Source organism: Saccoglossus kowalevskii, chromosome 4 (assembly GCF_978046115.1).
Source record: "Saccoglossus kowalevskii chromosome 4, keSacKowa6.1, whole genome shotgun sequence".
Classification (NCBI taxonomy): Eukaryota; Metazoa; Hemichordata; class Enteropneusta; family Harrimaniidae; genus Saccoglossus; species Saccoglossus kowalevskii.
Genome location: NC_140644.1, coordinates 2,166,936 through 2,228,774, shown reverse-complemented (window position 1 = coordinate 2,228,774; position 61,839 = coordinate 2,166,936). Strand labels below are relative to the sequence as shown.

At 37.4% G+C, this 61,839-nt stretch overlaps 3 protein-coding genes and 1 long non-coding RNA gene across 4 annotated transcripts; 3 read left to right on the top strand and 1 right to left on the bottom strand.

The window, feature by feature from the left end:
- Positions 1 to 1,680: 1,680 nt before the first annotated feature.
- Positions 1,681 to 4,954, top strand: LOC146746179 (uncharacterized). Its single transcript, XM_085498448.1, has one exon. The coding sequence runs from the start codon at positions 1,725 to 1,727 to the stop codon at positions 3,078 to 3,080; it is 1,356 nt and encodes a 451-aa protein (XP_085354574.1). The 5' UTR covers positions 1,681 to 1,724; the 3' UTR covers positions 3,081 to 4,954.
- Positions 4,955 to 9,464: 4,510 nt separating this feature from the next.
- On the top strand, positions 9,465 to 10,844 carry LOC146746178 (ankyrin repeat and SOCS box protein 16-like). Its single transcript, XM_085497633.1, has one exon. The coding sequence runs from the start codon at positions 9,477 to 9,479 to the stop codon at positions 10,770 to 10,772; it is 1,296 nt and encodes a 431-aa protein (XP_085353759.1). The 5' UTR covers positions 9,465 to 9,476; the 3' UTR covers positions 10,773 to 10,844.
- Positions 10,845 to 11,789: 945 nt separating this feature from the next.
- LOC144360389 (uncharacterized) lies at positions 11,790 to 20,162 on the bottom strand. The gene is made up of 2 exons (XR_013422242.1): positions 20,084 to 20,162; positions 11,790 to 12,341 (listed from the first exon to the last, which is right to left on the bottom strand). It is a non-coding gene; the product is annotated as an uncharacterized LOC144360389 (long non-coding RNA).
- A 280-nt stretch (positions 20,163 to 20,442) lies between these two features.
- On the top strand, positions 20,443 to 33,805 carry LOC100377843 (major facilitator superfamily domain-containing protein 8-like). Its single transcript, XM_085498447.1, has 10 exons — positions 20,443 to 20,669; positions 26,124 to 26,253; positions 27,201 to 27,441; positions 29,106 to 29,219; positions 29,542 to 29,742; positions 29,900 to 30,014; positions 31,540 to 31,674; positions 31,789 to 31,898; positions 32,291 to 32,505; positions 33,518 to 33,805. The coding sequence occupies exons 1-10, from the start codon at positions 20,605 to 20,607 to the stop codon at positions 33,737 to 33,739; spliced, it is 1,548 nt and encodes a 515-aa protein (XP_085354573.1). The 5' UTR covers positions 20,443 to 20,604; the 3' UTR covers positions 33,740 to 33,805.
- Positions 33,806 to 61,839: the final 28,034 nt, after the last annotated feature.

Genomic DNA, 61,839 nt, shown 5'->3' with positions numbered 1-61,839 from the left:
TGAGTTCAATCAGTGCTAAAGTCGGTATGGCTGTAACAATTACCAGTAATAGATTCTCTTCTCACTAATATCTTTGTTTGCTTGTTTAGCTTTGTTTGCTCAGATTGCTGCTCATTGGCATTAAATATCTCTCTTAGTTTCAAATATAACTAGTATGTGTTTGTCTGTTCACATGTTTTAGGGAATTTCATTCTGAAATTCTGTTATAACCTGCTTTGAAGGAGTAGTTGTATTGAAAGGTGAAACATTTTATTTCAGTGAGTGGTGGACGTGATGACAGATTGATCACAAACGTCATATTTTCATTGCTTCTAATATAAAGTTCCTAGATAGAATACAAACTTAGAAAACACAGACCTGAACAGTGACTGCACATGACTAGTTTGCGTTGGTATTCAAGTTGCCCAGCATAACATTTCATGCTGGCTGTGTTTCACAGCTGTTTCTTTAGTGTAGTGAAAAAAAGGAAACAAATTAATAGATTGAATTGAGCTAATTAGTTGCATTTTCAGCCCTCAAGTAACCAATTGTTAAATGTCAGCCCAATCTCTGGATGGGAAAACAATTTTCTTATGTAGATACGTCTATTTTATCAGTGATACAGCTATAATGAACAATCTGATTGGACAATGTGTTGCCAAAGATAGTGATACAGCTATAATGAACAATCTGATTGGACAATGTGTTGCCAAAAATAGTGATACAGCTATAATGAACAATCTGATTGGACAATGTGTTGCCAAAAATAGTGATACAGCTATAATGAACAATCTGATTGGACAATGTGTTGCCAAAAATAGTGATACAGCTATAATGAACAATCTGATTGGACAATGTGTTGCCAAAGATAGTGATACAGCTATAATGAACAATCTGATTGGACAATGTGTTGCCAAAAATAGTGATACAGCTATAATGAACAATCTGATTGGACAATGTGTTGCCAAAAATAGTGATACAGCTATAATGAACAATCTGATTGGACAATGTGTTGCCAAAGATAGTGATACAGCTATAATGAACAATCTGATTGGACAATGTGTTGCCAAAGATAGTGATACAGCTATAATGAACAATCTGATTGGACAATGTGTTGCAAAGATAGTGATACAGCTATAATGAACAATCTGATTGGACAATGTGTTGCCAAAGATAGTGATACAGCTATAATGAACAATCTGATTGGACAATGTGTTGCCAAAAATATGTTAGCTAAATAAAATCTGCCAAGATGTAGTGATGTGGCGATTGCCTAATAAACAAACCTTGGCTGGCAAAGATAACTTTTTCCCCAAACATCACTGGAAATTACTTAATATTCCAATTGATCAGAAACCACTTTTTTTATGTAAATTTCACGGCTAGCAATGATCTTCTACAATGGCGCTGGTGCATCCAGGGTTGCCATGGTGGAGTAATAGAGATGTGCATTTTGTCTGTCTCTAAGTTGGTGTTGGACGTGCCATAGAAGGTTAACCAGTTCCTTGTACATTTTCTACTATATTCTCTACTACTTGGTCCTCAATTTATAAAAAAGGTGTGTATATACATGTATGTTTCCCTTACCTAAGATATCTGCCAGTATTTTGTAAACTTGCTCCTCTTTTATCATTTCTATTGGAATATAAAGAACATGATGATCACAAATATTAATATTTTTTTTTCATTTTGCAGGAATCTTCACAATAGTATGTTAAGATCGATGTTATAATTTGATTACAATTATGGCAGAAGTGGGCAATACTGAACTTATAAATCTTATAAATAGTGGGGTGTCTGCTAGTGAATTGGAATTAAAGATTTGTGAAGGTGCTGATGTTAACTGTCCTGGGAAAATGGGTCTTGCCCCACTACATCATGCCGTATATGAAGGTAACTTGGACTGCGTCAAGCTGCTGCTCTGCCACAATGCTGACGTCAATGTACAGGATCACTGTGGATACTCACCCCTACATTTGGCAGCTAAGTATAAAAGGATTGAGATACTACAAGAACTGATACTGAAAGGTGCTGATGTTCATAGCAGAGATGCAGTTGGATTCCCACCACTGCGTTTAGCTCTACAAGCTGGTAACCATGAGTGTGCAGCATATTTATTACGGAAAGGTGCCAATCCTAATATGTATTATAAACACTTTGGCTATGAGGTACACATGGTTAATCTGTCAAACGCTGAATGCTTAGAACTGTTATTGCAATTTGGAGCTGATCCCGATGCCCATGACTCCAGAGGATTAACAGCCTTACACATTGCCTGTCAAGATGGCAACGTTGGATTTGTACAAAGATTATTAAAATATAATGCAGACATTGATGCTAAATCAGCCAATCCTTCAAAAGAGAATTCAACACCGTTGAGATATGCTGTGTTAGAGGATGAAAAAGAGATAACTGAACTGTTGCTATTGAGTGGGGCTGACCCAAATGAACCTGATGGACGATCCAACACACCACTCCACCATGCAGCCACACAAGGAAATATTGAAATGGCAAAATTGTTGTTAAAATATGGATCTAATGTCTCGGCGAAAAATGAAATGATGAATGAACCGTTACATCAGGCGTGTAGGTACTCTCATGATCCGTTGATGATTGACTTGTTATTACAGCATGGAGCTGATCCAAATTCAGTAACAAGCAACAAAGAAACGCCATTACTTCTATTATTATGGAAATACGGACGTATCACTAAGTATGATGTGGAAGAAATTGACAGAGAACTCAAAATGAAAATAGGATATTTATTTAATTTTGGAGCAAAAGTAAGATTTACCAACGATCGAGTTGACCCGTTCACTTTACTTCATGCAAAGCTGAATAAATTAGTGGTACTAACCGAGAGCATGTTATCACTAGCTGAGTTTGCTCAAGAGATTTCAGTAGAAGATGATATTGGTAATGTTTCACCTGATATGCCCTCGGAGATATTAACACAACTGCGGTTTGTTAAAAGCAATCCTAAATCATTAAAACACATGACAAGACTATGCATCAGGAATAGTTTAGGTGAACGCTGTCAGTATAAAATACACAAGCTGCCATTACCTCAGCCACTAGTCAAATTTGTTCAGTATTTATAGGGTGTACATACTTTACCTTTCCACGGGTCTTCATTCGCGTCATTCGAACACCATTCTGACCAATTGCATGAGACTCTCATCTGAAATTCTGACAAGCAACTTGTTGTTCTTATCAGCTGCTAGTACCGGTAAATATTCAGTCAGAATATGTACTTTCAATACTTAATCTTTTCACCACCAGACTTTCTTGCCCAAATTTATCTGCACTTTTTTTCTATATTCTTCAATATTTTTGGAAATGAACCCTAATTTTGGAACCAATAGACAAAATTTGAGTCAATTTTTAGTTTTTACTCAAAAGTTTGGCTATTTTTGTCCTAATCTTCTGAAGGAAAGTGCAGACTATAAACAGGACTATTTTGTGATGAAAAGCGGCAACTGGTGGTGAAAAGGTTAATATATGCGCAAAAGTGTTGGCCATCATTTTATATAATTTGGCAATGCAAATGCAATTCACACTGCAAAATTTATATAAAACAGAAAACAGCACAAAGCATCACTAATTGTTCGTATAGCAACGTTTTTTTAACGTTCATTTGTGGGAAAGGTGACTTTCCTGTACTGTGTAAACCAGGTCATCTCAATTATTAAAAGGACTGATTCCAAGTAGAAGTTTGTAGTGCAGTGTTTGACATTCAAATAATTGTGCACTACAGAGAAGTTAATTAATTAGGTTGATACTTCTGAAAGCAGTAAAATAATATTTATGCTAATTTGGCATGACATGTGTTAGTAAACACGTATTTGCTGCCACATATATTTGATAACCAGCAGAAAAATTTGTCTTGTATATATTTTTGCAAAATTCACTTTCAATTGGCATTATTAAGTCTTGCAAGTTATCCATCTGAAATTTTTAAATCACTGCAATAAATGCACGAGTTAGTTTTCTTCAAGTACACTTCCTTTAAGAAAGTGCATAGATAATAATGTATAATTTGACATTTAATGTATCATATCAGATAGTATACGTAATATTTCACACTAAACATTGAATGATATGATACATATAATACCAGAGGTACATTACTTGGGGTTTGCAACTACGGTGACATGATACCAAGATCCCGTTTCAATCTCGCTCTCGCATAAGTGTTCCAACTCAGAAAAATGCGAATGCGCATGCCCGAGGTAACTTGGATACTGAGATGTCCAGGTGGATCAAAATAGCTGCTCACGATATAACGGATTACGATAACTATATTTTCTGTACATTTTCGATGTATTACATTTTTTCATTATGAATGTGGTAATACATGTTTTATTGTTTTATTACAAACCGCCTATTTCATGTCAGAAGGTCGTAGCATCAGTCTCGCTATCTACGAGATGAGACTTGAATGGGATCTTGACATGTCACCATACAGTACGATGTGCATTGCAAACCCCAAGTAATGTACCTCTGATAATACATTAGTTGTTGCATCAACATCATTTCATGTCAGAATTCACTCAGAATTCTTTGTAACAAAAAAGACTTATAATACATTAAAATGGTCTCACTGGTTTGTGTAAAGTGGCCATGCATGTATTTACCTATTAGAAATGAAATTAATAAAGTTGTCTATATGCACAATGACGCAAATGTGGTTTAGTAACCTAATCATTTTAAATAATAGTTATTTATCTCTCTCACTGCAAATTACTGCTGTGATAGTTGTTAGAAATGGCCAGTATTTTGTCATATTTTTATTTTTTTTTAAATTTGTCTTTAACTTTTACTGACTGCATTTTTGTCACTTGAGGTTTTACATTTGTAGCACCCATCTTGTGTATTAGCCATACTAGAAAAGGCAGAAAACTTACTCAGTTCGTTATCAGTTCTCTATCTTGTAGGTATAGTTATTATAATAGTAATAAAAGTTATTGTTGTATGTCGGTGTTTTCTGTTTCTTTCTTTGCTATTACTGAATACTTTCTCAGTGTGGATTGAAATTTCAATGTAGATACACTATTTGCTCTATTAGAAGCGCATCTCTAATAGAAACACATATAAACAAAAAATGTTATTTATTGTATTCATATTTGACAATAGACACACCTTTGTCATTTACAATGCACATACATCAATGATAAGCAAATATTAAGCTTGTGTTTTTAATGCAAATTAATGAATATGCTGTATCCCTAGTTCACTGCTAATCAACAAAATGGCCCCCCTCAAATCAAGCTTCAAAATCTGCCAATTTCTGTTTCGTTTTAATATATAACAAAATGCATGACCAAAGAACACTTGTCTTTTCTCTATTAGTGAAGAATAAGAATTGCTGAAGAAAATGGCAAATGAAACTCTAATGTGTTTGTTTTTTTGGTTTCCATGTGTTAATTGCCCTTTGAAATAACAATAATCTTTAATATAATAGTCCAACAATGTTGTTCTATGTAGTGGAAATGGATTCATGCCAAAAAGCATTTGTTTGTCTAGTTTTTGAGAAAATTATAAGAATTTACATAATCGCATATGCTGCTAACACCTAGACTGCACCAACATAAAATCCTGCCCTCTATCAGTATGCAATGCATAGCAAGCCTGGATGTTGATTTTTTAATGTAGCTTTGTCATCAAGTTTTCTTCGCTTATTTCTCAAGTTTCATATCTCAACTTCAATAGTTCAGTTGCCCTAAACACAACACATGAATAAGGGCAAGGTATTGATCTACCTTAATGTTTTTTTGGTCATTACCTGTAATATGTGTAATTTATCCGTGTAACTCTGTCGTGTCCTATGTTTGTGTAATATTAGCATATATGAATATTTCCACTTCTTAAACATACAAAACCATTTGTGCATTCAATTAAAACAAAAATGATTAGATTTTTTGATATTTTTGTATTATAGCGCCCTCTACAGACAAAATTGATTTGGGGTTCATGTCAATTAAGCTCAGGATAGAAAAGGTTTCTTGTAATTTTTTAAAATCAAAGCAGAGGCAGTTATTTTTATTTTAAAATTGATAATAGTCCCTGTTCGGATGCAGTCTGAAAATGTGGACTTATGAATTGACTTCTGCATCTATCTGTACGCTTGTGTGTGTATCTGTCTGTGCTTGTTTCCAGACTTGTATCTTAGACATGCCTGGACCGATTACATTCACACATACATCATACCTAATATTATACATGTGCACATAAATTTGTTTCACAATCTGATTTAAGATGGCCAAATGGCGGCCATTTTGTGCTCAAAATCATTTAAATCAAGCAACTTTTATATATTCATCATACATCATTTCATAAATATACAGATGTATTGGTTTGCTTATCCCATTCAAAATAGCCGACCGCTGGCCATTTTGTTTTAATTATTGCTGTTCTAGAGCAATATCTCTCAATATGAACAAGTACTCGTATGATGATCAAATACAAGATGCCAATGTCAATCATTTTAATGTGAAAAAATCATAATCAAGGATCAGCTTCTGGATATATCTGACATGTTTATGTTCCAACTACCGGTATATTACTATAAACAAAACTATATATCTTAAATTTGATAACTAACGGGGACTGTGCCATGCATGGCTTGTTTTTTTATTTCAAATATTCATGAGAAGCAATATTGTGAATTAGATTTTTCATAGTTTCTTCAAAAATCATCAACAAAAAACCTGAAAACAAATTGACATGCACGTTTTTAAGGTTAAATGCTATCTAGTGTCCTACAATTTACATGTTCATATCTAGATGTATTACAAAATTGACATTACTTTTAGTGGACGCTAAAATGAACATTAACTTATTGATAAGATGTACAGAGGTCTGAATATTTTATATCATGTGCTTGTATTGTGATACTGGTAATATTTGAATTGATATTGATACCCTGGTACATATACAATTTAGGCTGAGATGTTTTGATTACTCCTGTTAACATTTGGATAATTGTAAAGTTCAATATCTTAATAATTACTGTAACATCTGTATTAGAAGCCACGACTTTTATTAAAATGGTAAATTCTAACAGAGGGGATGCGACTTATTTTAGAGCATCTACACATATGACAAACGGTGAATTTGTGGTTCTCAATTGTTCAAAAAAATGGGTGCAACTTCTATCAGGAATTCAGCTTCAAATACAAATTTTATGGTATATATGTCAGTTCTTTAAAAGTTTAAAAGTTCTCCAAACACGACAATCACAATTGAACAAGCCTCAAAGTGACAACCATTATAGGCATTCATGATACAGGTTACTATTAAACCATTTAACTTCTCTGTCACTTAATTTCATTAATTTGAGCAATTTCATTAGGTTTTAAGTTCATGAACCTGACAGGAAAACAATAAGTTCTATTCTACTTGTTCACATGGTTTTTATTTAGCGATTTTTAATAGAAAAATTAAAATCCAGTGAGTAATTAATGTTTTTACAGTACACGGTGAACATTTTCACTACTAGAAATTGTTATGGCATTTGTCAAGACAAATTTTCAATGTGTGTAAGTAGTAACTAAAATTTGTTTCTCTCAAAATTAAACCAATTTGCTGAAATTTCTTTCTAGGTCATATGTAAATCATTCACAATATCGTCTGACTCTGTTAGTCATTAACAGTTTCTGACATTGGCACTTATCTGATTCTCACTGTAAGGACTTGGTTTGCATGTAGGATTTAATTCTCGCTATAGTAAGTATACCATATGTGAATATAGTTAAAACACTGAGTGTCTAAAGATTCTTAAACTAGGTATTTATTTATGATTCACTCATTGACAAATATATTGAATACCAGATTTAAGTAAGTACAAACAAATCTAAATGCCCAGTTCCATTTTTCAATTTTTTTTTAATATATATATTTATTTTTATGTTACTACAAAAAAATCTTAATTTTCAGTTGATTGATTGACTGATCTGGAATTACAATGTACCATTTACAATTTATTTATGGCCACCATTTGAATATACCAAAATACCATTCACACACACATGCACGCATGTTATCCATATGGTATACATCCATACTGTAAAGTAACATATGTTGTCAGTATTCAGATAGTTTCAATCTTATGTTTGTTTACTAGGTATTTCTATTTATAATAACTTGGAATAACAGTCTTCCTCTATGTGTTCAGTTGAAGGCAGCATTTAATAATAAGCTTACATATCAGGTAACTACTTGTTTCATGTTAAAGGAACAGCATATTTTCACCAATATTTTCATAGTTTCAAATCAGTCTGACACTGAGGCAAAATGACCATTATATCTACTATGTATTTCACATAGACATGAATATCTTTTTTTTTATGTAAAACATTTATAAACTGTTTGAAAATGGCTTCTGAATAAATCACCATTATGTGTGGGTCATGGTTGAAACCAAAGATCTTCTCTGTATCATAGTATTAATGTAATGCTGGTATCCTGGGTAAATATTTATGAATTTTCATGAAATATATTCATGCCTAAGTGAAACTCAGTGTATCTTGTGTCACAGGCTGTATATTCATTATAACTGCATGCAAATTAATGCATGAAAATGAAAGTTTTTCCAACACAAATTGTACAAGAATTTCAAGTGTCAAGGTGCTGTTTACATATTGCAAATATCCTATAATCTTATCGCTGGTATATTTATTTAATACCATATGGACTCAGTGAAACATGAATTAAGTCATTGTCAATGTTTGTTTTATAGCGGGAGACATATGTATGACTTGATACATTATATACATGTTGAACTTGATTGGTGAGATATGGCTCTATGAAACTGCATTTGTTTAAACAAGATGGCCACCAGTCAGCAATTTTGGATCCGATGATGACAAAAATGTATTTGCGATTATCTGATGCGATGTAGAGTGCATGTGTGAAATTTGAACTTGAAATGCAGATCTGGAACTGCACTTTTTAAAACAAAAAGGCCACCAGTTGGCTAATTTGAACCTAATTCGAACAATAAAATGACATTCTTCAAGGTCCTAATATGCTCAATGTTTGTACAAATTTAGAACAAAATCCATTCTTGCTTGACTGAGATCTGGTTCTGGAATGGTGAAAATGTGTGATTGTGATATATTTTTGGCCCTAAAATGGCAGTCTTAAGTTTGAATTAGTCTAAGTATGTGTGAGATACAGCTGGATATAAATGGACGGACACACACAGGCGCAGCACATACACACAAAGGTCAATCTAAAAGTCTTCGTTTTCAGACCTTGTCTGAATGGGGACTATAAATATTAACAAAATGAGCAAAGAATATAGCGCATAGTCCTTTTATTTAATTGAAATTCAAACTACCACATGGAATTAGCTGCAAATTTTCATTTGTTTTCATTCACAGATTGGTGTTCTGGATATATAACTTTCTAGGATGAATCTTACAAGTGATGATTTACTGTCCGTCTTCCTTCATGATAAAACTTTAACTGGAGAAATGTTCGAGGCTTTAGTGATGGAGGTAGTGGAAGATATCAATGGTTGTGACGACAAAGAACGCACTGCACTACACTTTGCAGCTATGCGAAATAACCTAATATATGTCCAGATTTTACTTAAACATGGCATAGATGCAAACCTACAAGACCGTGCAGGTAATATAGCACTGCATTATGCTGTTACAAAAAACAATCCGGAAATGGTATCTACATTGATAGAACATGGCTCTGTCGTGGGTACTGAAAATGCCAATGGTTTTCCAGCTTTGCATTTAGCAGTAAGAGACTGTAACGTGCAATGCATCAAGATACTGTTGCAGCATGGAGCAAATCCGAATAAAAGATATTCTATGTTCAATAGAGTTTTTCATGAGATAAACTGTGTTAAAAAAGACAGCACCGAAAGCTTAGAGCTGCTACTAAAGTTTGGTGCCAAAACAGAAGTCCTTGACACTAAAAGTCTAACGCCACTGCATTGGGCATGCCAGGGGGGGAATTTTCCCTTTGCTAAAATGCTGCTAGATTATGGGGCAAAGGTTGATTATGAAAGCCCCGAGACCAGAGGACTTCGTGGTAAAATTACACCATTGCGATATGCTGTAATGAACAGTGAACCTGAACTTACAAAACTACTATTGGAGCACGGCGCAGATCCCAATAAATGTGATGCTAGAGGCAATACTGCCCTGCATGTTGCAGCTCAACAAAGCTGTAGAGAAATCGTACAGCAACTGCTAGAAAAGGGAGCTAATGTTCAAGTGAAAAACTTTGACGGTCATCAACCACTCCACCGTGCCTGTATTTGTAGTAATGACTCAGATTTGATTCGTCTGTTGCTTCAGCATGGAGCAGATCCAAATGCTGTGAATGAGAAAATGGAAGTACCCATACATGGCTTGTTGTGGAAGTATGGTCGGGCCCCCATTGACAAGGCAGATACCAATGACGCTAATCTGAGAGAAAAGATACTTATTCTCCTTAACCATGGGGCACACTTCAATCTCTGCAATGATCAAAATGACCCATTCAGTATCATTAACAACTTGAGAAAGTTGGAAACTTTGCCTCAGAGTCTACATCTGCTCCTAGAGGCTTCTGATTCCGTCAACTTCTACGACAGCAAAGGCTCTACGCCACGTCAAGCCATTCATTCAAGCATAAAGGACAAATTAAAAGAGATGACATCAATGCCAAGGTCGCTAAAACAAAAAACTAGAGTATGCATACGCAATGCCTTAGAAATGAGAGTTGCCACTGATGTTGAATTTCTGCCAATACCACATTCACTGAAGCAATACATTTTATACAAGTAACGGAGAACTTGTATTAACCCCACAATATTTTTTCTTTTTGATTTTGTATCGCACTGAGCCACGAATGAGAATTGATGCTACTAACATTAACCTATGAGAAAATATCATGGGATTATACATTTATCACATGCATATTTTCTGTCCGGGAAATTGGAACTGTTGCTGAAATACCGATTACAAATACCGGTATATCATTTCACACACGTCTTGATGCCATGTTCCTCCATGATTTTTGCTCCAATTCACTAGATTTTTTTTTAAATTTCAATTTTTTGGATGCACTGAATAGAAATTTCAATACACACAAGCTTGCCAAAATTCAGTCATTCTAAACAATCAGTAAATTGGTGCAAAAAATGCCATGCAGCATGTGAGGCATTTGCATGAAATAAATAGAACACAAACAAAATCAAAATAGCATGCTTTGTATTCAGAATGTATTTTCAGCAATTGTTACATTTTCAACACTCAGTCGTCTCACTTTTTGAACTTTTGAAACATACATTCAAAAAGTATATAACCCCCCCACAATGTATTCTCCAATGTTAACATCAGAAGTGAGTGATTACCACCAGTTTGTTTCAATTTGAGCCATAAAATAATATAATCTTCATGCAATCTTGAACTGGAAACTGACAATCCCACTTTCAGTCAATTTTCCTCTCAAAATTTGGTATTGTGTTTCAGCTAATTTCTATGGATACTATAATTTGCTTGCAAAAGTAGTTCTCTTTTCAAAACAAGTCTTTGGTCTAAAGCTTAGGAAGAACTCTTAGAAGTACTGTAGGCGTATTAAAATTTAATTTAAAATTTAGCCTTTCAAACAAGAAGCTTGGAAACTAATATTTACATGTATCTGCTATTGGAGATGTACAATGTGAAATTTGATTAAATTTTATAATACTTAAAAATAAATTTGATTGTACATCTGTGATTTGCAGTCTAATTTATTCCAGAGCAAATTGCATATACTAGTAATTCATGAAGGTATGTCTGAGAAATGATTAAGAACACATGAAAAATTATAATTTTATTTAGTTAATTCTATAATATACCCCAAATTACAAACAATGTTTTTACATGCCCTGTATATGGGACCCACTTGAACTTGCTCCAACCATCATCAATAAGAAGTTTTGTATTAGTGGAGCAGACTCGAAGAAATGTTCTTAAGTAACTCAATAAATCAGTCCACATTTCCGTGTTTTATAAACACATACATCATTGTCAATATCTATAATTCATTGACATATTTATATGGCTGCATTACACTGTTTTCGTGATATATTTGAACTTATTTTTGTTTGTAAAAATGAACTGTAATGTTATGGGTTTAAACAAATATTTAATTCCATTATGGTTCAATTACGACTTCTTCGGAACTCGTTCGTGAACTTGTTTTACTAATTCTTTAGTTGTTTCCTCAACATCTGGTAGAACATAGGTTTGTTGAACATACACTCCAGCAATAAGTCCAACTAATAGTCCAGCAGCAAATTTTCTGGGCAGAACTGCTCCTGCTATGACTCCCATTAAGAAGTCTGGAGTGGCTGCCCTCTCAGCAATAATCTGTAATGGTATCATAGTAATATTGAGTATTTTCTTGATGTGGGATGGGGTCATAGTCTTACTTAGAGGGTGGGCCATGGTTTTCTGGTGGATAGTGTGCAAGCCATACCCAGGTGTGAATAGCCATGTTGGAAGTGATTTCTTGCATAACATATGAACAATATTAGCAAAGCTGTGGGACAATTAAAAAAAGTAGGGATTAAAGTATAAATATTCTGTGATACAACATGATGGATATATTCAGAGTGATCCAGCAGCGACTCAATAATGAAAGCTAAAAATCATGTTCTAGTGAATTCCCGGTTTTCAAAAAAACAAATAACATGTATTAGAAAATTTAACCATTGGGAATGTAGATTAAAAAAACAAATGGATTAATGAAAACAAACTAACAATACACAATCCATTCTTTACATGGAAAAGTGAGGATGAAAGTCCTATAACAATGCAATAATTTATCTAAATATTTTGCTTAGCAAATACTGGCTACAATTTAGGTGAGAACAATTCTGACAAAAAATGGACAAGAACAATGAAGTCATCATAATTATATAAAAAAAAATAATATTAATGTTCCTCAGATAATACTACGGTACATGTACTGTATTAATCTCAATGTCCCTTATGAAATAATAAACAGGAATTGTATAAAAGTTCCTACATAATAGTACAGTGATATATATATATATAAGAAAAATCTGGCTAGCCAGATTTAGCAGGGAAAAACAGACTGTTATTGTCACTTTTGTAATCTATACTACATAATGTAAAAATAATCATCAGTATACTACATTTGTGTAATTGACATTTCTTGGAGGGCATATTACTATTATCTTGTTTAGCAGGATTATTAGCAGTATAAATGTCTTTATTCTGTCCAACAATTGTTTTATTTTAGCCAAATTGAAAATTGCACTTCATAGTTGCACCAAAATTGAGCTTGGTGGTTCATAATGATAACAATCATCCTCTAAGTCTTGTCGATAACGTTTTGGTTCAAATTCATGTAGCTATCGCTGAGAAAAACGTAGTCGTTGAAAAAGCTAATTAGCATAACGGTCTTTTGACCGTTGTCGCCATTTTTAATTATCTTTGACTTTTCCGTTTTCTCACGCCAGAGTGAATACCATAACACCATAAAGAATTGTTCCCGGGAGTAATAAGAATGAATCCATGTCCTCCATCATAATTTACAATGTTTTGTGTCATTTTGGTCCTCACTGGTCAATGTGTTTTGGTCCTCACTGGTCAATGTGTTTTGGTCCTCACTGGTCAATGTGTTTTTCGGATTGGGTCGCAATTACCATAGCTATCATTGAGGTAAATAGTCTCTCACACCTTGGTTATTAAAAGGACTGTGGTTAGTACAGGTATCACTGATTTTTCGTCGCCGGGGTGATTAACGTCCCAAATTTTGGTTCCCCAGACGCCTCTAAAATTTAACCTATACTTATTTTGGTCTCAATGTTTTTTCACTCAAAAGGCAAAGGATCGGCTATTTCATTTGTTTCCAATTCGCTGTATGCTTAGAAATATGGCAACGTTGTAGTTTGGTAAATATATAACATGTTCTGTTCCAATAAAGAATTTTGATATGCATAACAATTCTTAAGTTACTGAAACATCTCCTGTACTCATGGACCTTCTGTTCAATGCATTATTGAATGTTCAAGACACTGTACATAAAAACACACCCTCAAACTTGACAACATTCACTTTCAGACCACTAAGCAAATAGATGGAAATACCAGTTGCATTAATCATGAAGATTGATGATTCGATTGCTGGCCGGGATAGCTGTATTTAGTGTTCATTTCCAGGCAATGTAAAATCATATCGCTGTTACTCCAAGTCAGACCTGGTACCCATGCTGAAGTATAGATTTTCAAAAAAGCTTCTAAACATGTACTTATTTTTGTGAAATTGTGAAATTATACCCCTTTTAAAGAGCAGAAACTCAATATAAATACCCTATATACATACGGCACTAAAAATCACACTGTTTCCAAGTATCATTAATTCATGACACATTATTCCATTAATGAACGAAATTCATAATACAATCTTATGCTTACAAATAATTCCAGTACTGGGAAATGTCACTAAGCAGTATAAAAAATACATGATGCAAAGCCCATTCAATGTTTATTTGTCTTAGAATCTAGGGACATTATCAGAGCATGGGTCTTAATCAGTTAGGCCCTGAAGATAGAGTCATCAACACAGTATTTCATTAATGAACAAAATTCACATAACCATCTTATAATCCGTTGACAATCCCTAAAATTGCTAAATCTCCAGTTGTGAACTTTATTAGAATTTCTGCATGAAGTTACACAGACAGAGAAAATGCATGGAAAAATATTGATTTTTTTTGTCTAGGTTATAAAATAAATTGTGAAATAATTAATATTTTATTTTTGTTAGTGTATTTTTATTTATTAAAATATGCACACATTATATCTAATTGGATTGGGAATTGCCAAGCCAGTTTATAAAATTGTGAACAAATAATTTTATAAATAACACTGACCACGAAATCCGCCCTTGAGAAGTGTTAGTGTCAGAATATTATATATTGCAATTTCTTTCAATTTTAATTAGTTGTATTGCAATGCATTAGTAATAATGTAAATATATATACATTTCTTTATTTCATTGTTGAGACTGAGTTATACATTTGTTTCGTACTATAATTTATCTATATTTGAAAATTGTTATGGGGGATTATTAATTTTATTAAACAATGTTCAACTGTTCTTTGCAATGTCAATAAGATCATTAATTACAGTATGTCAATAAGCAACTTTTATAAAAAAAAATACATGATGCAAAGTCTATTATAAATGGTCAAATGTTTATTGATCTTAGAAACTAGGGGCATTATCAGAGCACGAGTCTTATTTTGGACCAGAGCAACTGCAAAAATCATAAGGGTAAATTAATAGCTTCTAAGCATGGTATTCCCAGAATAGCGCCAGTTGTTAAAAAAACATAAAACTTTAATTCTCAACGACAATGAAAGGACCAGTTACTGCAACAAAGCCCTAATCCCCATGAAAGCCAGCCGATACGAAACCCACTTACCGCAAAAGCCAATTATCGCGAAGCTACTAGTTGAATCTAAAAAAGATGTCAACCTAATATTCAGGATGCTATTGAATAACTTGCCAAGACAGCTAGAGATGGCAATTTCCCTGCAGTTGACTGTGTTATTTTTGGACCCAATTTTTGGATTACATGGTACCAACAGACCAAGAATGTGGATAGTTATTTGACCTATAAACAATATTAAAGAGTTTATGTATTGCATATAATAAGTGATGTTCACCGTATTTTAACAATTTATTGCAAATTCTATCTTCTGCCGAAGCCTTGTTACTTTTAGGAAGTCTAATGGCTTTTGTAATTTCACTTTTTAAGATTGGTCTGTCTAAATGAAGTTGCTACTTGCACTCTTTTCACTATTCTCCAGTTCATTCACAATCTCAGAGTTTGATGTACTATCAGTATTAAGTAGATTCTGGGCCCTCCACGTATGTAAATACGCGACTTTATTATTCCGAAAACTTGTAAAACTGGGTCCGAACATTTGTGTGAACATAAATTACTGTAGTATGTTGTTGTTTAGCCTTAGTCCTGAGTACAGTCCTGTAGGTTGGCCTTCTTCCGCTGATCCTTCGGCCCCCACAGTCCTGAGAAGTCGCATAGACAGAGGATTCGATACCCGCCTACAAATTTATGGCGGAGAACCGTTCTGCAGTTTTCATGATTGTAACCAGCTAAAACATCTCTCGATCAATCTAGCGATGACAAATACTTTTTTTTGTGGTCGAAAAATGAACCTACATTACTGGAACGTTGGCGAAAGCTAGTTTTACGCAACGAAACAACGTTTTGTTAATAAATACGTCAAGAACAAGATGGCGGCGTATATTTCCGGTTGACGTTGGAAAATGTCGATTTGATCGACCCTAGTGGGAACTCTTATGTAATTTCGCTTCCAGTTAGGGTATTTAGAATGGCACAGATCTAGAAGCAGTACCTACACACGAATTGGTGACGTCATAAAATACATGACCTTCAATCGGGGTCGTTTCCTCGGTATATACGAATTGGTATATACAAATTACAATAAAGATACTTAAGACATTACACATAAGGTAAAACAAATCACGTGACAATATAATGATAATAACGGTAATAAATCCTACTAGCTTAACAGTTGAAGAGAACGCTCATATAGTCAGTCGGGTGACGCCGAGGGTCACGAACTGTGTTGCAAAATGGCCGTGTGGTTGAAACTGGGTCATGGCGTGACGCGTGAGGAAGACATCATTAAACACTCAAAATCACAATAAAACGGGGAAGTGGTTGCATATTACGGCGTAGCTAACATGGGAAATAAAAAAACGCCCAATACAAACGACATGGGTTCGAATCACACTAGATACACACTCACCAGAACCGAAGCAATCAGAAACCAGCAATCGTTTTGGATTTTCCGTTTTCCAACTCATCGGAACACTGGAGTAGTTAGAAAAATGAACACCACTTAACGACCAACGTCGTGGCGTGGTACACAAGCGTGCCATCAAAATAAAACAAAATTAGCTTGAAAAGACAGTGGGTTCGAGTCCCGCTCAGAGCTACCGTAAAAACGTAAATCAAGTAAACTGAAATCTCTCAAACCGTAAACAAGTAAACAAAGAACGTCGCAAAAAAATAATAAACCTCACAAAACTCCACCATACAAAACTGAATGAATAAATAATAAAATAACTAACGTCTTAAAATGGACGACGCGCAATTTGTTCAACAGTTTCCAGATTGTGACAAGAGATAAACAAGACCCAAGTCAAGGTAAGTTTTGTTAAAGTGTCGATGGCGTTCCCTATATTACGAAAACAATTCAGGCAACAGACGAATATCTTCTGTGGTGTTGTTGAATTTATACTGTGTCTGCGGAATTGTTGATTGAGGGTTCGAAGCCAGCAGTTAACATTTTGTTAGAAAGTTTTACAATTAAATCAAATATCCAATGATACCAGTATATTTATTTCATTATTTTAACAACTTGCAACACGAGTTCTTACACCTAAATAAGTATCAAATACTTGTCGACACATTTATTCTCTCAACCTTGTAGAGGTGGAAATTAATTAAACAACAGGTATTTACTCACAAATATAATGGTCAATATTTGTCCATACATTCATTCTGTCAATTTAAGAACTTGTAATTGTTGGAATTAATCAAATGAGAGTTGTCTACACCAAAATAAGTTTCAAATACTTGTCCATACATTTATTCTCTCAATTTAACAACTTGTAATGGTGTAAAATAATTAAACGAGAGTTGTCTACACCAAAATAAGTCTAAAATATTTGTCCGCACATTTATTCTCTCAATTTAACAACTTGTAATGGTGTAAAATAATTAAACGAGAGCTGTCTACACCAAAATAAGTCTAAAATATTTGTCCGCATATTTATTCTCTCAATTTAACAACTTGTAATGGTGTAAAATAATTAAACGAGAGCTGTCTTCACCAAAATAAGTCTAAAATATTTGTCCATACATTTATTCTCTCAATTTAACAACTTGTAATGGTGTAAAATAATTAAACGAGAGTTGTCTACACCAAAATAAGTCTAAAATATTTGTCCGCACATTTATTCTCTCAATTTAACAACTTGTAATGGTGTAAAATAATTAAACGAGAGCTGTCTACACCAAAATAAGTCTAAAATATTTGTCCGCACATTTATTCTCTCAATTTAACAACTTGTAATTGTGGGAATTAATCAAACGAGAGCTGTCTACACCAAAATAAGTCTAAAATATTTGTCCATACATTTATTCTCTCAATTTAACAACTTGGAATGGTGTAAAATAATTAAACGAGAGCTGTCTACACCAAAATAAGTCTAAAATATTTGTCCGCACATTTATTTTCTCAATTTAACAACATGTAATTGTGGGAATTAATCAAACGAGAGATGTCTACACAAAAATAAGTCTAAAATATTTGTCCGCACATTTATTCTTTCAATTTAACAACCTGTAATTGTGGGAATTAATCAAACGTGAGTTGTTTACATCAAACTAAGTATTTAATATTTGTTGAGACATTTATTCTCTCAATTTAACAACTTGTAATGGTGTAAAATAATTAAACGAGAGTTGTCTACACCAAAATTAATCTCAAATATTTGTCCACACATTTATTGTCACAATTTAACCACTTGTTAATAGTGGAAATTACTTAAATGCGACTTGTTTAATCAGTTGACATCAATGCACCTTACCCGCAGACAGTGCACAACAGAGTATCATTATTGAGCAATTATAAACAAAAATGTGTCTTGGCATTAGGGTTAGGGTCGGGTCAGGTATGGGCAACGGAATTATTAACAGGAATGTGTCTTGACATTAGGGTTAGGGTCGGGTCAGGTATGGGCAACGCAAATGGCAAACACCCAATTGGCAAGATGTACACTAACGGGTTATGGCATGCATATAGTTTACACAAGTAAAAACACAAAATTGGCAATTTTTTGGACAATTGTAACTCAATAATAGAAATATGTTGTATTTCTATATATATACACACTATATAGTCTTATCAAATGCAAACACATTCAGTCAATCGAATGTGGTCTTGTGGGTCAGTTCTCTGCATAGTGATCAGGAGGACCTGGGTTCAATTCCCTTGCCTGCCCATCTTTTTCTCGCAAACGCCATTTGGCAATAAAGCTAAATATGACAACAAATTATTTAATTTGCATGACTACCCACATAGCTCAGTTGATTTGTACTATGTCAGCAATGTGAGCGATCGCTGGTTCGAATCCAGTATGTTTAGATTTTTGAATGCTAGTGAAGACAGTGCTCCTATGAATAGGACTTAAATCCTAACTCCTGTGTGAAGACACTCGTGGTACAGAGGACAAGACAGTGCGCTGGGAACTCAAAGATCGCAAGTTCGAATCACGGATTGGACACTCCTACAAAAGACATGAAAGACGTTAAAAACATAAACAGCGGATTCAAAAACTCAAGTCAAACAGAACACAAGAATACTACCCCACATGGAAGCCAGTCGAAGTCCTCGAAGAACGAACACAGTTGACAGCTGTAGGTCACGTGCAACAACAGACACGAGGAGCATGGCTGCTCTCCAAATGGGTCCCTTATTTTGTATTGACCCCTAAGGATTGCTAATCCCCCTTTCTAACTCTTCCCCCAAAAATAATATATCGCCCCTTTTAAAATGTATTGACCCACAAATTAATGAATATTCATGAGCACAGAAACTGCTACGTCATGAATAAATTAGCATAATTTTAAAAAAATTTGCATAAAGTGTAGGTACTCCTTCTGGAGCTCTGCGCATAGAATAGTTGGACCCATCGACCTGCTTCATTTTTAACTGCAAAGCTGAATGCCTCTTAAATCGCCCGATACATTTCTCCACAATAGTGTCGAATCCTCTGTCTATGCGACTTCTCAGGACTGTGGGGGCCGAATGATCAGCGGAAGGAGGCCAACCTACAGGACTGTACTCAGAGCTTGTTTTGCCTCAGAACGGTTCGCCGGTTGTTGTAAATATTAATGAAATCAAATTTAGTTGTCTTGCTCAACTTCCGGGTCACCGGAGTTGTAACCAGTTTGTTGGAATACATAATTTTACTATGTTCATGTGAACACGAAGGTAAACATTCACTTTGCACCTATACCTGAAATTTCGTTTTAGTTCCAGCTCCATCGCACTCATCAACGTCAGAGTCGGCCATGTTGTTGCATAACAGGAACTCCCCTAGGTAGTGAGAATTTGTAGTGCGGCTGCGTCAAAACCATTCGGATAAAAAAACATTCAACTGTAACATTCACTGTGATTAATGTACATATTTAAAGCAGGATCAAATTAAGATACTTTTGGGGATAACGTTTGAGAACAAACTTGTATTATACCTTATGTAGGGCAACGCACGAGGGCGCTCTTTCTAAATAAATATGATCAAATAACCCGTGTTACTACTATTACTAGATAGTACGATGATTCCTCTAATTGGAACCCATTGCTTGGACCACCAGTGGCACCACTTCAAATCAGTTGTCAATCAGGACTTTTATATCTATATAATAATTTATTCTAAATAATTTTTACGAGATATCGCCCGAGTTGTCATTTCTGCGAATCGAGTTTGCGATACATGATATATTTTTACCGTCATCATTGGGCAAATTGAATCGAACCATGGCCATGGGAGAAAATAACGCTACTGAAGACACTTTGTTGCTGGGTAATTCTCGACGTGACAGGTATGTGCTTATGCTTCTCCGTTTTTTTAATTTTACGCAAGGTACTGCTTATATTCAGTTGTTTTCTGTTGACGTCCGTGTACGCATGTTATTAATACATGTATAACAATGTATGATACAGCCAACCTGTGTGATTCTGAGTTCAGTGCAAAGGTCATCATGGATACAGCTCCACAGATAAGATACGGGTCTGAAATGTGCTAGGGCAAGGTTACTCACCGAAAGTAGGGTGAATAGTTAGTGAAACGCTAGAGTAAAGTTAAGGAATCCAGTTCTCAAACTATGCCATTTTAATCAATATATACCATAACAATTTCATAAAATGTAATTCTCATTATCTTTGAAATAAATAAAATACAAAAAATTTAACTAATATTAGTCTTGAATCATAGACCCTACAATTTGGTGTAAGGCCAGACTGTTATTATTCCTTGTTTCGCGAACCCGCCGAATGAACAGGAACCGAAATAGAAATAAAAATCAAAGTTTATTTCAGCGTAATTTCTCGCACCCGCCAACTTGTAAGTGCAAACAATTACTAAAAAAATGTTTTTATCTTCATATTTTTCCGCCCGCCGCATAACAAATCCAAGTTGCATTTTTATGGGAGTATCATGATCAAAGTACCAAAGTCTCGCTTAGATCTATACTTTATGTGCATTGGTTGACATGGAATCTCTTTTCGTGCTGCTTGAGACTATTAGGCCATGAAACTCTGTCGTCAAAAACCGAGAAATCCTTCATTAATGCTGCAAAATGTGCCACAATTTGCGACATTGCCAACCAGGTTATACATGGAATAAAATTTTATTTCATTTCTTTTCTCCGATCAATGATCTCACTCACAATTCTTTGAGAATCACACAAATCTAATGGAAAAAATGAATTAATTTTATTTTTTCCCACCCTCCTCAAAAAAACTGACTTATAAAAACTAGAGAAACAAGGAATAAAAAAAAGTCTGGCCTAATGGTTAAACAGACGCGGTCTTAGCACGTGCTCGAATAAAACGTGCAGCCAAATGTACTATAGTCAGGTGTGGACTGCGGACATCACAACAACGATTCAAAAATAGTACTGAATGTGTCATCCTAAGATTGTAACTAATCGCCCAAAAAATGAATGAGGAGTAACTAAAGGGACAGCGTTAGAATTGGAGTTATGGGTGAGGAAACTCTGAGAAAGTCTTACTACACACTGGACATTTGGCGCGTTCTTTCCACCAATAGGTAACAGTAGTGCGTACAAAATTGTCCTTGAAAATGACTGTGTGTTTTTGAAGTATAATTTTTACGCTTGCTGAGTGACCGACGTTACACCATTTTTGTTGTGCTTACTCGTAGTGTAGACTCGTTTGCAGACAACGTGCTTATTCTTACAATTGTGCCATTTTTGCTATATGAGCAACCCTCAAAAATGAGAGAAATCTTTCCACGCAGCACCATTAAGCTGTCCATGTAAGCTTCGCGGAATTGTCTACCGAACAAAAATGGGTTGATGGCGCTGTTTGACAGCATTAGATTACTTGGGATAAGATGGGCATGCCTTGGAAACGTGTTTTGTACATCGATTGCTAACACCAATGAGAATGGCAAAGTAACGACGAAAAAGATGCAGATTATCAGAAAAATGTTCTTTGTTAGAGTTATATCGTTCTTTTGACGAGCTTCGCAGACGTGCGAAGAGTTAAGTATACTTGGCGCAATGGCCCGAGTGCTTGCCCTGACAGTTTTGAAAATCCTATAGTAGCAAAACGAGATAACGGTGATCGGAATTATAAACAACACACAGGCGGCAAATATAGCGTACGAAGTGCTCGATGTGCGGTCTATCATGCATGTGTACAGTTTAGGTTCGTACGCGAATTTCCCCCAACCCAAAACCGGCGGCAGACTAATAATGAACGCGAGTAACCATGGTGACAAGGAAATCAAAATAGCGTTTCTTGATGTATATAACGAATGGAATTTAACTTCTCTGCATATCAAGAAATATCGACTGACTGCTATAGCAACAAGACTGTATGTGTCAGCCACTAGAAAGTGTTGAATAATTCCAGCGTAAATCTGACAAAATAGTTCTCCGAATATCCACCGATTACAGACGACGCAGGACAAAGTAAGGATACAAGACGTCAGAAGACAGGTGTCAGCTATGCTTAAATTAACGATGAATATATTAGCTATTGTTTGAAGACGGCGATTGCGTAACACGGTAGCCAAAAGTAGAACATTGGCAGAGAGGCCAACCACTATTATTAGCATTAGAATGCTGGCTTCTACCACAGTAATCCACACCGGTCGGAATTCTTCCTCCTGCGAACTCATGTTGTTCCATAAATCAATCAAATGTAAATGTGTAAGCAAATCGTGTCCGTAAATCCAATCTCGTTACAGTAGTCATCAATTGTTTGGAGGACGGTGACGTCATATGTTCATTGTTTTTGGTATCTGTGAAGCAACAAAACATGTTCGTTATTCGACTGTTCAATTTCGGATTCCTATATCAACAGTAATGTGTTTTATACGACGAGAAAGATGGGTGTATGTAATGTAGATAAATGAAGATAATGTAGAGAGTGTGGTCGGTATTAAATCATGACATGTGTACAGTATTGAATCATATCCTTGTATGAGAGCCCGGATGTAGATAGTGTACGCTATATTGTAATCTGTAAACCGTTAGCATTTTCGACGCTACAGATATGTGCGTTATCATGATAATTTGAATATATCGGCGAGCAGTCACCGTGACTTTCTGCTTTAAGGATCCTGGCGGTAAAATATTCGTGGCTGCAATATTTTGCTGTTTTCTCGGACTCGAAAAATCGTTACATCGCTTTACTGTACTTTCTATGAAGCTATAAATGGACTGCAGTCAACAACTCGGTAACAATGCGCTGTATTCTGCACGCGATGCCAATTATACTTTTCAAGTCTTTCGTAGAATTCATACGATCTGCCATCATGAACTCGGATAACCATTATAGGGCATATTTTGGAAACTACGAGTCGCTACATATAATGTGGAGGTGATGCCGGCCATTCCCACAGAAAATGGTCAAAGCAAATCAATGAGTTATCTGCCCATGTACTAGTATCCTAGTCCCATTCACTATCCCATTGTACTGGTATCTGACTTGTCTACGCAGCAGCAGATTCGTATCCGTGTTAGTGGTGACTACAAAACTTATAACTTACGTCGAATTGGAGTGCCTTCACTTGTACCAGACCCATATCTTACTTCACAGCGGCGTCACGTTGTGGATAGCTAACGACCGTTTGAAAACTTGCCGTGACAACATCAAAACATCCATTGTTAACATCTGAATAGCCCCTTTGTTGTTTGATTGAATTAATTACATTGTAAGAATTGAAACAGACATACGTAATTTGTTTTACTGCATGTATCGAGTGATATCATCAATGCATTGCGTATGACCCTATTTCATTTATTTGTCATTGACAATATTCACATTTTAGCAAAAGAAAAAAAAACAGGGGAATCGAAGTACATGTAATCAACAATTTGAATAGTAATTCCCTCATTATAATTCCTGGCATGAATGTTTGTTACATATTACCATATTATATTAATATTCATATTCTTGACTTGAGTCTTGGCTGCATGCAAAACACTCGATATATCGGATATTTTCGGTATATTAAGGCTGCATAAATTTCTATAAAAAAATCACCGGCAAGCCTCGGTATTTTCTGGATCCTCATCCGTAACGGAAGTCAGTTCTGTTTTTTCTTCTTTTTTTTTTCGGGTACTAGTATATGCTCAGATAATGGATGTATACGAGGCTTCTCGGGCATGTCGTGATTTTCTCCGTGCCATGGCGGGGTACCGGTATGTACTTTTTGGAGTGCCGGGCGTCGTTGACTCACTTGGCTTATTGAGCCTGAGTGACAAGGGAGTCTTATCGGGTATGATTCCCGCCCCCTCCCTATATTTAGGGGGGCCTATGCTTGTTCCCTCATTTTTTTTGACCCCCCTATCTAGGGAAAAGAAGAAAATTTAACCCCCCCTTTCACGGGCTTTTCCGATGAATTTCACCCCCTATCTAGGGAACTTTTCAGTCTAGAACTCCTTTTAAACCCCCTTTTTTGTATATCTCGGGAAGTGTTTTGAAATACACCCCCTATTTTGAGAATCTCGGGAAAACAAGCAAAAAATACCCCCTTTTCTACGATTTTCTCGGGGAAAATGTTCCCGAGACAGATCGTCAAAAAGTACCCTCTTTCCGAGAAAATGGGAACGCGCATGCGGCCCCCTATGGATCCTGAGTAGGGGGCCGGGGTATGATTCCATGCAAGACATGGTCGAATCAGATACTAAGTTTAGGAGTCTGATGTGCAGAAGGTCGTAATTTACGTTCCCATGTGGTGTCTTGATTCTGCTTCGTTTGCAAGTCACTTGTTCTGATTTACTCGTTATCGCTTACTTCAATCTCAGACTAGTAATACAATGTATTACTAGTCTGAGCTTCAATCCAACAATCGATTCATTATGCAATCACGTATTGTTCCAAATGAATACGACTACGTGACTCTTTGTTTGGTAATGACGATGAGATCGTTGAAGTTACGACTAACTAACTATCGTTCGTTTTTTTCTGATTTTTTTTATTTTTAATAAAACATTTCATGGTTCATTTGTGTCAGATTTGTAACGGCCATCGTCGAAATGTGGACACTGAACGCATAGCTTATATGCTATATACCGACGTTGTACGTGAATAAATCACTGGAAAAAATAGTGGAGCGCGGTTGCATCCGGGTCTCCAGAAGACGCCGACTTGTCAAGCAAACCTCATGTTACCATACAGGATGAGAACTATATCGAGGTCTTGGGCGAAATATGTTGCGTTCACTCAATCCAACCCACACTTCCTCATTTGAGTCTCGAATCTGTATAGATGATATTTTCCCGTACAAGGTATTGTTATACCGATCGCTGTTTTACACGAACCGTATTCTATTTCCCTAGAAATTTTTTTAAATACACACTCAATAAAAATATATTTTAAACACATAAAGTCAGTTCACCCTTCAAAGCATTAGTAATCTGTCAAACGTTGTTTTTTATTATTTAGCTCAACTGCCGGAAATGTGACCTTTCCAGCTTTGAATTTTGAACCCAGTTCGAGTGAATCATACTGTCGCAATAGCGCCCCCTACGTTGCGGTATACATAATCATACGTGTGGATTACGTGTGGACGCCGTATTGCAATACACGATTTTATTCAAAATTTAATTTCCAAATGTTTAATTGCTTTATTTTCAATCTATAGTGTTGTTGTTGTTTTGTCAACACTCAATTCTCAATAGGTTGAGTTGTATAACTGTATTAGGATGTTGACTTGAAAAGTACAATGAAGAAAGCTGTAAAAATGAACGAGAATTTAGAGAAAAAATAATTGCCATCTTACATCTTACATCTTGTAGCTCGTCCGCGGAGACAACGAGGGAATATCGGAGCCGATGGTTGTCAATACGAATAATGTACCTGACGATGTTTGTCGCCAGTATTGGATTCTCACTCGTTGTAACTTCTATATGGCCATACTTCAAGTCGGTAAGTGTCTCGTCAGACCGATCACGACGGCAACTGCGAGCTGTTAATTGACGTTTATTTGAAGTGATACATTGTATATCATACATGTAACTGCAAGTGGATAATAACAGATAGTTATAACTATATTTTTTATATACTTACGCCACATATCCCGCCCCACCCGTGCCGCTCCGGGTTGATGCATTGTATTGCTCTCTAGTACCGTACATCAGAACACAACGCTGCAACACATTCCACTAATATTGCACAGAAAGCCAACAACTTGTTTTGCATGTCTAATTATTTCACAGTTGCAGTGTTTCCTCACAGTTACAGTGTTCCCAATTTGAGAACCACTGACTCGCACCCTTAGCATTACTTATTATTTTGACGAAGCATCCACGCAACCATACAGAAGAGAGAAACGATTCCATTTTTTGGCACTGACAACTGAATCAGACATTACATCCAATTACTAATTGCTGCTTCCCCTGGATATAAGCAAAAACTATAGAGCATATCGAGAATCGTGTGGCTTTGGCCCGATACTTAGTAGCGAACGTCAATTTATCGCTAGTTTATTCACAATATAGAGGGACTGTGGTTTATTTTAGTTTATTTCAGACAGGAAGTAGGACAGTTACGTCAAAATTAATTAGAATAATTCTTTTCCAAGATACTTTACATCAAAGAAAAGACCGAGTTGCCTGTCCCTCTTCTTTATAGTTTTTGATATAAGCTTGTGTTTAATTAATGATGTATATTAATTACTGATTACATTCAGTATATTCAAGTACGTTATTGATGACCATGTCATCCATTCACGTTTACCGAATTATCGATAATGCAGTAGAGGATATTGGAGTAAAACACACAGATACAGAAACAGATCAGGTTTGGTATAGCAGATTTCTTTTTTAAGATTTATTTTATTCCTGTGTCCAAGGTATATTCTGTTTACTTCACAGGTAGAAAGGAATGCTGATACTACATTTTTAGGGTGGTTAGTAGCCGCTTACAGTCTCGGACAGTTCGTCGCATCTCCAATATTTGGACTGTGTAGCAATTATTTGCCAACCAAGGTGCCATTGTCGATATCTCTTGTAGTCGGCATAGCGGCTAATATACTCTATGCCTTCGCTGGTTCGTTTGCAAGCAACAGTGGCACCATTATGTTGATTGCTAGAATTGGGGTTGGTGTAAGTGCAGGTAATATATATATATATACTGTATTGCACACTTTCAATGAATATCTAATCCATTAAAGGAAAATCCAAGTAAATGCAAATTGGAATATTAATAGTCCAAAATTAGGATTAGGGTTGCTTTAATTTGACTTCAATATATCATATATTCTTATATAATATTCATTTACCCAGTGTAGTGTGATAGTAGCGTAATGTACTAGTTACTGGTGTAATGTACTAGTTACTGGAGTAATGTACTAGTTACTGGTATAATGTACTAGTTACTTGTGTGTAGTGTACTGTTTACTGGTGCAGGGTACTAGTTACTGTTGTAGCACGTTGGTTACCGGTGCAGTGTATAAATTACTAGTGTAGTGTACTAGTTACTGGTGTAGTGTATTTGTTATGGGGCTGATGTAATGTACACATTATTGGTGCAATACATTTGGATACTCGTGCAATGTATTAATAAATAGTGTAGTGTAATATTCACTTGTGTAGTGTACTAATTGCTGGTGTATTATACTAGTTACCGTTGTAAGTGAACTAGTTACTAGTGTAGTGTACTAGTTACTGGTGTAGTATACCAGATATTGGTGTATCGTACAAGTTACCGTTGTAAGTGAACTAGTTACTGGTATAGTGTACTAGTTACTGGTGTAGCATACCAGTTATTGGCGTAGTGTACTAGTTACTGATGTAGTGTACTAGTTACTGGTATAGTGTACTAGTTACCATTCTAGGTGAACTAATTACTGGTTCAATGTACTAGCTATTGGTGCATTGTACAAGTTACTGGAGTAGTGTAATAGTTACTGACATTGTTCTGTTTGCCATTGGTTTATTGTCAGCATTTTAATTTGAATTCTTCAAAAATAAAATCGAATGCTACTCTTGTGTTTATGACATATGCGCATATTACAGTAAATTTGTTAATGCACTGTCAGTCACCCCAATTTTTTGAAAAACAAACTAACAGTGGTTTCTACAGACCACAATAAAAGACATTTCTTCATTAAAAACATTCAAATAATGTTCATTTGTAATACTTGTATACATGTACAAGCACACTGTAAGACGTTTTCTCCCTATCGGACGAAATCCGAACCGAACGAAGATATATGCCTGAATCGAATTTGTTCAAAGTTGTTACAAAGATGGGATACATATGCACATCGATTTGTTTTTCGTTTAGCTGACCTTTGACCGACTGGCGACCGATTTTTGGTTCTGAAAAAAATAAAACCACGACATTGAGCACATCATCTGTTTTCAGGCATACTAGTGCTGATTTCATTCGAACTTGCTTTGACTTGCTTGCAACGCTTTGACCCATTTTGTTGAAACTAAATACAATTACAAAACACAATGGTATACACGTTAATTTCCATTACCTTTGTCCGACAAAACATAAACTAAATTTCTCAGGCATGTCTCTGTCGAAATCATTCAAACTTGGTATGAACATCACACACTCTGATATTCATGAGTTTGTGATTATGATTTGATGCAAAATGGTCGAATAGTGGCCATGATGTTGGTTTTATTTCCCTGAACCATTTCCCGGACATACTTTGACCAATATTTCCTTGTAACATGAAATATGTAAGAATAACGAAACTTGCATTATTTCACTATTGGTATATTCGTCGCCTCAATATGCATCGCATGCACTTTATGTTGCAGGAAACATTGCCGTAGTCAGATCCTACTCATCAGGATCCACCACATTGAAAGAAAGGACGCCCGCTATGGCCAATCTCAGTGCTGCTCAAGCTCTTGGATTCATTCTTGGTCCAGGTAGATAAGAACACATAGCGTGGTGACGGGGGTGTAAGCTTCGCGCTCATTAAGCAATTCAGCCACATTACACATTTGTTCTCTCTCCCAGAGCTGCACGTAAAATACATTTGTGCTGTTTTTTATTCACTCAGGCATTTGTTCCAAACGTTATAACGCATAACGTGTTTTTAAAGTATTTTAATCCGATTTCACTGTCACTCCGACGTTTCTGATATTGACCAAGCTACACTTAATGACTCGCTGCGACCAATATTATGCTTACATTGACCTTTCTTGGTGTACTACGATGCATCTGTTGTAAAATATACCTTTTTTACAGTGGTCCAGACGGCGTTCGCCCCCGTAGGTGAACGTGGAGTTGACTGGGATGCCATCAAATTACGCGTAAACATGTACACAATACCAGCACTACTGAGTGCCGCACTGGGTTTAGTAAATCTGGTATTGGTGTTGGGTTTATTCCGGCATCACCATGTACCCGACATAGACCAAAGCAAAACGACGACCACTTCCACGACAGGTAATGGTTATTTGCATAATATAGATTTTTCTTTCCTTTAACGGATTGTTAACATAATGCATTAATTAGCAAAAAAGGTATGCATGAATATGGCTGTGCGAATAAAACTATTTATTTCGATAATAATAATTGTGTTTCTCCATTTTTGTTTTGTTAGAGAACGACGATTTAAATGCCACCGTCATCGTCCAAGGATTTATTGATAAAACAGCAGTACTATTTTGTAATATCATATTCTTTATAATTTTATTTGTCTTTTCTCTCAATGAAACGTAAGTGTGACATTTTAGCTATGTTTTGATTTCTTGTGAGTATAACGTAACATGTTGGCTATGTTTTGACGTCGTGTGAATGTAATGTAACATGGTGGCTATGTTATGTAACATGTTGGCTGTGTTCTGACTTCGTGTAACTGTAATGTAACATGCTGGCTGTGTTCTGACTTCGTGTAACTGTTATGTAATATGTTGACTGTATTCTTACTTCGTATGAATGTAACGTAACATGTTGGCTGTGTTCTGACTTCGTGTAACTGTTATGTAATATGTTGGCTGTGTTCTGACGACTTCGTATGAGTGTAACGTAACATGTTGGCTGTGTTCTGACTTCGTGTAACTGTTATGTAATATGTTGGTTGTGTTCTGACTTCGTATGAGTGTAACGTAACATGGTTGGCTGTGTTCTGACTTCGTGTAACTGTTATGTAATATGTTGGCTGTGTTCTGACTTCGTATGAGTGTAACGTAACATGTTGGTTGTGTTCTGACTTCGTGTAACTGTTATGTAATATGTTGGCTGTGTTCTGACTTTGTGTAACTGTAATGTAACATGTTGGCTGTGTTCTGACTTCGTGTGTATGCAACGTAACATGTTGGCTATATTCCGACGTCGTTGTAATGTAATATGTTGGCTATGTTCTGACTTCGTGTAATTGTTTTGTAACATGTTGGATATGTTCTGACTTCGTGTGATTGCAATGTATCATGTTGGCTATGTTCTGATTTCTTTTAACTGTAATGTAACATGTTGGATATGTTCCGATTTCGTGTGATTGTAATGTAATGTAAATTACAAACAGCCAAACAACGTCTTTTTCTCCACACACATACTTTGTAAACAACACAGAAAACGCAATAATCTGGAGCGCTTCCTTATTACACTTGACAGTTTTTCTTTGTTTTTATGGAGGTGATAACTGCGCATTTGTTTTGGCAGGCGACAGACAAGTATTGTGAAAACAGGAAATCAACAAAAACAAGACAGATTCGCTAAATCAACATATCGCTATTACGTCATTTATCCACAATTCGCTAAAATATTATGTCGCTTTTTCAACATGTTTTACAGTGTGTTCCAACTCCATGTGATTGTAGTGTAACATGTTGGTTATGTTCTTGTTTCGTGTGATTGCAATGTAATATGCTGGCTATGTTCTGATTTCATGTGAGTGCAACGTGACATGTTGGGTATGTTCTGACTTCGTGTAATTGTAATGTAACATGTTGGCTATGCCCTGACTCTGTGTGATTGTAATGCAACTTGTTGGTTATGTTCTGACGTTGTGTGAGTGCAATGTAACATGTCTCTATGTTCTGACTTCGTGTGAGTGTAATGTAACATGTTGGCTATGTATCCACGTCGTGTGAGTGTAACCATGTTACTTCGTGCAAGGTTAACATCCTTGCTGTGTTCTAGCTATACTCTCCAATGACCTGCACGGCTTTTGTGTGTCTATCTTGCTGTTTATATGTTGGTTCGAAATAAATGAGTCGCTGTTCTCTTTTTGAATTTTCGTAGAATTGGTACACCCTTGTCGATGGACATGTACGCTTGGGATTCACAGCATGCAGTGTTTTACACTGGACTCATTCTGGGCGTTGGCAGTGTTGTTGCCATGGCGATGTTTATGTTACTCAAACCATTAGCTAAAAGGTAATGCCGCGCTTAAACTATCGCTGTTAGTAAGAAGGTTTAATCACTGTGTTAGAAATAAAAGCACAGTAACATGGAAACTAATATGATATCATGTTTATTTAATCTCTGTAGATTCGATGAGCGTAAAATACTATTCGGTGGTGTTCTCCTTATGTTCATTGGATTCCTATTAGACATACCATGGCCTTGGACATCTGTGTATCCTCCTAGGCCGTACACAAGTAAGCAATTATAGCAAAGTGGTCATGTATTCTTTACCAATTCAACACCATATTTCTTCCAACGAAATTTGTGTACACAATTTTGGACTTTTTTGTGCATTTTTCTATCATTTCTCTGTTTTTTTCCTTAATGACGTCAGGTGTTGATTAATTTTTTTGAAAAAATATATAGAAACATTTATCCAGGTTTATTTTGCGACAGATGATAAAATCTGACCTTGGGGTCAAGCGTCAAAGATTGGGAACCGTGCGAGTTTTTCTGCATAACTCCGTCTCTTGTACTATCCATAATTGAAAGACATACTAGTAGTTCAAAACATCAAGAAACAATTACGTGGTTAATTCACAATCACTTTTTAATCGATCACTGCGTGATTTACATGTCTCCACAGCTTTGAACTCGACCATAAACGACACCTTGCCAATACTTCATAACGCAACATCGCCCACTCGCGGCTGTTTATGGACAGTGACGTGGTGTGACAACACTCATATGATATACCTACCACAGTATCTGACGTCAGCATTTTTTTTAGCATCCGGGTATCCTGCATCAACCGTTATGAGTTTTACTATTTACTCCAAAGTATTAGGACCATCTCCACAGGTGCGTTGTGGGTGACGGGTTTAATCAGAGATTAACAGTAGGTGACTCAATAATGTTTTTGTTTCTCTCTTGCATATTTCATATGACGTCACACATAATTAATTTAACACTGCGCCATAATACCTCCGCTTAGTGTTTGTATTCTTGTCAATGCTTATAAATATTAATATTTTTGCGAAAGTTGAATCTAAGCAAACTTTTTCGTGGACTCAAGACTCAGAAATGTGCAACAACTTTTAGGTATGAAAATACGTTAATGTACCAAACACAACCAAAACATAACCATAACTACTTGAACAAACTAATTATCACGACTATTTGCCGAATACGACTTTTATTCAGTAGATATGTGGGGTTGACTCGTCTATCCCCGAATTCATTCCGATAGTATATATGTGTCATTCTACCTTCCTAGGATAGAAAAAATGGGTATTGCCCATTTGTAGTGCCAACTGGTATTAATTAGTTCGAAATTGTTTACCTTAAACAACAGACCATTTTCCGTTCACTGCCAAGGCCATGGTGTCGTAACAGCGTCAACATATCGCGCAGGATTCAACAAACGCGTAACTATTTTGGGGTATTTCCACATTTAATAATATGCCATATACATTTGATGGTGGTCAATTTTGATCAAGTGAAGAGTTCTCAACACCATATCTCGCTCTGAAAAATACTATTTTCGAAATACATTCTGCGTCTTTTCTTTCTATGCACAAATTGGTCTACCATTGACGTATGAATTAAACAGCTGTGTCGAGGCAAATCGCGGTAGATGTAAGTTATAGGATGAAGTCGTGGCTGATTAAGCAATCACCACCAATTTCATATATGCGTGTATATTACTTCATTTGAAGCGCGTCAATATAACATGAACGCTGTAATGTCCGTTGTTGTACATATGTCTACCCAACTTGACATATGGGTAAAATGAACACTGGAGAGATGTTATAGTAATCTAACAATCTGTCACGTATTAACACCACGTGTTTTTTTCTATGTTATCTCACAGGGAGTCTATATGGGATTACTAACGTCATCGGGAAGCTTGGCACGAACCCTGGGTCCAGTAACAGTTAGTCAGTTATATGCAAAATATGGACCAACGTGGACGTTCCTAAGTGTGACAGTTTTTCTTTTACTTACTTTAATAGGTTTGGTCATTGTTTATCGGCGACTAATACCATTCGTAGATCGTACACGACAATTAGTCAATGTTACTTCCGTCAATTGATTTTAAATACCATTTACTATGGATACTGAGAGAACATTTTTTAAATAAAACAACGGTTAAACGCAATTATATTGATGAGTTAGTTGTTTCTTACTAGCACATCGTTCGAATCGCAACCTTGATGTAAACAAACCGTGCGTAATTCTACCGGGAGTACGCATACTTGACCCGTGTAGAATACAAAGGCCTGATTGGACGTGCCTTTGATACCCGCGTTCAATTAGAGTTTACGGCAATAGGAATAAAACAAACGGTGTGATTTTTTAACTTTCCGAAGAGGGCGTTCTTCAAAACACAATAGCTGAACAGGATGTGCCAAGATACAACGGGGAAGCGAAGTCCGAATTAACGGAGTTTGGCTTGGTAGTAGAAAACATGCAATACTCAATGGTGGGTGCAATTATAATCGACGCATATGTATATTATTATTTTCATGAGGACCCCAACCAATTATTTATTTGTGGTCAGCGCGTGTCAATTCAAAAGTGATCGCTCATGATTTGTTTTCTGTGATCTACAAAAATAACGCAATAATGAAAAAATGCGCTCACCGCACCGCTTTCATTTTACAATTCATGACAAACACGTCACATTCTTTAGCCTTAATCGTCGAAAAAATACTTGCTGTGTGTTATCAAATATAATATTCATCAGCATGCATCACTCATCATACGGCATTATTTGCCCATACTGCATCTTTAATTATTTATCATTAACAGCGTTTGAAAAATCATAAGTTATATTGTTAATTGGATGGACACCAAATACAAATAATCTCATATACATGCAACTTTTGCCTTGGGTTCATTTATCACGGAATAATGACATGACGCGAACCTGTCGACGCTCAGAGACATTTTACAAAACTTATCGTACCAAGCTATTTTCCAGATTGCAGTCATCTATTGTTACGATTTCTATTAATGAATAAAATCAGGTTAGTACGATAATTCCCAATACACAGTTCTCGTAAACCACAGACTCGTAAGGTTATTAGTCTAGATAGCGTGCAAGCAGCTCTCCTCATTCAGTGACGTATTTGAACACGACAATTCATGCAATGCTACATCGATAATCTGCGCGATCCATATTCTGATGTCATAAAGAAATTATGGTTTCCCTCGCTGGTAGTGGTTAATTATTTCCACCGCATGATTTATGCGCCGTACTTCGTTCAGATGAAATTTATTTGTCGTTTAATAGTAAATGGCGCCGTTGTCAATTTCTCAGAACAATGTAACGCAACAGAATATGCATGCCCACGACATCGAAGAATAGTACATGTATCATTACATTAATAGATATCCATACGTTGATATTTATATATTACGTTTTGAAATTTAATAATTACCAACCAATCTATTTTATATATATATATATATATATATATATATATATATATATATTATGTATTTCTCGTGGAGATTTAATAAATCTGTGTAATAATTTTTATTTTTTTCGAGCCAATACAACCTGATAATGTACCGTCGAGAATTTGACTTTGGTAGACAAATCTTACGAGCGAACATCCGGGCATTTTCACCGCCTTGCAACCAAAACCAATGAAAAAAAAAAAAATCTAAAACTGTACTTTGTGCTAGTTGTTGAATTCTCCTGAACAGTGCAACTAGATTACTCCATACGTGTTCAACGTATATAAATTTGATTGTTCAGAATTGTTTCATAATTGAGTTTTTTCGACTTCAGCTGTATACACCGGCTCTTCGAACGGTGTTCCACATCAGCTCACACATAGAATACATGGTACAGTGGTGCGCGACTTAGCAACCCAGAACGTTATGTGACGCAGCTCCGCCTCGGGATAGAAGAACATCCAACTAGTGCGATCTCCAGCCAACCAAAGCCATATAAGCCACTATAAAAGACAAACGTACATACGTACGTCTGTGTTTTCTAGCTACATATGAGTCTCTTCTTTTCACCTAAACTCTACGTTTGTGAGTATTTTCAAAATCTTAGAGTTGTCATTTATCGGTACTGAAACCGAAATGAATTTTTACTGCTTTTATTGAAAAAAATAAATCTTTAGAGTTATCCGTTCGTCTTATAATGATATGCACACTTTAGTAGTGTATTTTGAGAGTGTGTACTTTTATGAAAACATCGTTTTCGAGGTTTTTTTGAAATGTTGGGCTAAAACTGTGTAACAGTGAAGAACTTAAAGGGAACCTCAATCCAAACAACATAATGACCCCTAAAGAAAAAGCTCCACAAATGTAGGAGAATGCAATTTACAGTTTTGTAGTATCACTTTTCATTCTCTAGATATTCCACTTTTCATCAGTATTACGTAGTCAGCCATCTTGATTTTCAAGCAAAGGATTATGGGTAAAGTATGACATCATATAATCTGTTGTCAGAAATTGAGAAAGTGATTTCATCTATAATGAAATAATTTTCGAAATTTCTGACAACAGATTGAGAAAGTGATTTCATCTATAATGAAATAATTTTCGAAATTTCTGACAACAGATTCTATGTCATACTTTACCCATAATCCTTTGCTTGAGAATCAAGATGGTTGACTACGTAATACTGATGAAAAGTGGAATATCTAAAGAATGAAAACTGATATAAAAAAAGTGTAAATTGCAAATTTCTACATTTGTGGAGCTTTTTCTTTAGGGGTCATTATGTTGTTTGGATTGAGGTTCCCTTTAACGGAACAAACTAGTTTTACATTGTAATCGTTTTGAATACAAACACCATGACATAATTTGTTGTTTCAACTCTGACTAGTATTTACTATAATTAAACAAAATTAAAAAGCATTCACTTTTATCATTAGTCCAAGGTTGGCAATGTAAAAACGCCTTCAAACCATAGTCATACGTTCATTGCATGAACAGTGACGATCATATATTTGTATGTTAGGTTATGCTATCTACATTAACGACTAATTAAATCAAATTTGCGCATTATGAATATTCAAAAAGAATTGTAATGTCCGCCCTACAAATCAATTGATTGTGCTGTCATGAATTAGTTTTCGCGTATCTGTTGACCGACTTAATTAGTTGATTATTAGCTGAATTGCTGTGTTATGTCTGTCATCGTTTAGGTCTATTTGAAGTTTTGGACGGAACTCGACTCAGTGATTTGAAACTAATTACGAGATAACCGTCGCTATTCTGACTATTCTTTCTGACAGTTGGTATTCGTAGTTATTAATGTAGTGAACGATTAATCAAAAGATATGACGTATTCAGTACTTAGTGTGATTGGCTTTATGATTGAAGGTTACGCCCTAGAGTCTTTTTACTGATTTGTAATTGGTTAGAGTTTTGAAAATGAATAAAGAGAGTTTGAGTTGGTCTTGGCGAGTACACCACGATAGACGCAGTGGAAAGTCCAGTCCTGGAGAGTCTTGGACAGAGTCTTGCGTCAGCCTTGCGATAGTCTTGGGGATTTTTCCCAAGGGCGCCGTGTCTTATAGAGTGCTCGAAAGACCGACTAAGACGAGAGTTGAAACGTGTTTCGTTGTGTGCGTCTTATTTGACTGTAAAGTATAAGTGACTTTCCCGATCCCGTACCTGCAGGGGACGCGATAGAGAGACGAGACGAGATTCCCCCCTGACACGTGTGGAGAACCCCGTGGAGAAGAATTACCCCCTGATAGTGCACTCCAGTGAAATTTAGGAATGTGGATGGTAAATAATTTATAACAAATAATACAGATAACTATTATTTAATGGTTCCATTTACCCTTTATTCGTCTTTCGTGGCTAAGATTTCATATTAATTTTATTTTATATTGATACTTTCGCGTAACTAATAATAGTCATACTACATACACATGTCTAAGATAAAGTAGCTATGTTTGTACTCAACTCATCCACGCTGACACTGTCCAGTATTAATACACGATTCTTGGAGCTTGTATGCATGCTCGATTTACCTCCATGACATGACATAATGCAACATACGACCATCAATCAACCTTTCAGGTAAATTACCAAATTATTCATTATGCTGAGTCTTTTACTGCAGATCACGTGGTATTTCATATAATCATGTTCGGAATACCTATATGTTGTATTTCGTGTTTTCATTTTTGAATATTACTAATGTTGTATTTCATGTATTCAACTTCGGAATACACCCACATATTATATTTCATATATTCATGTAGGGATTACACACATGAAGTATTTTGTGTATTCATGTTTGGAATACACCCACATGTTTTATTTCATGTATTCATGTAGGGATTACACACATGAAGTATTTAAAAATTTGTGAATTCATGTTTGGAATACCCACATGTTTTATTTCATGTATTCATATTAGGATTACACACATAAAGTATTTTGTGAATTCATGTTTGGAATACCCACATGTTTTATTTCATGTTTTCATGTTAGGATTACACACACGAAGTATTTTGTGAATTTATGATTAGTAAATCCTATTCTTTATAACCAATTCACTCGATGTGACATTTATATCTGAACACAAATAATTGTCCGTCACAAACTAGACGTCAGAACATATATTTTCTGGATCAGTTGCATCATATATGAGAAGATATTTGTTAATTTTCGTCGCCATCACCATGACAACTATGACATTGTATGCGGATGATAATAATACCTGAATTAAAATGTGATTATGCCAACAATGTACTTGTAGAAGGTGTAATAGTATAATTCACTTCACCCACTATTGATGCGCCAGATATGTATTATGAAAACGATTCAAAACACGTTACTTTACATGTGTGTGTGTTCGTGTTAGCAGTACGACAAGATGCAAATAACCTGAATATACAAAATGATTAGCAGTGTGACATCAACCAAATAATAATATTGCAGGAAACAAACAATGTCACTAACAATATATATGCAAATGGTGATTGTCATTTGCCAATAAAAAAAACGTGACAATTAATTGACATGACGATCATACACAGGAGTACATATATGGCGTATAGTGGAATGTATGAGGCTATAAATGGATGCAACAACTCCACCAAAAATAATATTCAACACGTTCCATTTTTCAATATTGTCTAAAATCATCATTAATGCACCAATTACACCAATACTATTGTGTTTGTTATGTTTTTGCGACCATTCAGTAAATATTCTGTTTGTTCGATACGAATAATTAAAACATCCCTAGTCGTTTATCTAATGTACTGTACCTTTGACAGCAAGTTGTCATGGAAATGACATGGAAGCGCTGATAAGTAAAATGAACTAAAATAGACAGCAATTTATATTAAATCTAAATTTTATTACTCTTTATTTTTCATCTCAGTTTGACTGAAACATGTTTCGTGTTATTGAAAATGTGGTATGTGTTAACCATCGTAATATGCGGTGAATTGTAATTCTTTATGATCTTTACTGCCTTCATCTTTCATGAAATGACTATTTACTGAAGCTAATCTCACAACCATCTTATTATGTGTTGAATTGAATCACCTTGGGTGATTTTCTAGTTGGCATACATACCATAATATGGCCCCAGACTTTTCACTCAATTGTGTTCATACTGCTTGCACAAAGTCTAATAAGGTTCTATCAATAAACACTTAAATGACACATTTGTGTCTCTGTATTTTGAAAAAGTGTATTTTTGTGAATTTACAATGTGCTTAATTATTTTTAAAAAGTGTTTTAATGAATCCAAAAATAACTTTTCTAAAAATACTATAACACTACTGATAAAAGATACAGCTGTTTTATAATATTATACACATGCTATTAATTAAAACGGTGTGTTTTAATGAAAAAAGTGCTCCCAAGATGTACAGTTTACACAGAGCGATATTTCAATACAACCTCGATACGCCACCTACACATAGCGATAATCTAGTACGATTACCTACACATAGCGATACTTCAATACGACAGCCTATACATAGCGATACTTCAATACGACCCCATACACATGGCGATACTTCAATACGACCACCTACTCATAGCGATACTTCAATATGACCATCCACACATAGCGATACTTCAATACGAACACCTACACATAGCGATACTTCAATACAACCACCTACACATAGCAATACTTCAATACGACCACCTACACATAGCGATTTTTCAATACGACCACCTACACATAGCGATACTTCAATACGACCACCTACACATAGCAATACTTCAATACGACCACCTACACATAGCGATACTTCAATACGACCACCTACACATAGCGATACTTCAATACGACCATCTATACATAGCGATACTTCAATACGACCACCTACACATAGCGATACTTCAATACGACCACCTACAAATAGCGATACTTCAATACGACCACCTACACATAGTGTTACTTCAATACGACCACTTACACATAGCGATACTTCAATACGACCACCTACACATAGCGATACTTCAATACGACCACCCACACATAGCGACACTTCAATACGACCACCCTCACATAGCGATACTTCAATACGACCACCCTCACATAGCGATACTTCAATACGATCAGCTACACATAGCGATACTTCAATACGACCACATACACATAGCGATACTTCAATACGACCACCTACAAATAGCGATACTTCAATACGACCACCTACACATAGTGTTACTTCAATACGACCACTTACACATAGCGATACTTCAATACGACCACCTACACATAGCGATACTTCAATACGGCCACCCACACATAGCGACACTTCAATACGACCACCCTCACATAGCGATACTTCAATACGATCAGCTACACATAGCGATACTTCAATACGACCACCTACACATAGCGATATTTCAATACGATCACGTACACATAGCGATACGTCAATACAACTGCCTACACATAGCGATACTTCAATACGACCACCTACACATAGCGATACTTCAATACGACCACCTACACATAGCGATACTTCAATACGACCACCTACACATAGCGATATTTCAATACGACCACTTACACATAGCGATACTTCAATACGACGACCTACACATAGCAATACTTCAATACAACCACCTACACATAGCAATATTTCAATACGACCACTTACACATAGCGATATTTCAATACGACCACTTACACATAGCGATATTTCAATACGACCACCCACACATAGCGATACTTCAATACCACCACTTACACATAGTGATACTTCAATACGACCACCTACACATAGCGATACTTCAATACGACCACCCACACATAGCAACTCTTCAATACGACCAACCTCACATAGCGATACTTCAATACAATCAGCTACACATAGCGATACTTCAATACGACCACTTACACATAGCGATACTTCAATACGATCACCTACACATAGCGATACTTCAATACGATTGCCTACACATAGCAATACTTCAATATGACCACCTACACATAGCGATACTTAAATGCGACCACTTAAACATAGCGATACTTCAAAATGACCACCTACACATAGCGATACTTTAATACGACCACCCACACATAGCGATACTTCAATACGATCAGCTACACATAGCGATACTTCAATACGACTGCCTACACATAGCGATACTTCAATACGACCACCGACAAATAACGATACTTCAATACGACCACCCACACATAGCGATACTTCAATACGATCAGCTACACATAGCGATACTTCAATATGACCATCTACACATAGCGATACTTCAAAACGACCGCCTACACATAGCGATACTTCAATACGACCACCTACACATAAGGATATTTCAATACGACCACCTACACATAGCGATACTTCAATACGACTGCCTACACATATCGATACTTCAATACGACCACCTACACATAGCGATACTTCAATATGACCATCTACACATAGCGATACTTCAATACGACCGCCTACACATAGCGATACTTCAATACGACCACCTACACATAGGGATATTTCAATACGACAACCTACACATAGCGATACTTCAATACGACCACCTACACATAGCGATACTTCAATACGACCACCTACACATAGCGATATTTCAATACGACCACCTTCACATAGTGATATTTCAATACGACCACTTACACATAGTGATATTTCAATACGATCACCTACACATAGCGATACTTCAATACGACCACCTACACATAGCGATACTTCAACACGACCACCTACACATAGCGATACTTCAATACGACCACCTACACATAGCGATATTTCAATACGACCACCTACACATAGCGATACTTCAATACGACCACCTACACATAGTGATATTTCAATACGATCACCTACACATAGCGATACTTCAATACAACTGCCTACACATAGCGATACTTCAATACGACCACCTACACATAGCAATACTTCAATACAACCACCTACACATAGCGATATTTCAATACGACCACTTACACATAGCGATATTTCAATACGACCACTTAGACATAGCGATATTTCAATACGACCACCTACACAAAGCGATATTTCAATACGACCACCTACACATAGCGATACTTCAATACGACCACTTACACATAGCGATACTTCAATATGACCAGCCACACATAGCAACTCTTCAATACAACCAACCTCACATAGCGATACTTCAATACGATCAGCTACACATAGCGAAACTTCAATACGACCACCTACACATAGCGATACTTCAATACGACCGCCTACACATAGCAATACTTCAATATGACCACCTACACATAGCGATACATTAATGCGACCACTTAAACATAGCGATACTTCAATATGACCACCTACACATAGCGATACTTGAATACGACCACCCACACATAGCGATACTTCAATACGATCAGCTACACATAGCGATACTTCAATACGACTGCCTACACATAGTGATACTTCAATACGACCACCGACAAATAGCGATACTTCAATACGACCACCAACACATAGCGATACTTCAATACGATCAGCTACACATAGCGATACTTCAATACGACCACCTACACATAGCGATATTTCAATACGATCACCTACACATAGCGATACTTCAATACGACTGCCTACACATAGCGATACTGCAATACGACCACCTACACATAGCGATACTTCAATATGACCATCTACACATAGCGATACTTCAATACGACTGCCTACACATAGCGATACTTCAATACGACCACCTACACATAGGGATATTTCAATACGACGACCTAAACATAGCGATACTTCAATACGACCACCTACACATAGCGATATTTCAATACGACCACCTTCACATAGCGATATTTCAATACGACCACTTGCACATAGCGATACTTCAATACGACCACCTACACATAGCGATATTTCAATACGACCACTTACATATAGCGATACTTCAATACGACGACCTACACATAGCAATACGTCAATACAACCACCTACACATAGCGATATTTCAATACGACCACTTACACATAGCGATATTTCAATACGACCACTTACACATAGCGATATTTCAATACGACCACCTACACATAGCGATACTTCAATACGACCACTTACACATAGCGATACTTCAATACGACCTCCTACACATAACGATACTTCAATACGACCACCCACACATAGCAACTCTTCAATACGACCACCCTCACTTAGCGATATTTCAATACGATCAGCTACACATAGCGATACTTCAATACGACCACCTACACATAGCGATACTTCAATACAACTGCCTACACATAGCGATACTTCAATACAACCATCTACACATAGCGATAATTCAATACAACCATCTACACATAGCGATACTCCAATACGACCACCCACACATAGCGATACTTCAATACGACTGCCTAAACATAGCAATACTTCAATATGACCACCTACACATAGCGATACTTCAATGCGACCACTTAAACATAGCGATACTACAATACGACCACCTACACATAGCGATACTTCAATACGACCACCCACAGACAGCGATACTTCAATACGATCAGCTACACATAGCGATACATCAATACGACTGCCTACACATAGCGATACTTCAATACGACCGCCGACAAATAGCGATACTTCAATACGACCACCCACACATAGCAATACTTCAATACGATCAGCTACACATAGCGATACTTCAATACGACCACCTACACATAGCGATACTTCAATACGACCACCTACACATAGCGATACTTCAATACGACCACCTACATATAGCGATCTTTCAATACGAACACCTACACATAGCGATATTTCAATACGACCAGCTTCACATAGCGATATTTCAATACGACCACTTACACATTGCGATATTTCAATACGATCACCTACACATAGCGATACTTCAATACGACCACCTACACATAGTGATACTTCAATACGACCACCTACACATTGCGATACTTCAATACGACCACCTACACATAGCGATATTTCAATACGACCACCTACACATAGCGATACTTCAATACGACCACCTACACATAGCGATATTTCAATACGACCACTTACACATAGCGATACTTCAATACAACGACCTACACATAGCAATACTTCAATACAACCACCTACACATAGTGATATTTCAATACGACCACCTTCACATAGCGGTATTTCAATACGACCACTTACACATTGCGATATTTCAATACGATCACCTACACATAGCGATACTTCAATACGACCACCTACACATAGCGATACTTCAATACGACCACCTACACATAGCGATACTTCAATACGACCACCTACACATAGCGATATTTCAATACAACCACCTACACATAGCGATACTTCAATACGACCACCTACACATAGCGATATTTCAATACGATCACCTACACATAGTGATACGTCAATACAACTGCCTACACATAGCGATACTTCAATACGACCACCTTCACATAGCGATACTTCAATATGACCACCTACACATAGCGATACTTCAATACGACCACCTACACATAGCGATATTTCAATACGACCACCTACACATAGCGATACTTCAATACGACCACCTACACATAGTGATATTTCAATACGATCACCTACACATAGCGATACTTCAATACAACTGCCTACACATAGCGATACTTCAATACGACCACCTACACATAGCAATACTTCAATACAACCACCTACACATAGCGATATTTCAATACGACCACTTACACATAGCGATATTTCAATACGACCACTTAGACATAGCGATACTTCAATACGACCACCTACACATAGCGATACTTCAATACGACCACCCACACATAGCAACTCTTCAATACGACCAACCTCACATAGCGATACTTCAATACGATCAGCTACACATAGCGATACTTCAATACGACCACCTACACATAGTGATACTTCAATACGACCACCTACACATTGCGATACTTCAATACGACCACCTACACATAGCGATATTTCAATACGACCACCTACACATAGCGATACTTCAATACGACCACCTACACATAGCGATATTTCAATACGACCACTTACACATAGCGATACTTCAATACAACGACCTACACATAGCAATACTTCAATACAACCACCTACACATAGTGATATTTCAATACGACCACCTTCACATAGCGGTATTTCAATACGACCACTTACACATTGCGATATTTCAATACGATCACCTACACATAGCGATACTTCAATACGACCACCTACACATAGCGATACTTCAATACGACCACCTACACATAGCGATACTTCAATACGACCACCTACACATAGCGATATTTCAATACAACCACCTACACATAGCGATACTTCAATACGACCACCTACACATAGCGATATTTCAATACGATCACCTACACATAGTGATACGTCAATACAACTGCCTACACATAGCGATACTTCAATACGACCACCTTCACATAGCGATACTTCAATATGACCACCTACACATAGCGATACTTCAATACGACCACCTACACATAGCGATATTTCAATACGACCACCTACACATAGCGATACTTCAATACGACCACCTACACATAGTGATATTTCAATACGATCACCTACACATAGCGATACTTCAATACAACTGCCTACACATAGCGATACTTCAATACGACCACCTACACATAGCAATACTTCAATACAACCACCTACACATAGCGATATTTCAATACGACCACTTACACATAGCGATATTTCAATACGACCACTTAGACATAGGGATACTTCAATACGACCACCTACACATAGCGATACTTCAATACGACCACCCACACATAGCAACTCTTCAATACGACCAACCTCACATAGCGATACTTCAATACGATCAGCTACACATAGCGATACTTCAATACGACCACCTACACATAGCGATACTTCAATACGATCAGCTACACATAGCGATACTTCAATACAACCATCTACACATAGCGATACTTCAATACGATCACCTACACATAGCGATACTTCAATACGACCACTTACACATAGCGATACTTCAATACGATCACCTACACATAGCGATACTTCAATACGACTGCCTACACATAGCAATACTTCAATATGACCACCTACACATAGCAATACTTTAATGCGACCACTTAAACATAGCGATACTTCAATATGACCACCTACACATAGCGATACTTGAATACGACCACCCACACATAGCGATACTTCAATACGATCAGCTACACATAGCGATACTTCAATACGACTGCCTACACATAGCAATACTTCAATACGACCACCGACAAATAGCGATACTTCAATACGACCACCCACACATTGCGATACTTCATTACGATCAGCTACACATAGCGATACTTCAATACGACCACCTACACATAGCGATATTTCAATACGATCACCTACACATAGCGATACTTCAATACGACTGCCTACACATAGCGATACTTCAATACGACCACCTACACATAGCGATACTTCAATATGACCATCTACACATAGCGATACTTCAATACGACCGCCTACACATAGAGATACTTCAATACGACCACCTACACATAGGGATATTTCAATACGACCACCTACACATAGCGATACTTCAATACGACCACCTACACATAGTGATATTTCAATACGACCACCTGCACATAGCGATATTTCAATACGACCACCTTCACATAGCGATATTTCAATACGACCACTTACACATAGCGATATTTCAATACGATCACCTACACATAGCAATACTTCAATACGACCACCTACACATAGCGATACTTCAACACGACCACCTACACATAGCGATACTTCAATACGACCACCTACACATAGCGATATTTCAACACGACCACCTACACATAGGGATATTTCAATACGACCACCTACACATAGCGATACTTCAATACGACCACCTTCACATAGCGATATTTCAATACGACCACTTACACATAGCGATATTTCAATACGATCACCTACACATAGCGATACTTCAATACGACCACCTACACATAGCGATACTTCAACACGACCACCTACACATAGCGATACTTCAATACGACCACCTACACATAGCGATATTTCAATACGACCACCTACACATAGCGATACTTCAACACGACCACCTACACATAGCGATACTTCAATACGACCACCTACACATAGCGATATTTCAATACGACCACCTACACATAGCGATACTTCAATACGACCACCTACACATAGCAATATTTCAATACGATCACCTACACATAGCGATACTTCAATACAACTGCCTACACATAGCGATACTTCAATACGACCACCTACACATAGCAATACTTCAATACAACCACCTACGCATAGCGATATTTCAATACGACCACTTACACATAGCAATATTTCAATACGACCACTTAGACATAGCGATATTTCAATACGACCACCTACTCATAGCGATACTTCAATACGACCACTTACACATAGCGATACTTCAATACGACCACCTACACATAGCGATACTTCAATACGACCACCCACACATAGCAACTCTTCAATACGACCAACCTCACATAGCGATACTTCAATACGATCAGCTACACATAGCGAAACTTCAATACGACCACCTACACATAGCGATACTTCAATACGATCAGCTACACATAGCGATACTTTAATACAAACATCTACACATAGCGATACTTCAATACGATCACCTACACATAGCGATACTTCAATACGACCACTTACACATAGCGATACTTCAATACGATCACCTACACATAGCGATACTTCAATACAACCGCCTACACATAGCAATACTTCAATATGACCACCTACACATAGCGAAACTTTAATGCGACCACTTAAACATAGCGATACTTCAATATGACCACCTACACATAGCGATACTTGAATACGACCACCCACACATAGCGATACTTCAATACGATCAGCTACACATAGCGATACTTCAATACGACTGCCTACACATAGCGATACTTCAATACGACCACCGACAAATAGCGATACTTCAATACGACCACCCACACATAGCGATACTTCAATACGATCAGCTACACATAGCGATACTTCAATACGACCACCTACACATAGCCATATTTCAATACGATCACCTACACATAGCGATACTTCAATACGACTGCCTACACATAGCGATACTTCAATACGACCACCTACACATAGTGATACTTCAATATGACCATCTACACATAGCGATACTTCAATACGACCGCGCACACATAGCGATACTTCAATACGACCACCTACACATAGGGATATTTCAATACGACCACCTACACATAGCGATACTTCAATACGACCACCTACACATAGCGATATTTCAAAACGACCACCTATGCATAGCGATATTTCAATACGGCCACCTTCACATAGCGATATTTCAATACGACCACTTACACATAGCGATATTACAATACGATCACCTACACATAGCGATACTTCAATACGACCACCTACACATAGCGATACTTCAATACGACCACCTACAGATAGCGATACTTCAATACGACCACCTTCACATAGCGATATTTCAATGCGACCACTTACACATAGTGATACTTCAATAGGACGACCTACACATAGCAATACTTCAATACAACCACCTACACATAGCGATATTTCAATACGACCACTTACACATAGCGATATTTCAATACGACCACTTACATATAGCGATATTTCAATACGACCACCTACACATAGCAATACTTCAATACGACCACCTACACATAGCGATACTTCAATACGACCACCCACACATAGTGATACTTCAATACGACCACCCACACATAGCAATACTTCAATATGACCACCCACACATAGCGATACTTCAATACGACCACCCACACATAGCGATACTTCAATACGACCGTCTACACATAGCGATACTTCAATTCAACCTCCTACACATAACAATACTTCAATACGACCACCCACATATAGCGATACTTAAATACGACCACCTACACATAGCGATACTTCAATACGACCACCTACACATAGCGATACTTCAATACGACCACCCACACATAGCGATACTTCAATTCGACCACCTACACATAGCGATACTTCAATACAACCACCTACACATAGCGATACGTCAATAAAACCACCCACACATAGCGATACTTCAATACAACCGCTTACACATAGCAAAACTTCAATACAATCATCGACACATAGCGATACTTCAATACAACCACCCACACATAGCGATACTTCAATACAATCACCTACACATAGCGATACTTCAATACGATCACCTACACATAGTGATACGTCAATACAACTGCCTACACATAGCGATACTTCAATACGACCACCTTCACATAGCGATACTTCAATATGACCACCTACACATAGCGATACTTCAATACGACCACCTACACATAGCGATATTTCAATACGACCACCTACACATAGCGATACTTCAATACGACCACCTACACATAGTGATATTTCAATACGATCACCTACACATAGCGATACTTCAATACAACTGCCTACACATAGCGATACTTCAATACGACCACCTACACATAGCAATACTTCAATACAACCACCTACACATAGCGATATTTCAATACGACCACTTACACATAGCGATATTTCAATACGACCACTTAGACATAGCGATACTTCAATACGACCACCTACACATAGCGATACTTCAATACGACCACCCACACATAGCAACTCTTCAATACGACCAACCTCACATAGCGATACTTCAATACGATCAGCTACACATAGCGATACTTCAATACGACCACCTACACATAGCGATACTTCAATACGATCAGCTACACATAGCGATACTTCAATACAACCATCTACACATAGCGATACTTCAATACGATCACCTACACATAGCGATACTTCAATACGACCACTTACACATAGCGATACTTCAATACGATCACCTACACATAGCGATACTTCAATACGACTGCCTACACATAGCAATACTTCAATATGACCACCTACACATAGCAATACTTTAATGCGACCACTTAAACATAGCGATACTTCAATATGACCACCTACACATAGCGATACTTGAATACGACCACCCACACATAGCGATACTTCAATACGATCAGCTACACATAGCGATACTTCAATACGACTGCCTACACATAGCAATACTTCAATACGACCACCGACAAATAGCGATACTTCAATATGACCACCCACACATTGCGATACTTCATTACGATCAGCTACACATAGCGATACTTCAATACGACCACCTACACATAGCGATATTTCAATACGATCACCTACACATAGCGATACTTCAATACGACTGCCTACACATAGCGATACTTCAATACGACCACCTACACATAGCGATACTTCAATATGACCATCTACACATAGCGATACTTCAATACGACCGCCTACACATAGAGATACTTCAATACGACCACCTACACATAGGGATATTTCAATACGACCACCTACACATAGCGATACTTCAATACGACCACCTACACATAGTGATATTTCAATACGACCACCTGCACATAGCGATATTTCAATACGACCACCTTCACATAGCGATATTTCAATACGACCACTTACACATAGCGATATTTCAATACGATCACCTACACATAGCAATACTTCAATACGACCACCTACACATAGCGATACTTCAACACGACCACCTACACATAGCGATACTTCAATACGACCACCTACACATAGCGATATTTCAATACGACCACCTACACATAGCGATACTTCAACACGACCACCTACACATAGCGATACTTCAATACGACCACCTACACATAGCGATATTTCAATACGACCACCTACACATAGCGATACTTCAATACGACCACCTACACATAGCAATATTTCAATACGATCACCTACACATAGCGATACTTCAATACAACTGCCTACACATAGCGATACTTCAATACGACCACCTACACATAGCAATACTTCAATACAACCACCTACGCATAGCGATATTTCAATACGACCACTTACACATAGCAATATTTCAATACGACCACTTAGACATAGCGATATTTCAATACGACCACCTACTCATAGCGATACTTCAATACGACCACTTACACATAGCGATACTTCAATACGACCACCTACACATAGCGATACTTCAATACGACCACCCACACATAGCAACTCTTCAATACGACCAACCTCACATAGCGATACTTCAATACGATCAGCTACACATAGCGAAACTTCAATACGACCACCTACACATAGCGATACTTCAATACGATCAGCTACACATAGCGATACTTTAATACAAACATCTACACATAGCGATACTTCAATACGATCACCTACACATAGCGATACTTCAATACGACCACTTACACATAGCGATACTTCAATACGATCACCTACACATAGCGATACTTCAATACAACCGCCTACACATAGCAATACTTCAATATGACCACCTACACATAGCGAAACTTTAATGCGACCACTTAAACATAGCGATACTTCAATATGACCACCTACACATAGCGATACTTGAATACGACCACCCACACATAGCGATACTTCAATACGATCAGCTACACATAGCGATACTTCAATACGACTGCCTACACATAGCGATACTTCAATACGACCACCGACAAATAGCGATACTTCAATACGACCACCCACACATAGCGATACTTCAATACGATCAGCTACACATAGCGATACTTCAATACGACCACCTACACATAGCCATATTTCAATACGATCACCTACACATAGCGATACTTCAATACGACTGCCTACACATAGCGATACTTCAATACGACCACCTACACATAGTGATACTTCAATATGACCATCTACACATAGCGATACTTCAATACGACCGCGCACACATAGCGATACTTCAATACGACCACCTACACATAGGGATATTTCAATACGACCACCTACACATAGCGATACTTCAATACGACCACCTACACATAGCGATATTTCAAAACGACCACCTATGCATAGCGATATTTCAATACGACCACTTACACATAGCGGTATTACAATACGATCACCTACACATAGCGATACTTCAATACGACCACCTACACATAGCGATACTTCAATACGACCACCTACAGATAGCGATACTTCAATACGACCACCTTCACATAGCGATATTTCAATGCGACCACTTACACATAGTGATACTTCAATAGGACGACCTACACATAGCAATACTTCAATACAACCACCTACACATAGCGATATTTCAATACGACCACTTACACATAGCTATATTTCAATACGACCACTTACATATAGCGATATTTCAATACGACCACCTACACATAGCAATACTTCAATACGACCACCTACACATAGCAATACTTCAATACGACCACCCACACATAGTGATACTTCAATACGACCACCCACACATAGCAATACTTCAATATGACCACCCACACATAGCGATACTTCAATACGACCACCCACACATAGCGATACTTCAATACGACCGTCTACACATAGCGATACTTCAATTCAACCTCCTACACATAACAATACTTCAATACGACCACCCACATATAGCGATACTTAAATACGACCACCTACACATAGCGATACTTCAATACGACCACCTACACATAGCGATACTTCAATACGACCACCCACACATAGCGATACTTCAATACGACCACCTACACATAGCGATACTTCAATACAACCACCTACACATAGCGATACGTCAATAAAACCACCCACACATAGCGATACTTCAATACAACCGCTTACACATAGCAAAACTTCAATACAATCATCAACACATAGCGATACTTCAATACAACCACCCACACATAGCGATACTTCAATACAATCACCTACACATAGCGATACTTCAATACGACAGCCAACACACAGCGATACTTCAAAATGATCACCTACTCATAGCGATACTTCAATACGACCACCCACACATAGCAATACTTCAATACGACCCCTTATACATAGCGATACTTCAACACGATCGCCTACACATAGCGATACTTCAATACGACCACCTACACATCGCAATATTTCAATACGACCACCTACACATACCGATACTTCAATACGACCACCTACACATAGCGATATTTCAATACGACCACCTACACATAGCGATATTTCAATACGACCATCTTCACATAGCGATATTTCAATACGACCACCCACACATAGCGATACTTCAATACGATCAGCTACACATAGCGATACTTCAATACGACCACCTACACATAGCCATATTTCAATACGATCACCTACACATAGCGATACTTCAATACGACTGCCTACACATAGCGATACTTCAATACGACCACCTACACATAGTGATACTTCAATATGACCATCTACACATAGCGATACTTCAATACGACCGCGCACACATAGCGATACTTCAATACGACCACCTACACATAGGGATATTTCAATACGACCACCTACACATAGCGATACTTCAATACGACCACCTACACATAGCGATATTTCAAAACGACCACCTACGCATAGCGATATTTCAATACGACCACCTTCACATAGCGATATTTCAATACGACCACTTACACATAGCGATATTACAATACGATCACCTACACATAGCGATACTTCAATACGACCACCTACACATAGCGATATTTCAATACGACCACTTACACATAGCGATATTTCAATACGACCACTTACATATAGCGATATTTCAATACGACCACCTACACATAGCAATACTTCAATACGACCACCTACACATAGCGATACTTCAATACGACCACCCACACATAGTGATACTTCAATACGACCACCCACACATAGCAATACTTCAATATGACCACCCACACATAGCGATACTTCAATACGACCACCCACACATAGCGATACTTCAATACGACCGTCTACACATAGCGATACTTCAATTCAACCTCCTACACATAACAATACTTCAATACGACCACCCACATATAGCGATACTTAAATACGACCACCTACACATAGCGATACTTCAATACGACCACCTACACATAGCGATACTTCAATACGACCACCCACACATAGCGATACTTCAATACGACCACCTACACATAGCGATACTTCAATACAACCACCTACACATAGCGATACGTCAATAAAACCACCCACACATAGCGATACTTCAATACAACCGCTTACACATAGCAAAACTTCAATACAATCATCGACACATAGCGATACTTCAATACAACCACCCACACATAGCGATACTTCAATACAATCACCTACACATAGTGATACTTCAATACGACAGCCAACACACAGCGATACTTCAAAATGATCACCTACTCATAGCGATACTTCAATACGACCACCCACACATAGCAATACTTCAATACGACCCCTTATACATAGCAATACTTCAACACGACCGCCTACACATAGCGATACTTCAATACGACCACCTACACATCGCAATATTTCAATACGACCACCTACACATACCGATACTTCAATACGACCACCTACACATAGCGATATTTCAATACGACCACCTACACATAGCGATATTTCAATACGACCATCTTCACATAGCGATATTTCAATACGACCACCTATACATAGCGATACTTCAATACGAACACTTACACATAGCAATACTTCAATACAACCACCTACACATAGCAATACTTCAATACAATCATCGACACAAAGCGATACTTCAATACGACCACCTACACATAGCGATACTTCAATACGACCACCCACACATAGTGATACTTCAATACGACCACCCACACATAGCAATACTTCAATATGACCACCCACACATAGCGATACTTCAATACGACCACCTACACATAGCGATATTTCAATACGACCACTTACACATAGCGATATTTCAATACGACCACTTACATATAGCGATATTTCAATACGACCACCTACACATAGCAATACTTCAATACGACCACCTACACATAGCGATACTTCAATACGACCACCCACACATAGTGATACTTCAATACGACCACCCACACATAGCAATACTTCAATATGACCACCCACACATAGCGATACTTCAATACGACCACCCACACATAGCGATACTTCAATACGACCGTCTACACATAGCGATACTTCAATTCAACCTCCTACACATAACAATACTTCAATACGACCACCCACATATAGCGATACTTAAATACGACCACCTACACATAGCGATACTTCAATACGACCACCTACACATAGCGATACTTCAATACGACCACCCACACATAGCGATACTTCAATACGACCACCTACACATAGCGATACTTCAATACAACCACCTACACATAGCGACACGTCATTAAAACCACCCACACATAGCGATACTTCAATACAACCGCTTACACATAGCAAAACTTCAATACAATCATCGACACATAGCGATACTTCAATACAACCACCCACACATAGCGATACTTCAATACAATCACCTACACATAGCGATACTTCAATACGACAGCCAACACACAGCGATACTTCAAAATGATCACCTACTCATAGCAATACTTCAATACGACCACCCACACATAGCAATACTTCAATACGACCACTTATACATAGCGATACTTCAACACGACCGCCTACACATAGCGATACTTCAATACGACCACCTACACATCGCAATATTTCAATACGACCACCTACACATACCGATACTTCAATACGACCACCTACACATAGCGATATTTCAATACGACCACCTACACATAGCGATATTTCAATACGACCATCTTCACATAGCGATATTTCAATACGACCACCTATACATAGCGATACTTCAATACGAACACTTACACATAGCAATACTTCAATACAACCACCTACACATAGCAATACTTCAATACAATCATCGACACAAAGCGTTACTTCAATACGACCATCTACACATTGCGATACTTCAATTCGATTACCTACTCATAGCGATACTTCAGTACGACAGCCTACACATAGCGATACTTCAAAATGATCACCTACACATAGCGATACTTCAATACGACCACCTACACATAGCGATACGTCAATAAAACCACCCACACATAGCGATACTTCAATACAACCGCTTACACATAGCAAAACTTCAATACAATCATCGACACATAGCGATACTTCAATACAACCACCCACACATAGCGATACTTCAATACAATCACCTACACATAGCGATACTTCAATACGACAGCCAACACACAGCGATACTTCAAAATGATCACCTACTCATAGCGATACTTCAATACGACCACCCACACATAGCAATACTTCAATACGACCACTTATACATAGCGATACTTCAACACGACCGCCTACACATAGCGATACTTCAATACGACCACCTACACATCGCAATATTTCAATACGACCACCTACACATACCGATACTTCAATACGACCACCTACACATAGCGATATTTCAATACGACCACCTACACATAGCGATATTTCAATACGACCATCTTCACATAGCGATATTTCAATACGACCACCTATACATAGCGATACTTCAATACGAACACTTACACATAGCAATACTTCAATACAACCACCTACACATAGCAATACTTCAATACAATCATCGACACAAAGCGTTACTTCAATACGACCATCTACACATTGCGATACTTCAATTCGATTACCTACTCATAGCGATACTTCAGTACGACAGCCTACACATAGCGATACTTCAAAATGATCACCTACACATAGCGATACTTCAATACGACCACCTACACATAGTGATACTTCAATACGATCACCTACACATAGCGATACTTCAATACAACTGCCTACACATAGCGATACTTCAAAACGACCACCTACACATAGCGATACTTCAATATGACCACCTACACATAGCGATACTTCAATGCGACCACTTAAACATAGCGATACTTCAATACGACAGCCAACACACAGCGATACTTCAAAATGATCACCTACTCATAGCGATACTTCAATACGACCACCCACACATAGCAATACTTCAATACGACCACCTATACATAGCGATACTTCAATACGAACACTTACACATAGCAATACTTCAATACAACCACCTACACATAGCAATACTTCAATACAATCATCGACACAAAGCGTTACTTCAATACGACCATCTACACATTGCGATACTTCAATTCGATTACCTACTCATAGCGATACTTCAGTACGACAGCCTACACATAGCGATACTTCAAAATGATCACCTACACATAGCGATACTTCAATACGACCACCTACACATAGCGATACGTCAATAAAACCACCCACACATAGCGATACTTCAATACAACCGCTTACACATAGCAAAACTTCAATACAATCATCGACACATAGCGATACTTCAATACAACCACCCACACATAGCGATACTTCAATACAATCACCTACACATAGCGATACTTCAATACGACAGCCAACACACAGCGATACTTCAAAATGATCACCTACTCATAGCGATACTTCAATACGACCACCCACACATAGCAATACTTCAATACGACCACTTATACATAGCGATACTTCAACACGACCGCCTACACATAGCGATACTTCAATACGACCACCTACACATCGCAATATTTCAATACGACCACCTACACATACCGATACTTCAATACGACCACCTACACATAGCGATATTTCAATACGACCACCTACACATAGCGATATTTCAATACGACCACCTACACATAGCGATACTTCAATACGACCACCTACACATAGCGATACTTCAATACGACCACCCACACATAGCGATACTTCAATACGACCACCCACACATAGCAATACTTCAATGTGACCACCCACACATAGCGATACTTCAATACGACCACCCACACATAGCGATACTTCAATACGACCGCCTACACATAGCGATACTTCAATTCAACCTCCTACACATAACAATACTTCAATACGACCACCCACATATAGCGATACTTAAATACGACCACCTACACATAGCGATACTTCAATACGACCACCTACACATAGCGATACTTCAATACGACCACCAACACATAGCGATACTTCAATACGACAGCCAACACACAGCGATACTTCAAAATGATCACCTACTCATAGCGATACTTCAATACGACCACCCACACATAGCAATACTTCAATACGACCACTTATACATAGCGATACTTCAATACGACCGCCTACACATAGCGATACTTCAATACGACCACCTACACATCGCGATATTTCAATACGACCACCTACACATACCGATTCTTCAATACGACCACCTACACATAACGATATTTCAATACGACCACCTACACATAGCGATATTTTAATACGACCACCTTCACATAGCGATATTTCAATACGACCACCTACACATAGCGATACTTCAATACGAACACTTACACATAGCAATACTTCAATACAACCACCTACACATAGCAATACTTCAATACAATCATCGACACAAAGCGATACTTCAATACGACCATCTACACATTGCGATACTTCAATTCGATTACCTACACATAGCGATACTTCAGTACGACAGCCTACACATAGTGATACTTCAAAATGATCACCTACACATAGCGATACTTCAATACGACCACATACACATAGCGATACTTCAATACGATCACCTACACATAGCGATACTTCAATACAACTGCCTACACATAACGAAACTTCAATATGACCACCTACACATAGCGATACTTCAATACGACCACCTACACATAGCGATACTTCAATACGACCACCCACACATAACGATACTTCAATACGACCACCCACACATAGCAATACTTCAATACGACCACCCACACATACCGATACTTCAATACGACCGCCAACACATAGCGATATATCAATTCAACAGCCTACACATAACGATACTTCAATACGACCACCCACACATAGCGATAAATAAATACGATCACTTACATATAGCTATACTTCAATACGACCGCCTACACATAGCAATACTTCAATACAACCACCTACACATAGCGATACTTCAATACGACTGCCAACACACAGCGATACTTCAAAATGATCACCTACACATAGCGATACTTCAATACGATCACCCACACATAGCGATACTTCAATACGATCACCTACACATAGCGATACTTCAATACGACCACCTACACATAGCGATACTTCAATACGACCACCTACACATAGCGATACTTCAATACGACCACCTACACATAGCGATACTTCAATATGACCACGTACACATAGCGATATTTCAATACAACCACCCACACATAGCGATATTTCAATACGATCACCTACACATAGCGATACTTCAATACGACAGCCAACACACAGCGATACTTCAAAATGATCACCTACTCATAGAGATACTTCAATACGACCACCCACACATAGCAATATTTCAATACGACCAATTATACATAGCGATACTTCAATACGACCGCCTACACATAGCGATACTTCAATACGACCACCTGCACATCGCGATATTTCAATACGACCACCTACACATACCGATACTTCAATACGACCACCCACACATAGCAATACTTCAATATGACCACCCACACATAGCGATACTTCAATTCGACCACCTACACATACCGATACTTCAATACGACCGCCAACACATAGCGATACTTCAATTCAACAGCCTACACATAACGATACTTCAATACGACCACCCACACATAGCGATACATAAATACGATCACTTACATATAGCTATACTTCAATACGGCCGCCTACACATAGCAATACTTCAATACAACCACCTACACATAGCGATACTTCAATACGACTGCCAACACACAGCGATACTTCAAAATGATCACCTACACATAGCGATACTTCAATACGACCACCCACACATAGCGATACTTCAATACGATCACCTACAGATAGCGATACTTCAATACGACCACCTACACATAGCGATACTTCAATACGACCACCTACACATAGCGATACTTCAATACGACCACCTACACATAGCGATATTTCAATATGACCACCTACACATAGCGATATTTCAATACGACCACCTACACATAGCGATACTTCAATACAACCACCTACACATAGAGATACTTCAATACAATCATCGACACATAGCGATACTTCAATACGACTACCAACACATAGTGATACTTCAATTCGATCACCTACAGATAGCGATACTTCAGTACGACAGCCTACACATAGCGATACTTCAAAATGATCACCTATACATAGCGATATTTCAATACGACCACCTACACATAGCGATACTTCAATACGACCACCTACACCTAGCAATACTTCAATACAACCACCTACACATAGCGATACTTCAATTCGATCACCTACAGATAGCGATACTTCAGTACGACAGCCTACACATAGCGATACTTCAAAATGATCACCTACACATAGCGATATTTCAATACGACCACCTACACATAGCGATACTTCAATACGATCACCTACACATAGCGATACTTCAATACAACTGCCTACACATAGCGATACTTCAATACGACCACCTACACATAGCGATACTTCAATATGACCACCTACACATAGCGATACTTCAATGCGACCACTTAAACATAGCGATACTTCAATACGACCACCTACACATAGCGATACTTCAATACGACCACCCACAGATAGCGATACTGCAATACGATCAGCTACACATAGCGATACTTCAATACGACCACCCACACATAGCAATACTTCAATATGACCACCCACACATAGCGATACTTCAATACGACCACCCACACATAGCTATACTTCAATACGACCGCCTACACATAGCGATACTTCAATTCAACCACCTACACATAACAATACTTCAATACGACCACCCACACATAGCGATACTTAAATACGATCACCTACACGTAGCTATACTTCAATACGACCGCCTACACATAGCAATACTTCAATACGACCACCTACACATAGCAATACCTCAATACAACCACCTACACATAGCGATACGTCAATAAAACCACCCACCCATAGCGATACTTCAATACGACCACCTACACATAGCGATACTTCAATACAACCACCTACACTCAGCGATACGTCAATAAAACCACCCACACATAGCGATACTTCAATACAACCGCTTACACATAGCAAAACTTCAATACAATCATCGACACATAGCGATACTTCAATACAACCACCCACACATAGCGATACTTCAATACAATCACCTACACATAGCGATACTTCAATACGACAGCCAACACATAGCGATACTTCAAAATGATCCCCTACTCATAGCGATACTTCAATACGACCCCCCACACATAGCGATACTTCAATACGACCACTTACACATAGCGATACTTCAATACGACCGCCTACACATAGCGATACTTCAATACAACCACCTACTCATAGCGATATTTCAATACGACCACCTACACATAGCGATACTTCAATACGACCACCTACACATAGCGATATTTCAATACGACCACCTACACATAGCGATATTTCAATACGACCACCTTCACATAGCGATATTTCAATACGACCACCTACACATAGCGATACTTCAATACGACCACTTACACATAGCAATACTTCAATACAACAACCTACACATAGCAATACTTCAATACAACTACCTACACATAGTGATACTTCAATACGACCACCTACACATAGCGATACTTCAATACGACCACCTACACATAGCGATACT

Coding starts and splice junctions, on each gene's coding strand:
- LOC146746179 (XM_085498448.1), top strand. CDS start 1,725: ATGGCAGAAGTGGGCAATACTGAACTTATAAATCTTATAAATAGTGGG.
- LOC100377843 (XM_085498447.1), top strand. CDS start 20,605: ATGGCCATGGGAGAAAATAACGCTACTGAAGACACTTTGTTGCTGGGT. Junction 29,220..29,541: donor TGGATTCATTCTTGGTCCAG/GTAGATAAGAAC, acceptor CCTTTTTTACAG/TGGTCCAGACGGCGTTCGCC. Junction 30,015..31,539: donor GTCTTTTCTCTCAATGAAAC/GTAAGTGTGACA, acceptor GAATTTTCGTAG/AATTGGTACACCCTTGTCGA.
- LOC146746178 (XM_085497633.1), top strand. CDS start 9,477: ATGGAGGTAGTGGAAGATATCAATGGTTGTGACGACAAAGAACGCACT.